The sequence below is a fragment of the Capra hircus genome, chromosome 1, assembly GCF_001704415.2.
Source record: "Capra hircus breed San Clemente chromosome 1, ASM170441v1, whole genome shotgun sequence".
Lineage (NCBI taxonomy): Eukaryota > Metazoa > Chordata > Mammalia > Artiodactyla > Bovidae > Capra > Capra hircus.
This window is the reverse complement of record NC_030808.1, coordinates 116,753,511-116,825,599: the sequence shown is the minus strand read 5'-3', so window position 1 is coordinate 116,825,599 and position 72,089 is coordinate 116,753,511. Positions and strand designations below refer to the sequence as shown.

At 43.0% G+C, this 72,089-nt stretch overlaps 1 protein-coding gene across 2 annotated transcripts; it reads right to left on the bottom strand.

The window, feature by feature from the left end:
- On the bottom strand, nucleotides 26,675-71,704 carry CLRN1 (clarin 1). Of its 2 annotated transcripts, XM_005675447.2 has the most exons (5): nucleotides 71,358-71,704; nucleotides 44,215-44,394; nucleotides 39,501-39,531; nucleotides 38,445-38,455; nucleotides 26,728-26,993 (listed from the first exon to the last, which is right to left on the bottom strand). In XM_005675447.2, exons 1-5 carry the CDS (start codon nucleotides 71,608-71,610, stop codon nucleotides 26,728-26,730), a joined length of 741 nt encoding a protein of 246 aa, XP_005675504.1. In that variant the 5' UTR covers nucleotides 71,611-71,704. The 2 variants fall into 2 exon arrangements, with proteins under 2 accessions (XP_005675503.1, XP_005675504.1); XM_005675446.2 differs by lacking the exons at nucleotides 38,445-38,455; nucleotides 39,501-39,531 and having other exon boundaries at nucleotides 26,675-26,993.

Here is a 72,089-nt window from a genome sequence, read left to right as displayed (position 1 = left end):
TAAGGGCCAGCTTGGCCTCTGGGGGCTCACAAGGCAGGTGGAGACTGTGAGGTTCCCCCATAAAGGGATCCGGCCCCCACCCCATCCTCCCAGCAGGGATCCTGCCTGTGGGGCACAGACTGCGGAACTTTCTGTCCATGGTGGCCTGACTGCAGCCTTGCTGGTCTTTGCCTGGATGGTCAGGCTGGTCCTGGGTGTGTTCTCAGAGTACATCCAGGTGCAGGGCAGCGTGTCCTCAGGAAGAAAGCACCTCTTCCTACTTTTGTTCTTAGGGCCTCAAGGAGAGGCCTCTGCCTATGTCTCTAGAATATAGTCTGAGGGGATGGGCTGAATGTGGAGAAATGATCCCTGATGTTCACTGTGATTGAAAGGGTGATATTGGAGGACAATCCTGTTGGAAGGATCGCTCAGCCTCACTGGTGCTTTTTTTTCCTTTCCTCAATCCCTGGCTTTGCTTCCCCGGGTCCCAACCATGCCTCATTGACCATAACAGCTGGTTCTTTGGCCACTTGCCAAGACATTGCCCCCAGCCCACACAAGGAGATGTGGCTGGGTCTCTGCCTCAGGCCCTCGCCCCCACCTTGGTCAAGGTTTGAATGGAGCAAATGGTCCCTGGCAACAGCAGCTTCCAGATCCACTTGGATTCTCAAACTTTTAGGTTCGCTTCAAATCTGACTATTAGTTGGCACCCCAGAAAGTGTTTCGTCCTTGGGATCGTGTGCTTGCTGCAGGACTGAGCCGGGGAAGGGTCCCCCTCTTCCTCCTGTCCATGCAGCACAGGGGTCCTGTCCACACAGCACAGGGGTCCTGTCCACACAGCACAGGGGTCCTGTCTCCCACATCTACCTCGTCTTTCCACCTTTGTCGTCTTTATCATCTACCCCATCCTACCTCATATGGTCAATTATTTGAGTTTAACACCTTCATGCCTTCACATTTAGCTGTCAAATTGAGGCAGTCAATAAAGAGAGACTCTCAGAGTTTGGGAAGGAAAGACTGTAACATCACCAGTGTCCTTGAAAAATACCATGCATAAGTCATGTTCATTACATTCTCCTTTAGCAATAACAACTGTCCGTCGTCTTATCTTCCATAATACTCTCACATGACAGCCGATTAGATTCCCCCAGCCTTGTTGTTTGGGGAAGATTACGTTTCGTCTCATGTTTAATTGACAAGCTATACTTACCGTGGCCATTGCTAGGGAGACAGGAAAGCCGCCCAATTTTGAAGAGATGATAGAGGGTTTGGGAACAGAACAAAGGCTACTTGATGGCAAATGTCCTTGTCCTTTTGGCTGAGGCCTTCCTGTTCCGTCTTCAGTTTCACCAGCAGATACACGGTCACCTTCATGATTCTGTGTAAAATGCCACCACCACCAAAAACAAAGCAAACAGCTGGTGATGACCTTTTACTTTGCTTTCCTTCTTTTCTCTTCCTGAAATATCAGTGTTCATAGAATGTTGTCTCCCTTTTAGAGATGTCTGAAAATGATCAGAAATAGATATAAAAGAGGCAGAAAAATCCCAGTGTCTGTGTCAAAGGGGTTCTCCCAAGTTTTATGTGACTCGGTGAGGTTAAGTGTAACTATGGAAACATAATTAATGCTTTCAAGACCTTGACTTGAAGTTATGTTTATAGACAGTTGTAAATGTTACTGTCTCTTATTTTGAGGAGACAACATTTTATAAACAAGAATGAATCTTTCTAGTCTATACAAAGTATTTCTCATTATATTGTTAACTGGCCAATAAACAAAGTCAGGTTACCTTCTTTTAATTCGTCTCTCAAATTCCTGATCCCTAGCAAGTGAGTGCAATGATTTTCTTCCTTAAAAAAACCACTCCCTATCTTTAAGAAAAAAAAAATCCATTTTTACTTTTCTTAACTGATTCTTACAGCATTTAAATATAAGATAGCATCAGTTCTTCTTCCACTTGGTTTAGACTTCTATCCTAATGTCATGAAACATGTCTGACCAACTGGTAGCTGAAACATGAAGGAAACTGCCTTCCTTGTTTTCTGGATTCCTAGAGGCTAAGATACTTTATCTCAGAAACACAGCATCCCAGTCATAGACTACTAATGGGATAAGATGCATTTTGTAAATCACATGGAAAATCTTTACATTTGTAGCAGGGGGTTTCCCCCACCTTGTGGAAAGCTTAACTCAACATTTATTTATTTTTTTCCTTGCAAAGATTGTTTTATCTTTTGACTATTCTATTCCCCCAAATGATAGCTAGCTCCATTTAATACTTCTAGGACTGAAATAGAAGTATTCTCTCTCTGACAGTAATGTAGACTGGCTAAGAGAGTTTCAGCAGAAATAATAAGGTTTTTGATCATATGTTACTTGGAGCAAAGTGCTTTAGTGCTATAGTTAAAATATTAATAATTCAGTTGTTTGACTGTATTATACATTAGTGCCAGGAAAATCACCTTAATATTTTGTGCAGAGTTTGTTCAGTGATTGAATTAATATCTGAAATACAAAGCCTGTTACCTTCTAACCTTTTCAGGTGACAGGAGAGGAAAACATCTTTCATCTTATATTGTATAACAGATTTTAAAATACCTTTTAACATCTGAATTCAGTCATCTTTTCCTTATTTGAAGATGGTGAAGGAAAACAATTTTTCAGGAGCTGAATCAATATGATAACTATTTTCAGAACTACTTTTCTTCAGGATCACTGAAGCACTTGGAAGTCAGAATCTAGTGCTATTTCACAAGCGTAGGAACTCTAGATTCTCATATGATTTTTATTTTTGAAAATAATAACCATATGGGCAAAGTAGCTAGTAAAAGTAAGAAGAGATTTTTATGAAAAAAGAAAGCACAAGAAAAGATCTCCAATAGGGTTTCCAGTTTTGTGTTTTCACACATTAAATGCCAAGTGCCCGAGTGACATTACATGCACAGAAGAAATGGAGATTATGCTGTTAATGTGATTGTTTGAAGAAGCAACTAGAGGAAAACACTCTGGCTTTGAGAAAAGTAATTACCTGAGAAGTTGTATTATTGGTTCCCAACCTATAAATGAAAGAGAAAACATGAAGAAAATTACTCAGTCTATTCAACCCTTATTCCCTCAAACCTCCACTTTGCTTAGGATGCTTTTTCTGCAAACAGTTATACCTGAAGCATTTTAAATGTAAATCTGTAATGGAGACTTCTCACATAGCGAGCATAAAAGCTGGTTATTTAGCCACGTAAAATCCCCCTGGTTCTAGGGGGGCTTCCCTGGTGGCTCAGTGGTAAAGAATCCACCTGCCAATGCAGGAGACGGGGGTTCCATCCCTGAGCCAGGAAGATCCCACATGCCTTGGAACTGTGCGCCAAAACTGTTGAGCCTCTGCTCTGAAGCCCAGGAGCCATACAGCCCATGCTCTGCAACAAGTGAAGTCACTGCAATCAGAAGCCTGCGCACCGCAATAAGAGAGTAGCCAGTGTACCAAGGAAGACCCCCAAAAGACCAAAAGTAAATATATAAAATTAAAAAAAAGAAATCCCTCTGGTTCTAGAGGATTGAGAAAATGAGAACATCTTACCGGTGATAACTAAAGATTTCCCTCCATTTGTCAAGAAATAAAATCTTTCTAGTTATCTCCTCTAAATCCAGCCCTTGGGAGTTTTGTGGCTCATCTGAGGGCTCCATAACTATTAGATAATGTAAAGAATTAGAAGAAGGAAGTTGTTCAAATGGGAGAGAGAGCGGACTGGCAGTGAAAAGAGTTGGCTGGCAAAGATGCCCAGGTGACGTGTGTGCAGTCCCTACCTTTTGACCAATGAGGAGATCACACCACACAGTTGCAGCTCTGGGCTTTTTGTAAGACCTTGCTATCAGATCATGATTAAACTTTCATTAGGAGTGGAATATTTCTCTGTTTTTCTTCACTGTATGGATACCATGAATGTTTAATCCAAGGCACAGATTTATAAACAAAAGGACTGCAATTACTTATCTGTATCAAAGCAACTGGGATAATTTAATTGATGAGAGATATCATGTTAGTGGAATGTGATAGCACCTTATGCTGTGTTGCCTCCTTGGAACTGTGTAGTCAAAGAGACTAAAAGCCATCATGATGATATTGAAAAACAGTATCAACTACTATTGGGTAAAGCGTAGGCTGAGGAAGAAACTGGCCATATCAAGGCCAACTTGATATGGATTTCAGCACACAGAAACCGTACACAATTTGAAGAAGGACTGGTTTGATTTCTTTCTGGGATAAATTTAAAAGTATGTCTCTTCCTATTAGCTGAATGAATTGTAGCTCTAATAACTGGCATAATGAAGAATGTTGTTGGTTGTGACGGTTAATTTTATGCACCTAACTTGTTAGGCTATGGTACCTAGCTTTATTGACTACGCCAAAGCCTTTGACTGTGTGGATCACAACAAACTGTGGAAAATTCTTCAAGAGATGGGAATACCAGACCACCTTACCTGCTTCCTGAGAAAGCTGTATGCAGGTCAAGAAGCAATAGTTAGAACCAGATTGGAACAGTGTACTGTTTCCAAATCGGGAAAGGAGTATGTCAAGGCTGTATGTTGTCACCCTGCTTATTTAACTTATATGTAATGTACATCACACAAAATGCCAGGCTGGATGAAGCACAAACTGGAATCAAGATTATTGGGAGAAATATCAATAACCTCAGATATGCAGATGACACCACCCCATGGCAGAAAGCAAAGAGGAACTGAAGAGCCTCTTGATGAAAATGAAAGAGGAGAGTGAAAAAGGTAGCTTAAAACTCAACATTCAAAAAGCTAAGATCATGGCATCTGATCCCATCACTTCATGGCAAATAGATGGAGAAACAATGGAAACAGTGAGAGACTTTATTTTCTTGGGCTCCAAAATTACTGCAGATGGTGACTGCAGGCATGAAATTAAAAGACTCTTGCTCTTTGGAAGAAAAGTTATGACCAACCTAGACAGCATATTAAAAAGCAGAGACATTACCTTGCAGACAAAACTATGGTTTGTCATCTAGTCAAAGTTATGGTTTTTCCAGTGGTCATGTATGGATGTGAGAGTTGGACTATAAAGAAAGCTGAGCGCCAAAGAACAGATGCTTTTGAACTGTGGTGTTGGAGAAGACCCTTGAGAGTCCCTTGGACTGCAAGGAGATCCACCAGTCCTTCCTAAAGGAAATCAGTCCTGAATATTCATTGGAAGGACTGATGCTGAAGCTGAAACTCCAATACTTTGGCCACCTGATGCGAAGAACTGACTTCTTTGAAAAGACCCTGATGCTGGGAAAGATTGAAGACAGGAGGAAAAGGGGACGACAGAGGATGAGATGGTTTGATGCCATCACCGACTCCATGGACATGATTTTGAGTAAGCTCTGGGAGTTGGTGATGGACAGGGAGGCCTGGCATGCTGCAGTCCATGGAGTCACAAAGAGTTGGACATCACCGGGCGACTGAACTGAACATTTAAATAGTAGATTTTGAGTGAAGGAGATTATCTTTCATAATGTGGGTGGGCCTTTTCCTATCAGTTGAAGACCTTAAGAGAAAAGACCAAGATCCCCAACAGTAGAAGGGAAGTCAGCCTGTAAACAGCCTTCAGACTTGAACTTGCAGTGTCAGCCTCTTCCTGGACCCCCAGTCTGCCAGCCGGCCCAGCATATTTTAGACTTGTCAGTCCCCACATTCGTGCAGCCAATATACATGAAAGTGTTAGTCACTCAGTTATGTCCAGCTCTTTGCAACCCTATGGACTGTAGCCTGCCAGGCTCTTCTGTTCATGGAATTCTCCAGGTAAGAATACTGGACTGGGTTGCTATTCCCTTTCCAGGGAATCTTCCTGACCCAGGGATAGAACCTGGGTCTCCCACATTGTAGGCAGATTCTTTACCGTCTGAGCCAACAGGGAAGCCCTGACCAATATATATGTGTACACAAATTGAAAGAGAGAGATTCTTATATCCTGTTGGTTCTGTTTCTCTGGAGAATGCTGAGAAATACAGTGGGTTGGGTTTTTTTTTCCCAATCAAAAACAAATACTGGTTATCAGAAAAGGATTCCTATCTTTTCTGTTTGAAATTGAACCTCTTAAGCAGGAGGTCACTTTCTCTATGACATTTCTGATTATAAGGTTTGTAAAATCTTGGGAAGACTAAGAAGTCAAAGCAAAGAGGCTATGTGGATTTATTACGACTAGAGTGAGGGTCAGAGCTGAGGGGACTGATTGTATATGGAAATGCAGCAAGATACCACATCAACCACTTTTGCTCGAGGATGCTCTACCTCCAGTTTTCTTAAACTAACTTTTAGTGATTGTTTAACCATTTAATATTCAGACGTCTCATAAACTTCCTTTGGGTTCAGTATTTTTGTTGTAAACATAAGAGACATAAAGAAATTCTTTTTCATTTCCTCCTTTATAGTTTTAATGGTGGCTTGGAACTATGGAAATGCAGGGGACAGGTAGGAGAGCAGAGTGGTAAAGAGCATGGCCTCTGGGCCCCAATTGTTTTGAATCATGTTTTCACCTCTTGCTAGCTGTATGGCCTTGGACTAGTTATTTAACCTTTCTGTGGCCAGTTTATTCATCTGTAAAAATGGGAATAGTTGCATATCTATGAAAATGGTATATCACTTACTTGCTGCTGCTGCTGCTAAGTCACTTCAGTCGTGTCCAACTCTGTGCAACCCCATAGAAAGTAGCCCACCAGGATCCCCTGTCCCTGGGATTCTCTAGGCAAGAACACTGGAGTGGGTTGCCATTTCCTTCTCCAATGCATGAAAGTGAAAAGTGAAAGTGAAGTTGCTCAGTCGTGTCCGACTCTTAGCGACCCCATGGACTACAGCCTACCAGGCTCCTCCATCCATAGGATTTTCCAGGCAAGAGTACTGGAGTGGGGTGCCATTGCCTTCTCCGATATCATTTACTTACACAGGTCTTATTTATCTTGTTTAATCCTAAAAAGTAGAGTGCCTGAACCAAATGATATGGTTATTTAAAGACTTTTGCTACATAATGCCAAGTTTTACCATTGTTTGTGAGCATCCCTTGCCCAGTCCCTCTTGTTCCTTGTATTCCTAAATTGGAATTTGTGGTCCCATTCTTTTCAATCAAGAAAGTGCTGTCTTTAATTCTTTTATCTTTCTTTGCAGTTAGATGTTGATAAATGTTCTAGAATGGAAAGGACTGGTCTGTAGATGACATCAGGAGTTAAGAATGTGATTTAGCTATATTCAGAGGAAGGCAGTCTCTCTTGAGCATTTTGTCAAAGAACTTAGAGCAGGAGCTTGGGTATAAGAATTAGGGTGAAAAGAAAAGATGGAATTGGGGGATCTTGAGATCCAACCAGTCCATTCTGAAGGAGATCAACCCTGGGATTTCTTTGGAAGGAATGATGCTAAAGCTGAAACTCCAGTACTTTGGCCACCTCATGCGAAGAGTTGGCTCATTGGAAAAGACATTGATGCTGGGAGGGATTGGGGGCAGGAGAAGAAGGGGACGACAGAGGATGAGATGGCTGGATGGCATCACTGACTCGATGGACGCGAGTCTGGGTGAACTCCGGGAGCTGGTGATGGACAGGGAGGCCTGGTGTCCTGCGATTCATGGGGTCGCAAAGAGTCGGACAAGACTGAGTGACTGAACTGAACTGAACTGAACTGAGCCAAATCTGGAGAAAGAAGGTGGGAGAGGGGTATAGAAATATGTAGAATTTAGGGTTGTCCCCCCTCACTTTTTAATACCTTTGTTCCCGCCACATGCCATGTGAAGTCACCTAAATCTCCCTAGACTGCCTGCGGTGTATCAAAGCATCCTGCCTGAATACCAGGTCTCACACAGCAGTGGATGCGTAGCAGCAAAAGCTGGGTACAAAGCAGGGTTGTGGGAGAGGAGGGGAGTTTTGCAACCCTGCAGGGAGACAGGGGGTTAGGGAGGATGGTGGAGGGCCTGAAATCATTTGCCTATAAAGGAAATACACTATGTAAGTACAGAAACTTGTGCCTGAATCCATTTGCTTTCTTTGTTGATAATTTTGAATGATTCCAATGATTTCATGAGAAAAACTAGCTTTTATTCCAAACTTGGAAATTAACATGTGAACACTTAATGTTATTACTATTTGCTGTAGTTTCTAAGCAAACTGTGATTGATCTTTATAGTGTTACCCAGTTCATCCTTACGGTCAAATCTGAAAAACGTTGTGCTTGCAAGTGTTTTGACCAGCTTGCAAAATGATCCCCAACTTTTCTTCTTGCTGTTTTCATAGGAGGCTTTATATATAGAAATCTGGAAGGAGAATTTGACTGCCTTTTGGTGTTTTTTCTTAAATAAAATCTTGTTAAGTGTTTTAATTAACCTTACCCATGGAAAGCTCTTCCTTAGGATTAAGTTAAATCCTTTGCGGTTTAATCTTTCATTTTCTTTAGTTCTTCTTTCTGTGGAGATAGAAATTTTTTGATTAAGTCCTTCCTTAAGGCCTGGAAACTAGAAGATAGCTGATATATTCCCCCTTTTGTTCCTTGGTGGTGTGGTAAGGAAGAGAAAGAGAGTGTCAGGCCCAAGGTCAAATGCTAGAGCCTCCCTCGTGACCTTAACCTTGGAGAAGTTACTTAATTTCTATGAGCTTCACTTTCTGAGTCTCCTTTGACTCAAAGAATCATAATGAATATGACTTATGTGAAAATTCTTAACCTTTTATCCATGTTTTCTTGCCTCTTATATATTAAAAATTCTCCTTTAAAAGTTTTACTTTTCCCTACCTTTATGCATTTTACAGGTGGTAGCACAGGCTAGGGATACAAGGAGAAGTCAAAAGCGCTCAAGCATGAAGACTGGGGCATTGGTCCCTCCACCAGTGGGCATGTGGTCTTTGGTTGGTCACTTAGACACTCCTGTTGGATCATAGTCCTGCTCTGAAAGGTCTTAAAGACCAATGTGGTACGATAGGAAATATATTTGGTCTTTGTCCAAAGAATTCCTAAAATACTTGGTATTTCAGCTGTAGAACACCTAGGTCGTGTTGGAGAAACAGAGAATTCGTTTCTTTGGGGGAAAAAAGGTCTCCCAGTTGGTGTCAGCAAGAATCTGAGATCCAGTATTTAAAGCACATGTTCTGGGGTCAGAGTGGGTAGGAATTTTTGCTCTTCTTCTATGCACACATCAGTTATCTTCAACTCTTTGCGACCCCACAGACTGTAGCCTACCAGGCTCCTCTGTCCCTGGGGTTTTTCAGGCAGGAATGCTGGAGTGGGTTGCCATTTTCCTTCTGCAGGGGAATCTTCCTGACCCAAGGATATTATCTCCATTTCGCCAGGTCAGGAGTCTAGACATGGTTTAGCATCCTCTGCCTAGGGTCTCACAAGTCTGTTGGCCAGGCCTTGTATTCTCATCTAGGCTCATCTTCTCTTCTCAACTCACCTAGTTGTTGGAAGAATTCATTTCCTTGTGACTGTAGAAGTTATTTCTTCAAGACCAGAAAGAAAAAGGGAGGCTCTGCTGCTTCAAGTTTCTGATCTTGGGGAAAGCCTAAGCTCTCTTATAATAAAACTAATTTGATTAGACTAGGCCCACCCAGAGTACTCTCCCTTTTGATTAACTGAAAGTCAAACTGATTAGGGACTTTAATTACGTCTGCAAATTTCCTTCACCTTTGCCATACCAGGTAACATAATTATGAGAGTGACATTCTACCACCGTTGCCATGGTTTGTTGGCTTTTTCTTGTGTGAGTCTCTTTCTTGTGTGAGTTTTGGCAGATTGTGTCTTTCGAGGAACTGGTCAGTTTTATTATTTTAAGTTATCAAATTTGTGAGCATAGAGTTATTTATAGTATTCCTTTATTACCCTTTTAATGTCCATGAGATTTACAGTGATGTCCCCCCTTAATTTCTGCTACTAGTTATTTGCATCCTCTCTCTTTTTTATCTTAGCCTGGCTAGAGGCTTCATTGATTTTATTGATCTTTTCAAAGAACCAGCTTTTGGTTTCATAGATTTTCTCTATTGAGTTCCTGTTCTTAATTTTATTGATATCTGCTCTAGTTTTATATATTATTTGTTTTCTTTACCTTGCTTTGGATTGAATTTACTCTTCTTTTCTTAGTTTCCTAAAGTGGAAATTTAGATGACTGATTTTAGATCTTTTTTTTACTAATATATGCTATAAGTTTCATTTTCATTCAGTGCTATAAATTTCCCTCTAAACACTGCTTTTGCTGCATTCCACAAATTTTGATAAGTTGTGTTTTATTTTTATCTAGTTATCCTGAGATTTCTTCTTTGACCCATGTCCTATGTAGAAGTATGTTTAATCTCCACATATTTGGGGATTTCCCAGTTATCTATTATAGATTTCTCACTTTATTCCATTGTAGTCTGAGTAGACAGTGTATATTTTTTATTCTTTTAAATTTGTTAGCTTTTGTAACAAATGTAAAAGTTCAACTGGTGGACCAGGTAAATGTATTTCATGGCCTATCAAATACCTAATAGAATGTGGGCACCAACCTAATATCTTATAGTATGTTGCTGCTGCTGCTGCTAAGTCGCTTCAGTCGTGTCCGACTCTGTGCAACCCCATAGACGGGAGCCCACCAGGCTCCCCTATCCTGGGGATTCTCCAGGCAAGAACACTGGAGTGGGTTGCCATTTCCTTCTCCAATGCATGAAAGTGAAAAGTGAAAGTGAAGTCGCTTAGTCATGTCCAACTCTTCGTGACCCTATGGACTGCAGCCCACCAGGCTCCTCCATCCATGGGATTTTCCAGGCAAGAGTACTGGAGTGGGTTGCCATTGCCTTCTCCACTTATAGTATGTTAGGTGTGTTTTGTAGCCCAGAATGTGGTCTATCTTGGTGAACATTCCATGTGAGCTTGAGAAGAACATATATTCTGCTTCTGGTTGGATGCAGTATTTTATATGTCAATTATATCCAGTTGATTGATGGCATTGTTGGATTAAACTATGTCCTAACTGATTTTCCACCTATTGGATCTGTCCATTTCTGGGAGCGGGTATTGAAGTCTCCAGCTATGATAGTGGATTCATCTATTTCTCCTTGCAGCTCTATCAGTTTTGCCTCTTGAAGTTTCATGGTCTGTTGTTAGGCACATACATATTAAGAATTATTATGTGTTCTTGGAGAACTGACCATTTTATCATTAGGTAATATCCTTCTATATCCCATATTCTGTTGATAAGAAGCAAGTCATAAGTCCCGCTGACACTCAAAGGAGAAGTATCATACAGAATTGTGACTTGTTGGGGTGGGGAGGTCACCTTAGGGTGTGTCTACCATATCTAGATACTGGCAGTGATCTTGGACCAATCATTTCACCTCTCTGCCTTTCTTTCTAACCTTGAAAAATGGGGATAATAATTTTAAATGCATTAGTGGATCACTATGAGGATTTATTCATACCTAAGAAGCATTTAGAACATTGGGACATAGCAAATGTCTGTGACTTTTAGTGGAGTCTCTTCAAAACAAGGACAATTCCTGCTCTGTTGACCTCTTAGAGTTTTTACAAAACTCAGGGGGATGTGGATCTCTGTTAACTGAAACGCACCACACAAATAGTGGTGGGTTGTTGTTTCAGGGCTTGTCTTTCTCACTCTTGTAAAAAAAGTTGCTTTTTGACTACTTTCCTATGATTGTGCAGTGACACATAATTGTCTGTTTACATCTGTAGATGAAAAGAAGTGAAGGCTCGGCACCTATTCATCATGTTGACACTCCACCTCTGCCTGCTTTGAAATACTTTCTGCCTTGTTTTAGAGGCTGTTCAGGCAGCAGAAAGTTCATGGGGCAGCAAGTAATGAGATAAGAGCATACTCAAATTGCTGTGTGATTTTACAAAAGTCACCTACCCTCTCTGAGCCTGCAGAAGTAAAATGAGATGTTGGACAACACTAGGTAATCTCCAGATAACCCCTTCAGTGCATTCCTTCTCGCATTTTGGCTTCATTTGTCAATTCTACCCAACTCCACCTGGAAACTCTTGGCTCAGGCCTATTAACTCTCTTCTACTTAATAGGTTGTTCATGGTTCTGTAATGCTTGAAGCTCTCTTCTTGGACTTCAGGTCATCCAATTTTCTATGGAATCAAGAAAACCCCTTCAAAGACAGAAGGATTCATTCTCAGAAGCATAATTCTAGGAGCCAGAAGCAAAGCAAAGCTAACAAAGTCAAAAGGCAGGCAAAATTAACAGATGCTCCCAGTAATGAACAAGGTGTAGAAAGGTTTTTCGTAATGACTGCTTCCTAGAGCATTAACAGGAATGCATCCATTCCCTCCCGTCTCCCCTCACACCATCTGTTATTTGTGTCAGGCCGTTGGTAATTGCTCTATGTGACCCCTGTTGTTGGTAACAGAGACCACACTGTACACTGCAGCTTTCTTTGCTTTCTCCTGTCTCCTGGCAGCTGTGGCTGTAAGGTTTGTGTCTATCCTGAGATGGCAGATCAGGGTTTCCCTGGCTCTTGTAACTAAATATAAACAAATCACTCACCCTCCCTATTGGGAAATAAGTTATAAATAACAAGTGGGAGCAATCTTTCATCAGAGAGGCTGTGGTTACTAGGAAACGGGCACTGTAGTCAGGCTGTCTATTGTCATTATGTATCCATATGGCATTGAGTATAAGCTCTGGTTCTCTGTCCTTGGTCTTTCGAATGGCTCTTGAGTGCACTCTTCTTGCATATTATTCTACTCTTTAGTACCTTGGGGGTTCTAATTTGACCTCTGTCATCAAACTTGCTGTGTGACTTTGGGTGAATTAATTCGCATCTCTGGTCCTCAGCTGAATTCTCAGTTAAAAGAGATGAGAAGGTTCGGCTAGATCAGGGCTTCACAGATGACAGCCCATGGACCAACAAATCTGGTTTGCCATACGTTTATGTGTGGCCAGCAAACTAAGAATGCTTTTTACGTTTAAAAATTGTTGAAAATGAATTAAAAGAATAATATTTCATGACAGAAAATATTTGACTATTTAATAGTGCAATTATGTAATATGCACAATCATATTTATGACAATTATATGAAATCCCAGTTTGTGTCCAGAAATAAAGTTTAATTGGAACATGGCCACACTTATTTATTTGCTGTCTATGGCTGCTTTTAGACTCGACAGCAGAGTTAAATAGTTGTGACAGAGATCGTATGGCCTTCCAAGCCTAAGATAATTACTATTTGGCCCTTTACAGAAAAAGTTCAATGACCCCTGACCTAGATGGTCTTTTACCAGGGGTCCCGAACCTCTGGGATCTAATGCCTGATGATCTGAGTTTATGTAATAATAACAGAAATTAAGTGCACAATAAATGTAATGCTCTTGAATCATCCTGAAACCTTCCCCACCACCATCCCCCTGGCCATGGAAAAATTGTCTTCCACAAAACTGGTCCCTGGTGCCAAAAAGGTTGGGGACTGCTGTGTCTTAGTCACTATACAAATTGACTAAGTCTCAGCATAGAACCTTCTTAATAATTTCAGGGCTTTAGGTGAGACAGACCTGGGTTGTCTAGTGCTCCCAACAAGTCCTAATTACTGCCCTGGCTGATGAATGGCCTGATAAGGACTAGAAATATCTCAACCCAAGACAGGATTGGGTGCTAGACTCTGGTCCTGCCCTTGTCTGGGTTGGCCCAGGCCTGGGGACCAAGGTAATGAGCCTCACGCCTACTCTGGGAACCATGACCTGCAGTGATTCTGGGCTAAACCCCCTGGGGGTCTAGAGGAGAGATGAAGGTGTTAGGATGTTCTTGCCTTGATGGAGAGACTCCAAGTATGTGGCTTAAACAAGCCAGAAGATCATTGGTAAACTCCAGGTAACCTATATACTAAAAGAGATATATCAACTGATTGCAATATAAGGAATTTATTTGGATCCTACAAAAAAGTTTATGGAGGAAACTAAATACTATATGTTTTAAAAAGTGAATAAATACTGTATGTTTGATCATAATAACATAGAATGATATGATCATGTTTTTTAAGAAGAGTCCTTATCCTAAGATATATACTAAAATGTTTATGGGTAAAACGATGTGTTGTCTGGGATATGCCTCAAAATAACCCACTTTAGGAGGATCTGAAGTGGATGAGTCCATATAGATGAAAGAAAGTTGGTCCAAAGTTAGCAGTTGAAGGCATGTAATAGGTAAACAGGGCTTCATTATATTACTTTCTTTAATCATGTGTATATTTGAAATTTTCCATAATAAAAAGTTTAAAATATCTGCGCTCATAACCAGTAATTTAAAATTTGTATTTTTAAAGGAATTTAGTCCAAAAAACCTTACACAAGAGCCAAAAGTATATAATTATAGTTATTGTGTCTTTGATAGAAATTTCTGGTAAAAAGTTTCACTATGAGAAAAAAAAATTCTTGAAGAGAAATAACCATATTAAAACCTGTAAGCATTAAACAATTTCAATTGCTGAAATATAGTTTATTAATAATTTTGCTATTGATATATAATTATGTAAAATCTTACAGTAAATAGAAAAAGAAACCAGAACTTGCGACTAATTCCCTAGCCAAATGTACCAGCTTTAATTAAGCTTGCATATTAATCATATAAATATTTAGCATTTACCAGCACCTCCTAGATGATGGATGGTCTTATATTATTTTTTCCAATATAACTGTAATAAAATTATTTCTTGGGCTTGAACACAAGTCTGGGTTGGCAGTGATTGGTTTCTGTTCAATCACTCAGTCGTGTCCGACTCTTTGAGATCCCATGAATCGCAGCATGCCAGGCCTCCCTGTCCATCACCAACTCCCGGAGTTCACTCAGTGATGCCATCCAGCCATCTCATCCTCTATCTTCCCCTTCTCCTCCTGCGCCCAATCCCTCCCAGCATCAGAGTCTTTTCCAATGAGTCAACTCTTCACATGAGGTGGCCAAAGTACTGGAGCTTCAGCTTTAGCATCATTCCTTCCAAAGAACACCCAGGGCTGATTTCCTTTAGAAAGGACTGATTGGATCTCCTTGCAGTGCAAGGGACTCTCTAGAGTCTTCTCCAACACCACAGTTCAAAAGCATCAATTCTTCGGCGTTCAGCCTTCTTCACAGTCCAACTCTCATATCCATACGTGACCACTGGAAAAACCACAGCCTTGACTAGACGGACTTTAGTCAGCAAAGTAATGTCTCTGCTTTTGAATATGCTATCTAGGTTGGTCATAACTTTTCTTCCAAGGAGTAAGCGTCTTTTAATTTCATGGCTGCAGTCACCATCTGCAGTGATTGGTATAGTGGCTTCTTAATCATCAGGAATGCAGGCTTTATCCATTTGTGTCTCTGTCATCCTCATACTTGGCTTGTACCTCATGATCCAATATGGCTACTTCACCTACTGCCATTAACTCTCTATTCCAGAGTGTAGAAAGGGGAAGGAAGAAAGGACAGGCCCTTTAAGAGCATGACATGGCATTTGCACAGGTCACTCTTGCTCATGTCCTAAAGGCTAGAATCATCTAGGAAAGAAGATTGGAAATGAAACCCCTAGCTGGGCAACCATTCATTCTACTAAGAATGTTTTTACTGTATTGTAAGGGGAGAGAGGCCATGATGGGGTGGGGGAGACAATGAATAGCCTCTTCCATTAATACCTTATATTAAAAGATAGATATGTTTATGTACAGATTCCAGAAGTCTCCCTCTTGATCTGAATCTATTTCTTGCTTTTCTCTTTCCTCCATCTGTCCCTCCTCCCATTTTCCTTGGCATCTTGTAAATAGCTCAGTTTGAGAGTGCAAGTGACTACATTCCTTCAGTTCTAGTGGTTCCAATCCAGACACCCACTCGCCTATTATTCATGCATTTCTACCCATGTAGTCATTTGTCTCCCCCACTCTCACACACAAAGTTTGGTTTTACAGCTCGAGAGACATAGGTTTAAGTCCTACTTCCTCTCCTAGTCTGTCTATGATCTTGGGTTAAGTCCACTAAGCTTTGTAAGCCTTGTTTTCCTCACCTGGAAGAAGGCAACATTGCATCTTAAAGAGTCCCTGCTTAGCCTGCTTATCTGATAACTGTGAGGATGAGAAGAGTTGTGGGGAAGTGCTTGGACTTTATAAAGGGTGAAGAGCCACATGGCTGGGAAGTAATGCATGGAGGGAGCCCAGGTATGCTGTACCTTCCCGAAACCTGATCATCCTGCTCTTCTCATGGAGTGAGCTGCTGGGAGCCATGTATCTGCGTGTGACCTTATCCCAATCATAGCTGGTTCAGACATAGAATTTTGTCCCCAGTAGGCTTGACTGTTTATTTGGGGAATATGCATTTGAACTGAAGAGTCGTATGATGGTTAGAAAATCCTGTTAGTGGTTGTGGTCTGTAGGAACCAATCACAAACCCTGGGATCCTTGGAGTTCAGCAAGTCTTTGTATTCTGTGAGATGGCTTATTCCTTCAACATATTCCATTTCTGTTCTTTGATTTGTTAGAGTGGTTTTTTTTTTTCCTTACAAGAACCTCAACTAAGAAACTCTATTATTGGCAAATTTGGCAGAAGGTAACATTTGGTGCTTTCATCTTATAAATCTGTGCCTTTTCACCCTCTCATAATGAAAGGTAAATCGTGGTTATTTTGTGTTTCTGTGATCTTTCCCAATCAAAACTGGGCATTAGAAGAGGCTCTGACAACAACTATTAATGCTGTAAAAAATGTGAATATCTGTGTGTGTGTGTAGGTATGTATGTACATATATATATGTATATATATCCCTGGAGAAGGAAATGACAACCTGCTCCAGTATTCTTGCCTGGAAAATTCCATGGACAGAGGAGCCTGGCAGGCTACAGTCCGTGGGGTCACAAAGAGTCAGATATGACTGAGCACAGCACACACACAGACACACACACATACACACACATTTATACACACATATACACATACCTCTCCCAGGGTGATCAAATGAGCCTTAATTCCACTTATATAATAAAAGAGTTTTCTGTGTTAAAACAGAAATGAGAAGGTGGACTTTCTGAAGAAAAGGAAGAGCTTTCAACCTTCTTCACCTCCATTTAACACTAAAGCACTATGCACAGATGACAGGGTGTGCTCTTCTCCACCACACCCTCACCCTATCACAGACTCCATGCATTCTATAACACGAGGGTTGCAGAGCATCCCTGGGGAGCACTTCTTTTGCCTTGGGAAAGCAATCTTCTCACAGAAGCCTCAGAGTCAGGTAGGCTGTGAGCTGCCATGGTGTGAGCTGAGGTAGCAGACTTGATTCTGAGGAAACAGGAGGACTTAGAAACTTTCAGAATGAAGTGAAAGGGACTGTTTCAAATCCTAAAAGATGATGCTGTGAAAGTGCTGGACTCAATATGCCAGCAAATTTGGAACACTCAGCAGTGGCCACAGGACTGCAAAAGGTCAGTTTTCATTCCAATCCCAAAGAAAGGCAATGCCAAACAATGCTCAAACTACCACATATTCATCTCACATGCTAGCAAAGTAAAGCCCCAAGCCAGGCTTTAACTGTACGTGACCCGTGAACTTCCAGATGTTCAAGCTGGTTTTAGAAAAGGCAGAGGAACCAGAGATCAAGTTGCCAACATCCTTTGGATCATCAAAAAAGCAAGAGAGTTCCAGAGAAACATCCACTTCTGCTTTATTGACTATGCCAAAGCCTTTGACTATGTGGATCACAACAAACTGTGGAAAAGTCTTAAAGAGATGAGAATACCTGACCACCTTACCTGCCTCCTGAGAAATCTGTATGCAGGTCAAGAAGCAATAGTTAGAACTGGACATGGAACAGCAAATTGGTTCCAAATAGGAAAAGGAGTATGTCAAGGCTATATATTGTCACCCTGCTTATTTAACTTATATGCAGAGTACATCATGCGAAATGCCAGGCTGGATGAAGTACAAGCTGGTATCAAGATTGCCAGGAGAAATATCAATAACCTCAAGATATGCATATGACACCACCGTTATGACAGAAAGTGAAGAACTAAAAAGCCTCTTGATGAAAGTGAAATAGAGTGAAAAAGTTGGCTTAAAACTCAGCATTCAGAAAACTAAGATCATGGCATCTGGTCCCATCACTTCATGGCAAATAGATGGGGAAACAAGGAAAACAGAGATTTTAGTTTTAGAGGCTCTAAAATCACTGCAGATGGTGACTGCAGCCATGAAATTAAAAGACACTTGCTCCTTGGAAGAAAAACTATGACCAACCTAGACAGCATATTAAAAAGCAGAGACGTTACTTTGCCAACAAAAGTCCATCTAGTCAAAGCTATGGTTTTTCCAGTAGTCATGTAGGGATGTGAGAGTTGGACTATAAAGAAAGCTGAGCACCAAAGAACTGATGCTTTTGAACTGTGGTGTTGGAGAAGACTCTTGAGAGTCCCTTGGACTGCAAAGAGATCCAACCAGTCAATCATAAAGGAAATCAGTCCGGAATGTTCATTGGAAGGACTGATGCTGAAGCTGAAACTCCAGTACTTTGGCCACCTGATGCAAAGAGCTGACTCCTTTGAAAAGACCCTGATGCTGGGAAAGATTGAAGGAGGGAGGAGAAAGGGACAACAGAGGATGAGACGGTTGGATGGCATTACTGACTCAATGGACATGAGTTTGAGTAAGCGCCAGGAGTTGGTGACAGACAGGGAAGCCTGGCGTGCTGCAGTCCATGGGGTTGCAAATAGTTGGACACGACTGAGCGACTGAACTGAACTGAAAAGGGACATGAGTGAAAGGGCGGGGTAGGGATCAATGTCTTGGTTCTCTTTACGGCTAGAGGCTATTAAGAGCCATGAAATTTGGAAATTAAATCTCGTATGATTGTTATCTATGTTCATCTACTGGGAAAGTCTGGGGATATTTAGACTGGTTTCAGATGGTAAAGAAAAGTCAGGAAAATTTAACTTTTGCCCCATTACAGAACTGGTGAGAGCAAGAGTTTGGGCTTAAACCAAGTCGCTTTCCCACTTCAGCAAGCTGATTCCATTGGAGTTCACTTACTGAGAAAATAGTCTATATTTTAGTGGCAGCATAGTTTCAGTGATTTTAGGAAACTGATTTAAGTTCTAAGAAAAGGGGTCAATGCCTTGTACATCTTTCCTGTATGGTGTGTGTTTGAAGCTTAATCAATATCTCATGAGTCATTTTATTCACTAGAACCAGCATCAGCATCCTCTCCTAAATGTTGTAGGAAGTTCACTGGCAATGAATTGGGAAGATGTAGCTAAACAATAGACCTTATATCTAACATTGCCACCCCCTCCAAAATGAAGAAGTGAAAGCCCTGGTAGCTTCATGGTTAGACAGAAACCAAGGGGAAGGGTACATGCAAGATGGTAAGAAGGAGACCGAGTTTAGGGACTTCAGTAAATATTAGAAGTAATCAGATCTCTGGAACAGAAAGAAGAGTTGAAAATTGACCATCATCATTCAACAGAGATTTATCAAGTGCTTAGCACATGTCAGGTATTGTTCTAGGGACCAAGGATTCTGGGGACCACTGCTGAGTGGACAAAGCAGAACTGATTTACAATGAAAGAATTTCAAGGATTGGGTTATATTTTATTTACATCTCTCCTTATACTCTTGTCATCCAAAGATGATGGAAAGACTTGGATTTGTAAAATTTATATCCTCCTTATTCAAAAAACCTTAAAGCAACTTCTAAAGTAGTATGCGATTAATGATGAGATTATAAAATAGAAGTAGAAGCAATAGGTAAATACATTTCAAAAATTTAAAAATCATTGGAATATGGACCCGGCCCAGAGTAAGGCTTGTTACTAAGACGCATGTATCCTTGAAATGCTAGACACCACAGGTGATCCACAGATGGGGCTTTAGGCTTTCCAGTGGGGGAAGATGATATCACCCCTGAACCAACCAACCAACCATGGTCTTTGGAAGAAGAATAACAAATTCTAATACCAAGAGGAGGAGAAAATTTAAGAATCCTCCAAAAAGCAGGTCACTCTGAATATGCTAAAGGACTATATCAGAAACCAAACACCACTTGGGTGAGGCTGGGAAAGCTCTCACCTTGAATCCAGTGGCCGGGTCTCTGTGGGTTCACATGGCATCTCCTCCAACAACAGAGGGGAGGCATGCTCCTAGTGAGTCAGTCCCTGCAGCTTTCTTTGGCAGACATTAACGCACGGGAAAGCATGGCTATTGATCCTGCATGTGTTTCATGAGATAAAGAACTTTAATGTGATTCGCAGAATCGCTAGAAGCAAGGCAAGAGGGAGATAAGAAGGCTTGAAGTGAGCTTCCTGCAGAGAAATGTGTGCTTGTAAACACGATCAGAGCCATCTCCACTCGGGCCGTTTCGTTCACCCCGCTTGTTGTGTACAAGTGGGTTTGGCCATAGGCGTGCTGTCAGGCAGGTGAGGAAGGCCAGAGAAAGGATGGAAACAGGCTGTCACGTTTTGTTAGAATAGAGAGAATAAAGCTGGAATGAAACTGCTTTGCCTGTTCCATAGGAATCATCTAGAGTGCCCTCCTGCCCTTTTTAAAAGGAAGTACCCACGGTTCAGTCAGCCAGTATATCTGTGAATACGAAACACAGAGAAAAGGTGAAGCTGCATCTCTATGTCTTTCTCTCAATGTAACTCCGTGTCTTTTCTCTCTGATTTTAGAAAACAGTAGAATGGGTAAGAAATAGTGAAACAAGTTTGGTCCATCATTAGAAGGCAAAAAATAACCCTAAAGGACAATGAGTAATAAAGATTAATGTGTAGGATACAAACTCATATAACCAACCATGATGGGTGGTTTTGGGGAACTTGCCAAACTGACATCCTCTTCTGGGACGAGCACACGCACAGGTACACGCAAGCACGCACACGCTCTGCCCCCAGCCCCTCCCTGTAGCTGTGACTCTTCCCTCTCTTTGCTTGTGTGGAACAAGGGTGGGCACCTGACCAAGGGCGTCTAGTACAGAGGCTGGCTGGTTTATTCTGATGCTCATTCTCTCTCCCCTCTCCCTCCCCGCCCCTCCCCGCCCCTCCCCGCTCCCTCCCCCCTCCCCGCCCCTCCCCGCTCCCTCCCCCCTCCCTCTCACTCGTTGGTCCTGGGTCTGGGGGGGGGGGGGTAATGTAGATCCTGTACACAATGTAGAGACGGAGTTTCTCCTCTCATACTTTGGAAAAAACAAAGAAAGCTGGTGGGCAGAAAGAGAGAGGAAAGTGAATTAAAGGCTTAGGGAGAAAACAGGGCCAGAGGCATGTGGCCTTAGACCCACACACACAGAGGAGGGATAGGAGAGAAGAGAAAGGAAGGGAAGGGCAACCTTGGTCTCACTGGACTTTCCGATAGACTTGCCTGTCCATGGGCTGAGTGCACACGTCACCCTGGTGTACCAGTGAGATGAAAACGCCTTGTGTCTTTCGAGTGAATCTCTCTCCCATGCATTCTCTCTCTCATTCCTTTCTCATTTAAGATGTTTTAAGTGGGTTTTTGTTTCTAAATTAAATGTTTCCTAACCAAGATACTAAGTAAAATAGGATGTTTTCTTTCTTTTGAGGTAAGGAATAGAGGATTAATGTATATGGCATAAATATATTTTATGTTTTTATATATTTATGAATTTAAAAAAAAGGAAATAGCTTATTTGTGCAGGTGGAAGGGTGGCTGTGAAATTTATTAAAAACTGGAAAAAAAAAAGTGAAGCAGAGTTCCCAGTGTCACTTTTCTTTTTAATTGATGTATAGTTGATTTACAATGTTGTATTGGTTTCAGGTGTACAGCACAGTGATTCAGTTGAACATTATATATATACGTGTGTGTGTGTGTATACACACACACACATACTCTTTTACAGATTCTTTTCCCTTATAGGTTATTACAAAATATTGTATATAGTTTCCAGTTCTATGTAGTATGTCCTTGTTGCCAGTTTTATGTTAATATGTGTTTTTAGGGTGGGGGCAGTATTTCACTGGTTCTATTTGCTCTTCTGCCCCTCCATGCCTGTTTCGCTCCTACACCTGTGCTCCAAATACCTCCGCCCAGTCCAGGTAGCTACACATACAATTTGGACAGAAGGGGGTGACTGTGGTGAACAAAAAAAGTGATATTAAGTTCAATGGTCACTAATTTAGGAGTGAAACAGAGTCAGATACATTCTTGCAGAAGAAGGTTGCTTTTTTCTCCAAAAGGTAATAGTGTTATTCACTCAGTCATGTCTGCCTCTTTGCCATCCAGTGAACTGTAGCCCACCAGGCTCCTCTGTCCATGGGATTCTCCAGGCAAGAATACTGGAGTGGGTTACAATGCACTTCTCCAGGGGAGTTTCCCAACCAGGAATCGAACCCAGGTCTCCTGCATTGCAGGCAGATTCTTTACCATCTGAGCCACCAGGGAAGCCCCCTTTCCTCCAAACTAGCTAGAAAATCCCTAGAGCCAGGAGGGGCAGGAAAAGGAGAGGAGGTACACTAGATTATACCTAAAATCTCTGCTGGAGTGAGGGTCACCTTTTTCTAGCACCAGAGTACACTGGGGAAACTGAGGCAGTGCCCAGGCGTCATCCTCACCATAGTCCAGGTGAAGCCCTAGTTGACAGCAGAGAATGAGTGTCCTATCGGTGGCCTTGCAGACACCACTCAAGGCCCCAAGACTTGGCTTAGGACTTGTCTGACCCAGAACTGTAGAAAATCCCTCCTCTAAATGCCATGACCCCTCAGAAGGGGGAAGTGAGGGCAAGTGGATCTCTGGAAGTGACAGTGGCTGCCTGAGGCATGACCCAGCTGACACCACAAAGCTGGGTGGTTATGGAAGGCTCCCCCTCTCTATCCTGACTCTTTCAGTTTAGTTCAGTCGCTCAGTCGTATCCAACCCTTTGCGACCCCATGAATCACAGCACACCAGGCCTCCCTGTCCATCACCAACTCCTGGAGTTCACTGCCATCCAGCCATCTCATCCTCTGTCGTCCCCTTCTCCTCTTGCCCCCAATCCCTCCCAGCATCAGAGTCTTTTCCAATGAGTCAACTCTTCGTATGAGGTGGCCAAAGTACTGGAGTTTCAGCTTTAGCATCATTCCTTCCAAAGAAATCCCAGGGCTGATTTCCTTCAGAATGAACTGGTTGGATCTCCTTGCAGTGCAAGGGACTCTCAAGAGTCTTCTCCAACACCACAGTTCAAAAGCATCAATTCTTTGGTGCTCAGCTTTCTTCACAGTTTCAGATACATTTAAAAAAAAAAAAACAAAACAAAACAAAAAAAACCCTTTACTTGGTCTTATCAAGTATAGAGTTCTTATAACATCTTGTGAAAATCGGAACTCGAGGATAATTGTTGATTTGGGAGGTGCAGAATTTATGTAGTTAAGGAGTCTCAACTGCTTAGTTGGAGTTTTTACTGCAAATAAGCTCTGTCTTTAATAATAAATTGAAGTTTTAAAAAGAAATAAGGATATTGAAAGGACTTCCCTAGTGGCTCAGATGGTAAGGAATCTGCCTGTAATGTAGGAAACCTAGGTTTAATCCCTGGGTTGGTAAGATCCCCTGGGATGGCAACCCACTCCAGTATTCTTGCCTGGAGAATTCCATGGACAGAGGAGCCTGGCAGGCTATAGCCCATGGGATTGCAAAGAGTTAAGACACGACTGAGCAACTGACACTTTCACTTTTTTTCAAGGCAATTGAAAGATAGTTTTCTTGGCTCTCAACCAAAAATCAAGAAAAAATGTTTATTAAAAAAAGAAAAAACATTTTCCTGACTGTACATTTCCTCCCCCATCTTCAATGCTTTGCACAGAGCTAGATCCATTGTAGATGAAAGATTTGAATGAATGAAAAGGGATTTACTAACCAGCATTTGGAAGCATGTTGAAGGATACCAGCATAAGTTGTAGTATTCATTTACTCTTGAGATATTTATGCAGAAAATTCACTCTCTGGTCTTCATTTTGGGGATAAGGAGATGAGTAATGTAGCCAGAGGGCCGGGGCTTCAGGAAAGGCAATGGTACAGACAATCACTCAGTGGTTGTGGTGGAGGGTGCCCCTGGCCTGAGGCTGTATCTCAAGGGACTTAGAGAATGTCTCGTTGGCGTGAAGCAGAGCTTTCCTGGAGAGCGAGGCTTTGTTGGCGATGCTTGAGTACTAAAAAATAACTACCCCAAGTCAGCGGCTTTACAGAAAGTTTATTTACCACCCTTGTCACACTCCCAGGCAGGTCACAAAGTCTGCCTCTGTTTCGTTACGTCAGCTCCTGGATCCCGTGACTTCCCAAGCTGTACTGCCAGGGGCAGACAGAGGTGGAGGATTGCAAGTGAGAGTCTTCAGGGCCAAGCCCGAGAGTAGCTCAGGTCACTTCAGCCTACATCCCCTTGACACAGACTCACTCCCATGGCCCCAGCTACAAGGAGCTGGAACTGTGGCTTAGATGTGTGCCTGAGAGGAACCTGATGGGGAATGCAAAACATTATCCACTACAGAGGGCCAGTGGGGGAAAGGGGGGCAACAAATGAGCAGGGTGAAGGGGACACCTGTGTGGCAGCCAGTGTGAGTCTATGCAGCTTCTGGTGGGCAAGGATGCATGTCAGACACTGCCCTTTCTTGTGTGCAGGCACTGTCTTCATTTTGCACCAGCCTTGAGGGCAGGTAAAGGGATGTGAGAGCAGCTGCTCTGAAGGAGCCAAGGGGACCTCCAGAGCAAAAGACCTTTGTAATCGGCACGGCACAGCGTGCACGGAGGGAAAGCGCCCTCCTCCGCCGCCTCCTCTCCCGCCTCATATGCATGTGTTCGGTTCTGCAGCCTCCACCTGCTTCAGGGAGCTTACTGTGTACGTCCACAGCCAGCTCTGCCCCGGAGCACCTGGCTTTCCGTTCCTTGCTGTTCTTTCCCATAGCGTAATAAGCACAGATGCTGATGGTGTGTCTGGACACCGGGAAAGAAGCACCCTGCTGCGCTCCTGTTTGCTTTCCCGGAGCCAGCAGGGGGCTCCGCGTCCCCGTGAGAATGTGAGACCGAGGCTGCCACCTAGGGCGGGAGGTCAGACAGAGTGACGCTTGTCATCCCTGGGCTGTGATCCTCCCAGAGGGACCCTCAGAGGTCGACCCAGCCACATCCTCCTGGGAAAGCTTTACTCGCAGGCCACAAGGCACAGAGGTTTCTTCTGAGAGAAGAGAGGGAGCCAGCTTAAGTGCTGATATCTCATTGTATTTTTGGGTGCGACCCACTTTGCAGGGACCAGCACCCCTGCCTCTGCTCCTCAGGGAGTGATCGTTCTCATCAGGGAAGATCATCCGTTTGCCTGTCAGGCTGTCACTGGATTTTCAGCTGCTGCTCTGAGTTTTCTGTTTACGGAACAGAGAACAACCAGGGAAGTGTTTTCTAAAGAAGAAAGCTTGGTGTTAGAAGTGTTTCAAAACTGAGGACAGAGCAAGGAGTCAGATGGGACTGTGGGGCCTCTCGGGCTCTCAGGCCAGTTGCCCTGGTCTGTGGAGTTCCTTGTTCTATCCTGCCCACTCCTGGAGGAGCTTCTCTGAAGGAGCAGACGGGACTACAAAATGCTTCCGTATTTAAGTGTTTCATGAAGACTTCCAGAACTGGGTGCCCCCAGCCCATTACTGAAATAAGCAGCCTCTCTCTCACTAGATGGACTCATGGTCTTCTAGAAATTCTCCAGGTTATCATTCCTGAATGAAGGTAGAGAGACTAACATCTGGAAACGAAGTGAATGTTCTGATGTTAGCCTGTGGGCTTCAGATCACCATCAGAGCAAGTATATAGTCAGGTACACAGTCATTTGTTTCTTGTAAATTGTTCCCCCTAAAAAAGGATTCTTTAAAACGAGCGCTTTCAGAACCTCTTATGTGGGGACTGAGTGCTGAGCAGCTGTGGCAAAGGGCCTGGTGGTCTGCTCTCTGTCATTGCCCGCTCCTCCCTGAGTGCTTTCTCCAGGGCAGCCGTTGGAAGACAGACGAACGGTCAGTTCGAGGTTCAGTTGTGGCCAGCAACTTCATGGGTAACTGAGGAAAAAAGTCAACTTGGGTCATGCTTTGTGACAGACCACACCTCAAGATGACAGTGATACCGTCATAATTCCACAACGTAATACGATTTTCATAAGTGGGACTTAGTGCTTGAAGACACTACAAAGTTTGAAGCAACAGCTCCAATGAGTCATTTTGAAAACGAATTTACTGGGAACAGTCACTTTTCGTGATTCCTCAGTGGTCCCAGCAATTCTGTCTGCTGAAAGTACTGCATTTCTTCTTTTTCCCTTTTAGAGGTTTATACATTTTGACTAACAGGCATGGAAATAAGACAGTGCTTTGAATGACTTTTTAAAAAGTGCCTGATATACTTAGCATTGCTCAATTAATGCAGTATCATTTTAGGAAAGCTGTTCCAGTTCTGTCTTCTGGTATCTGTGGCAACAAATGTGTGGATATTATCAGAAATAGTATTTGTTTGTTTTAAAATGTATTCCTCAGACCTCTTGATTTCTTCCTGACAGAGCAGACATTTTTGCACTCTGGTTTGTTCATTATAGTCAACTGTCTCAACTAGCCAGGTGAAGCAGTTTCCCACCAGGTTCAACAACCTTCTGAAGCCTTTCTTCTGCTCCCCTTCATTTCTGGCCTGTGTCCTTAGCACCCAGTTTGTATATAATATCACACAGGGTTTGGTGCTTTAATCTGTGCATCTAAAAGGCTGAGCAAAATTAACCACAGCCAAGTGACCAGAGCTAGTCTCCTGTCTCACTGTGAGAATGACAGACGTGTTTGCCTTTCAGTACATTAGGTCTGCAGCTACATTAGTTGTTTCTGTGTCTTTAGATTTCGCAAAAGGGAACTGAAATCCAGCAAGTCGTATTAGAAGCCCATTCAGAAAATGAACAAAAAAGCAAATGAAAACCACCCAGAAGGAGGTGGTATATTTTTCACTTTGCGTTTTGTAGGCGTAAGTCCCTTCCTTATAATTTGCAATTTTTTCTGAGAGGTGGTGGATTTTCACTTCAGAGGCAAACAATATCATGACAAGACAGCCACAGGAGCCTGCAAGAGAAAGAACAAACAACATGCTGGGACAAATATTTCCTGATTGTAAGGGACAAGGAAGAGGGTTTACGTGCAAACTAAGGGAAACCTTTCCCACCATTTCATTTGCATTCTTCTACAAAAATACTTCAAATTTGTAATCATGAGCCTGATATTCCAACGATGGGTGGTAGTATCTGGGTTATGGCTCTGAGTGAGAAGACTTGTTGCAGGATAGAATCGAGCCAGTCTTACAAAGACTAGAGATGTTCCACTTTGCATGAAGAGAGGCTGAATTGCTGGGCACCTTAAAAGCACAGTAGTGGAATCAGGCTACACAGCAACCACTGCTGTGGTGTGACTTCAAGAGAACACATTTCTCTGTACTTCACAGGCCATGTACGAGAAATGGTTGTCATCTAGTCCCCTTGTGAAAGGGCTAAAAGCTTTCTCCTTCCCCTCCTCTGGCTCCTACCTGGCCACAGCTGCCCAGAGGTGTCCCTGCGCAAAGGCAGCCATGTCTAACATGGTGAGGTGGAGAGTATCTATTCTCCTTGTTTGTGACAGAACTCAGGATTTTTACCTAGGTACATGGCTGCCTTGAACAAAGACTACATTGGTTGAGGGAGGTTGGTATGTGGGGCTAGAAAAGTTTCCTTGAATTGTGCAGCATTAGGGGCCTGCACTTTCTTTCCCTGTTGTCCTTCCTGTAGCTGAAATACGTGCGCAATGACTGGAGCACCATTTTGGGCAATGTGACCTTAGAAATGGAAGCCATGTGTTATGGAAAAATAGGAAAGGAGGAATCTTGGATATTAGATACCAGGAGTCACCAGACCAGCCCTGGACTTCAACTTCTAGGTTTTTACATGAGAGAATAATAAGTATTTATTTTGTTTAATCCATTATTATTATTTTCCTCTCATTTATTACTCATTGGTAGCCTAATCTACTTTTAAATGGTGTGACTATGGCCTGGAGTTCTCTACAGGACAGGGGCACAACATATTGAGTGGTGCCTGAAGACTCAGGCCCTCTCCCCTGAGGATGGAGGAAGGGAGCCCCCCAGAGGGGAGGGTGGCACAGGGGAGCAGAAGCATGTGGCAATGGGGGAGCCGAGTCAGGGACACTATGGAAAGCCAGGGCTCTGAGGGCTCCCACAGCTACAGATGCATCCCAGGTCATAAAAGGAGACTTGCTGAAATGGTTTTCTGACTTTGATTTAAACAATTTGGTTTCACACTCTGAATCTCCCTTTTGTTATATGAAAGTAGGCCATTTTAAATTTTATTTATTTGGTCACTCTGTGCTGCATGTGGGATCTCAGTTCCCTGATCAGGGACCAAACCTGCACCCCCCTGCAGTGGAAGTTCAGAGTCTTAACCACTGGACCACCAGAGAAGTCCAGAGTCAGTTTTAACCTCCCAGTCCCCACTTCCTTGCCTATGAAATATGGATAAGAAAGATGATTCAAGACTAACATTTGATATTAGAATTGTCACAGAGAATTGCTTACTAATTGGTCACTATTCCTCTGGTGTTTATGTATTCTTTTTGCCTTGCAAGTCTTAACCATCATCCCTTACTGCACTCTACCACACACCAAAAAAACCCTAACTCCATCAGTTAGGCTACTCTGCCTTGTTCCTCCACACACTCTCCCATTAGATTTGTGACTCCTTGAAGAGGAGGAAGTGCTTTTCCCTTCAATGACAGTTAATTCAGATGTCCTGGGAGCAGCAACGTAGTAGCTTAAGTTCCCATTCATTAATTCACTCAATCCTTTATTCAGTGAGACTTATTGATGAGCCAAGCATGGTAATAGTGGTGGAGCTTTCAACATGAAAGAAAAGGCATATGGTGGTTTCTGCACTAACAGAGAATATAACTGGGCAGGGAACTCAGATAAAAAAGTTATAAATCTATCTCAGTAAGCGTCATAGTAAGGGAGGTGTGGGTGGCTATATCTGAGAGGGTGGGCAGCATCCTAGAAGGTTCTTTGGAAGTAGCTGTAAGAAAAGTTAGCAAAGGGAGGCTGGACTGTGTGGGGAGAACATTCCAGACATGAGGTGCTAACATGCAAATGTTGCCCCATTTCTTTTCCAAAGGCTGGGTTTGGGTTGGTAGAGTGGGGGTGGGGGCAGGAGTGAACAGGAAAAGTGAAATTCCGTTTCTTCTATTAGAATTTCACTGAGGACTGGCCCCACCAGCTTGCTCCTCGTCATTATACACCCCCAAATAATCAAATGATATAATTTTCTAGAAACTTCACTTCCCACCAGCCTCGGGGAATATTCCTTTGTAAAAATTGTCAGCCTATTTTTGTATTCTGAGCTTAAAACCAGAGCTCTCCCCTGGCAAAACCGTATTATTCCTTTATTGCTCAAGCTAACAAAGAGGCTGCGATGCTGTTTTCTCTTTATCTTTTATTTGAAAGTTGTGGAGAAAATGCCATTGCTTTTACCATGAGAACCTTCTTTGTGTGAGGAGATGGTGAATTTCAGACCGAAGTGAAGCACTGTATATTCTTGGTACTTGAAAGAAAATTTCAAGTTCGGTTTCCTTTTTCAAGTTGTTAAATATTTTAAAGGTACTACTTTGTTAAGGAGACTGCATCATAGTGAGACCACATTTCAAATTAAGTCAAGGTTGCTGGGGTATCTTAAAACCAATAGCCCTTTGCTGGAGCTAATACTTCAAGCCTGCAAGCTCCCAAAACACAATGTAGTCGTTAAGAGGATGGTCTATGATTTCGCTCTGGATTTAGGAGTTATCCATGAAGTAGACGTCATCATTTCAAAGTCAGAGCATGGAAACCCAGCCTGAGTCTCTGCCAAGCCCTGAGTGATGCTAAGACACATGGAGGGAAACAACTCAGTGTGAACTTGGGGCATTTTTGCTTCTCTTTCCCCCGCTCTAAAAGAAATATGGGGCCACTGATACCTATTTATGGCTTATGGAACAAAAGATACCCAAAAAGTGTTTCTCTTTTTGACATGGCTGCTGGGGACATGGAGAGAGGGGCATAAGGGACAAGAATAGGTGTGAGTAATGATAAGAATAGGGTTCAGCATGTTTCCAGTATGGCCCTTAGACTCCAATGAGGGGGTTCCTGCTATGGGTGCCATATTTAAAGGGTCCTGCTCTCTCTGTCCTGTTGATACCTCTCCCCCATAAGGTGAGGAATCCTTGATTCAATGGAATGGTCCGTCTAGAGTCCTTGACTGCGTTCTAGACTATACTCTTGCTGTTGTTCAGTCACTAAGTCGTATCCAACTCTTTGCGACCCTATGGACTGCAGCATGCCAGGCTTTCCTGTCCTTCACTGTCTCGCAGAGTTTGCTCAAACTCATGTCCATTGAGTTGATGATGCCATCCAACCATCTCATCCTCTGTCAGCCCCTTTTCTTCCTGCCTCCAATCTTTCCCAGCATCAGGGTCTTTTCTAATAAGCTGGCTCTTTGCATTAGGTGGCCCAAGTATTGGAGCTTCAGCATCAGTCCTTCCAATGAATATTCAAGGCTAATTTCCTTTAGCATTGATTGGTTTGATCTCCTTGCAGTCCAAGGGACTCTCAAGAATCGTCTCCAACACCACAGTTCAAAAGCATCAATTCTTCAGTGCTCAGCCTTCTTTATAGTCCAACTCTCACATCCATAAATGACTGCTGGAAAAAGCATAGCTTTTATATGGATCTTTGTTGGCAAAGTGATATCTCTGCTTTTTAATATGCTGTCTAGGTTGGTCATAGCATTCCTTCCAAGGAGCAAGCGTCTCTTAATTTCGTGGCTGCAGTCACCATCTGCAGTGATTTTGGAGCCCCAAAAATAAAGTCTGTCATTTTCCATTGTTTCCCCATCTATTTGCCTTGAAGACTGTACTCTTGGGACTCAGGAATTTTCTCTGCACACAGCCCTGAGCACTCTTCCTGAGCTGGCATGAGTGTCTTTCCAGGGTCCATCTCCCCAGGGGTGGATTTTGTGGCAGGTGCTGTACAGCCCTGAGGACTGAGAGTGGCCAAGGGAAAGAACAGCTGTTTGGCAGGCATGGTCAGAGGTTGGACATGCGGTGGACTGTTCATACATGCTTGCTTGAGGCCCTTTACAGTGTGGATGGAACCAGGCATGGGAAGAGAAGCGAAGAGACAGGGGATGGTACTCCTCCCTTCGCCACATTCAGGTGCAGAATTTTCAGAGCTCAAGAAGTCTAAATTTGGGACTTCCCTGGTGGTCCAGTGGCTAAGACTCTACACTCCCAATGCAGGGAGTCTGGGTTCAATCCCTGGTCAGGAAACTAGATCCCACATGCTGCAACTAAGACCTGGCACAGCCAAATAAATAAATAAATATATATATTTTTTTAAATTATAAGAGAATATTATTTTTTTAAGTATTCTAATTTGAATCTTGCTTCCAGGACCTTATTTGTCAAGGGAGAAGGATAGAATATGTTTCATTGAATAGTTTAGCTTATAACTTTGAACTGTTTAGACATGTGGTATGTGGACTTTCATTCACGCTCTTGCCCACAGCCTCTCAGAGGTTAGGATCATGCCTGCATGCTTCCTTCTTTCTTTGCCCAGTTACTTGTGTGTCCCCCAAGAACCCAAACTCAGCTGGGGCCATTTCAGTCCCCACCCTGCAGGTCTGTCTATCTGACCAACACTGCTCCAGCTCACAAGAAAGATTAGAGTACAACAGATGTAGGAAAACCCGACAAGCCTTGCTCAAGCTAGGATTTAGACTATAACCAGGCACAGGACTGAGGTTTTCCTGCCGGTGTCTCACTCAAAAATGAGCCGTTTTCCTTTCACGTGTTTGATTTCCCCACCATCTGGCTGGTACCATAGTGGTTTTTTTCCCCTTCTCCTTTTAATGACTTTGATCACTCAGTTAATTTCTGACTGAATAGGATGGCCAAGTTATAAGGCCATCAAACCATGAATTATCAGTCAATTAACAAACATGTGTCATGTACTAGGCACTGCACACTCAGGGCTCCCCTCTGGCAGCTGTCTGGGGCTGCAGGATTGGACATCTCTCTCCCCTCCAGTCCTTACAATATAGGGAATGAAGGTCACAGCCAGCAAGAACACTGCTTCTTCATCCCTTGGTGAGCCCTGAGGTTGACTATGCTCTCAGGGGTGGGAACATCCTGCCAGGATCCATGGAGTCTGGTGGAAATTTTCCCTCAAAAGTGAAAAAAAAAAAAAAAACCCCAACTCTGAAGCATTCTATTATCATTAAGACTGCATTTGGGAAATAGTAAATTAGAATTTCAATTCATTTAAAACAATGGCCAAGATTTCCAAAAAGCTAACACGTCATCTTTAAACTCTTTGAGAGGTAATTGGGGTCAGGATTTGCCACCCTAAATTATCCCACTTCAACATAATGATTATTTTGAATTTAAGTTACATAAGAAACAGCTAGTATAAGAAGGACACTCTGACCCTCCTCTGTCTCCCTGAAATCAGGAAATAAATTGCCCACTTGAAGGGTACCCTCTCTGCCCCTGGAGGGTGGAAGACATCCTTATCACCAGAGACAGAGAATTCAGGGCCAAGATGGCTGTCTAAACAAAACTTGTAAGCTCTTCACCAGTTTACTACCCCAAGCCCCAGCCACTTTGTCTTGTTAATTTTTCACACATTATTGTTTCTTTGTCTGAAAGATGTAAAAGCTGCCTGCTTGCATCAGTTCTTCGAGTCTCATATTTTATGAGCTCCAGTTCAAAATTAAATTTGGTCTTCTCTTGTTAATCTGCCTTTATCAATTTAATTATGAGACCAGGCAAAGAACCTGGAAGGGAAGGGAGAAAAGTTTTCCATCCCTGCGATGGCAACTCTTAGAGGCATTCCATGTCCTCTTGAAAATTTCCTTCTTTAAGGAGATTTAAGAGATGATACACGGTGGTAGGAAAACCACAACTTTTCAGGTGTAGGTGCTAATTTTCTGTGAAATTATGTAATTTCACTAGAAAATCATTTTTGGTGAGATCTCTGGCCATGATTTCTTCCCCAAAAGGAAACTGCTCCAGTTCCAGACTACTTTAGAGACCAGTGGCTACCATCTAGACTAGTAAAGCAAGCTAATCCCTAAGAATAGATTGAGGTTATCATGAGAGCCATTTGGTCATGTGTTTCTAAATCGCAGGTGTGGATGAAGTTATAATACCAGCTGCTGTTGTTCCATTGCTCAGTCTTGTCCGACTCTTTGCGACCCCATGGACTGAAGCCCACTAGGCTTCTCTGTCCTTCACTATCTCCCAAAGTTTGCTCAAACTCACATCCATTGAGTCGATAATGCCAAGCAACCATATCATCCTCTGTCACCCCCTTCTCCTCCTGCCTTCCATCCTTCCCAGCAGCAGGGTCTTTTCTGATGGCTCTTCACAATAGGTGGCCAAAGTACTGGGGCTTCAGCTTCAGCATCAGTCCTTCCAATGAATATTCAGAGTTGATCTCCTTTAGGATTGACTGGTTTGATCTCCTTGCAGTCCAAGAGACTCTCAAGAGTCTTCCCCAGCTCCACAGTTCACAAGCTTCAGTTCTTCAGCGCTCATAATACCAGTGAGGCTCAGCTTTCCCCCTTCTTCTGTAATGTGTGTCTTCTGTCATAGAGAGTTGCAGGGCCCATATCTAACTTCAGTTTTATAGATGTCACGTGAGTGAGAATGATTCGTGCAAAGAAGAAATGGTCTTAAAACACCATGTTTGTCTAATTTAAATCGATTTTCAGAAAAGGAGATGGTCATTTGTTACTAGAAGATGTTTAGAGCTGCTTCTGTTTTATCCATTTATTCAACAAATACTTACTGGATGCTTACTGAACTATTCTAGGTACTGGGGATACAGCACTGAAAAAGCAGATGAGGAACTTCCCTGGTGGTCCAGTGGTTAAGACTCTGCATTTCCAATGCAGGGGACATGGGTTTGGTCCTTGGTCACAGAACGAAGATCCCACATGCACATGCCATGTGGCATGGCCAAAAATAAATAAGATACTGTCTTCTATATCATAGTATCCCAACTCCCGCAAAAGCAGATGAAAATTCCTATCTTGATGGGATACATACCTTAGAGGTGGTGAGAATGGAGACAGAGGCAATAACAAAATAAGTAAGTCCATTCTATAGTTTATCCGAGTGTGATGTGTACTAAGGAGAATAAAATAAAGCAGGGAAGAGAGATGGCCAGGGGAGGTCTCAGAGATGAGATGACAGTCCAGTGCCTCTTGATGAAGTCAGGAAGTTAGAAGACAGGTATTTGAGGGGAGGAGCATTGCAAACAGAAGGAACAGTGAGTGCAAAGGAACCAAGTGGTTTTAGAAGAGAACCAGGCAGAGAGGAGTAAGACATGAGGCATGTGTGCAGTTTTTGTGGTGGGCAGAGCAAGTGCTGCTTTGAAAGTCGTAGAAAGGACTTAGGTTTTGACTCTAAATGAAAGAGAGGGTAGGACTTCCTGGTGGTCCAGTGGTTAAGAATCTGCCTTCCAATGCAGTGGACGTGGGTTCGAGCCCTGGTCGGGGAACTAAGATCTCACATGCCGTGGGACAACTAAGTCCCTATGCCACAAAAACCTCTGTACTGCAATGAAGAGCCTGTACTGCAATGAAGAGCCCACACTGCAATGAAGATCCAGTGCAGCCAAAATACACCCGTGGTTGATTCATGTCAACGTATGGCAAAACCAATACAGTATTGTAAAGTAAAATAAAGTAAAAACAAAAATTTAAAAAAAATGCTAAGACGAAAAAAAAAAAAACTTAAATGAAACAGAGGGAAGACGTAAGTAACCATTCTGAACAGACAGGAGTCTTTTTGCAATTGTGTTAGGACAAGACTGAGGGTCTCCTTGCAGGAGATCACACACAGCCAGGCCCTGGGCTCAGTGATCTAAACAGTCCTTCTACTGAATCCTTACCATGAATGACTAGAGTGCATCCCCTCACTATGACTCTGGCCCTTCAGATGGTACCCTGCACATCTAAACAAAACTCCTTGCCCATTGCCATGACAAGCTGGCTAACATTACTTCTCTCCCTCCTGTGATCTCCTTCCAAAGTATATGCCGAGAAACTAGTGAAGTATTTTTGTTGCTGACTTTTCTTACAACCAATCCTATCCTCTTCAGGTTCTGTAGCTTTGATGCCTGGACATCCTTGATTTCTTTCTCAGACCCTGAACAACAGCTCCTCCATAAGGATTAATGTGGAAATAAGTTGCAGTTGGTTTTTCAACTAACAGTTGCAGAAAAATATGCCCTAGACTTATTACAGGGCTTCCCATGTGGCACTAGTGGTAAAGAATCTGCCTGCCAATGCAGGAGTTGAAGGAGATTTGGGCTCAATCCCTGAGTTGGGAAGATCCCCCAGAGTGGGAAATGGCAACCCACTCCAGTATTCTTGCCTGGAAAATTCCATGAGCAGAGGAGCCTGACAGGCTACAGTCCACAGTGTCACAAAGAGTCAGACACAACTGAGTGACTTAGCTGGCACACACACGCACACACAAACACACATACACACATATGCACACAGACTTGTTAGAGAGACCAGGATATTATTAATCCTGAAACTGATCTATCCACCTTCCTATTTCTGTACTGTTCTTTATTTTCCTGTCTTCGTATTTTATATACGACTGTGCTTATTAATGTTCCATGCCATGGTTACAATTATCCTAATTAATTACTCCCATATTAGGAGCATCCCCTTTTTAAAGAAAAGTGGTATTTTCATTGTTTACCTTGGTTGGTGTAACTCAAACATGATGCTGCATATAAGAGAAGATAGAATAAGTACAATTTGCAGGAAGTCCACACTTTGGTGGTTTTCATCACCTCTAAAAGGCATGAATCAATGCACTTTATAGCATCCTCAGAGAATATTCACTGAACTGCCTAGGATATTCTACCATGGGTCCTTGGCAAGTCTTCCATGTAACCTGCTTTCTTACATGCACATGGGAGTTAGACTCTGTGTCATCAATTGGGAAATTTCTTGAATGGAATGTAGAAAAGGCATACACTTATATAGTCAGTTCTCCAGTGTGAAACTACAGGTCTGGTTGCTTCCATGCTCCACTCCTTCGGTTTGGGTTCCCTCTATTTCTCTATCTCCTTTATTTGAGCACATTTATCTCTCTCCTACTATACTGTGAAACTTGAAGGTAGGGTTTCCACCTTGTTTTCCCCATTCTGCCTTCCCTGGCCACACTCACCTCCCTCTCATTGACTCTTGTAGGTGGCCTTCTCTTCACAAAGCTCACTGGTGACCTGTACTGGTTGTTGTTTTCTTTAACTTTTAAAGTATAGTTGATTTACAATGTTGTGTTAGTTCCTGTCTGTGCTTAGTCACTCAGTTGTGTCCGAGTCTTTGTGACCCATGGACTGTAGCCCTCCAGGCTCCTTTGTCCATGGGGATTCTCCAGGCAAGAATACCGGAGTGGGTTGCCGTGTTCTCATCCAGGGAATCTTCCCAACCCAAGGGTCAAACCCAGGTCTCCCACACTGCAGGCCGATTCTTTACTGTCTGAGCCAGTGCTAGTTCCTAGAGTACAGCAAAGTAATTCAGTTACATATATATATTCGTATGTAGTCTTTTTCATATTCTTCTCCATTATGATTTATTACAGGACTTTGACTATAGTTCCCTGTACTATACAGTAGGACCTTGATGTTTATCTATTTTATATATGGTTTTATATATATATAGTTTTATACTTATTAAATATAGTTAATTTATTTTATATATAGTTAGTATCTGTTAATCACAACTCCTAATTAATTCCTCTCCCTCTACCTTCCTCCTTTGGTAATTATGAGGTCATTTTCTCTTGTTGACCTGTACTCTTGAAACTTTCCCATCTTGTAGCCTCCAGGATACCACATCTCCTGATTTTCCTTCTTCATCTCCAGAGAAGCCTGGTCAGTGTCCTTTCCTGGGTCCTCCTTCTTCTCAACCCCAGAACTAACTGATGGGATTGGCCCTAGGCCAATTTTTCTGTATCTACATTCTCTTTCTAGATGATCTCATCCATTTTCATTGCTTTGAATAATATGTATATCCTGACAACTCCTAAATTTATGTTTTTGTCTAGACCTCTTCTCTGAGTTCCAGACTCATATATCTGTCTACTTGACATGTCCTCTTGAACATCTCATAGGATCTCAAACTTGATGGGCCCTAAATAGAATTCTTGATTTCTAATACTAAGCTCCTCTCCCCACCACTTTTTTGCCCTGAACTCTAAGCCTGTTCCACCCCTAACTTATTCATCTTGGTTAATGCCACCACTGTCTACTAATTGCTTAAGCTGCCGGCAAAGCATTTTGGATCTACTTTCAAAATGTTTTTAGAATCCATTCATCTCTCTCCATCTCCAATGCAGTAGCCTACTCTTTCACCAGCTATTTCTTAAAAGGTAAATCAGCTTTCAGACAGCTTCTTAAGGCCTTTCAAAAAAGTTTCTCTGTGCAATTAGAATCAATTCTAAAAGACTTACAGTGGCTTTTGAGGTCTGACATTAACTGATGTTAGCTGATCTCTCTAATTTCTTTTCATTTTTTGGCCATTTTCCCCTCACTGCCTACCCTCTAGCCACATGGGCCTTCTTTCAGTGCCTACAGCATGCTGGCCTCTTTCCCTAGCATCTCCTCATATGTGTTTTCTCCTCTCATTGGGAAATTCTCTGAGGGTTCTCAGCTTTCTATCTTTAGAACTCAGCTACCTGGAGAAGACTCCGCCAACCACTGTATTAAGACTTGATCTCCCCTCCCCTTCATTCTCCATCATGGCAGTCTGTTTATTACCTTTATTGTGATTATTGTGACCTTTAATTCCCTGTGTACACTTCTGTTGAACCTCCCACTAGATGGTTGGCTCCACGAGGGCAGGACAGTATGCCTGCGAATTGTGGTAACATCAGCACCCACGCATAATGGCTGGTTCATGGCGGCACCCAGTCAGGGTTTGTTGAATAAATGAAATACATGCACCTGTATCAGTGGTTCTTGACACTGGTCACACATTAGAATCACCTGTTCAGTTCAGTTCAGTCATTCAGTCATGTCCAACTCTCTGTGACCAACTCTTGTGTCCAACTCTTGGACTGCAGTACGCCAGGCTTCCCTGTCCACTCAAACTCATGTCCATTGAGTCAGTAATGCCATCCAACCATCTCATCTTCTGTCATCCCCTTCTACTCCTGCCCTCAATCTTTCCCAGGATCAGGGTCTTTTCCAGTGAATCAGTTCTTTGCATCAGGTGGCCAAAGTATTGGCATTTCAGCTTCAGCATCACAGTATTCAGGACTGATTTCTTCTCTGATTGACTGGTTTGATCTCCTTGCAGTCCAGGGGACTCTCAAGAGTCTTCACCAACACCACAGTTCAAAAGCATCAATTCTTCAGTGCTCAGCTTTCTTTATAGTCCAATTCTTACATCCATACATGACTACTGGAAAGACCATAGCTTTGACTAGATGGACCTTTATTGTAAAGTAATGTCTCTGCTTTGCTGCTGCTAAGTTGCTTCAGTCGGGTCCGACTCTGTGCGACCCCATAGACGGCAGCCCACCAGGCTCCCCCGTCCCTAGGATTCTCAAGGCAAGGACACTGGAGTGGGTTGCCATTTCCTTCTCTGCTTTAGAAACCTTTAAAAAGATCAGTGCCTAGCCTCCACCCCCAGAGATTCCAATTTAATTAGTGTGGTGTTGGATCCAGCATCTGTATATTTAGAACTTTTTTTTTTTTGGCTGCTCTGAGTCTTTACTGTGGCATGCAGACTTTCTCTAGTCATGGTGAAAGGGCTTCTCATTGCTATGTGTGGGCTTCTCTTGTTGCAGAGCACGCGTGCACAGATTCTGTAGTTGCAGGATATGGCCTTCTCTTGTTGGCCCTGAGGCATGTGGGTTCTTAGTCACCAACCAGTGATTGAACCTGCATCCCCGTTATTGGAAGGTGGAGTCTTAACCACTGGATCACCAGTGAAGTCCCAGTATGTTTAGAACTTTCTTCTGGTGATTCTAATACACTGTCCAGGAAGAGAATCACTGTCCAAAATGCACTGTGCATGAGCGTTAAATTGCTTCAGTCATGTCTGACCCTTTGTGACCCTATGGACTGTAGTGTGCCAGGTACCTCTGTCCATGAGAGTCTCCAGGCAAGAATACTGGAGTGGGTTGCCATGCCCTCCTCCAGGGAATCTTCCCCACCCAGGATCTGACCTGTGTCTCTTCCATCTCCTGCATTGGCAGGTTGGGTCTTTACCACTGGCCCTTTCTGGGAAGCCCCAAAATGCACTGCGGGAGACCATTAGGAAATCTAGTGTTATATCTCAGATCTAGGTTATAATTGACAAGATGAGAAAAAGTGAATTAACTGACTTGGGTGGGTTCATGAGAGAATGATAATAGGAGACTGAGGCTCGTGAGCCGGGCTGGAGGCCATGAGAATTGGGAGGTGCTTCTGGTCCAGGATGGCAATAGGGTTCTGGACTGTGCAGACCAGCAAGCTGTGGTGGCTGCATCGTTGCTGGCCTCACCCAGAGCTTGGCTCCCTTTCCTCCTTTCCTCAGAGGGTCTGGCACGCAGCTCATCAGGACACACCAGGAGATGCTCACAGCGTTGTTACTCCAGGCAGCAGGCAAAGTCCCAGACAGACAAACAGGAAGAGCTCTTTTCCCTCCCCTTCTCTTGTCTTCACACCTCAGGATGCCAAGTCTGGGGCTCCCACCCAGCAGGGAGGTGGACAGCTGAAGAAATAGCCCTGGCATGACATAGCACGGGGAAGGAGAAGAGGGGGTCCTGGGGAAGCCAGGGTGAGCAAGAGAAGAAAAAAAGGGAAGGAGTTTTTCTCTGCTGGCTGTGAGGGAGGCCACTCAGAAGGGAGCTGCCCCGGGGGAGGGGTCTCTAGTGACGTGTGACCCCCACCGCCCCAACCCCACCCCTGCACCCTAGGGCACTAAGGGACTCCTCCCCCAGCACAAGCTCCAACCTCTGAGTGTATGCTCCATTGGCTTACATTCTGAGTGTCTGTGATAAGGGCTGTGAAATCCCCATCTTTCCACAAGTGGGGCTTAAACCCGGGAGTTGCTGTGACTGTTATAGCTTTAGAGAAACTTTTCCAAACCTCCAGGGACTTCCGGGTACTGTAGGTAGACCAAACAGAATGGAGTAGTTAGCCTGTGATTCAAGAATGGCCTGCTACCTCTAGAGGTCACAAAGTGTCAGTCCATCTGACCGTCACACCTTTTGTTGTCACGCAGTTTTTTTAAAACTTGTTGAAATTTTTGGCATTTCAAAATAAGAAATTGGGGACTTCCCTGGTGGGCCAATGACTAATAAGACTCTGCATTTCCAATGCAGGGGGCATGGCTTTGATCCCTATTCTGGTAACTAAGATCCCACATGCCTCATGGTTGGGCCAAACTGTAAATAAATAAATAAATAAATCCCATTGAAAAATAAAAATTTAGGACTTAAAGAAAGCAGATAATCTGGCAACACAGGGCCTTTATCCTCTGCCAGAGGCCGGTCTGTAGCTGGTCCATTCCTTTCTCACCCTCTTCCTTCTCTCATCCACAAAACTTCATTGACCACCTGCTTTTGCAATAAGTTCAAGGATAAATCCGATACAGTATAAGTACAGGGCCTGTGTTCCCACATATATTTCTGTGCTCAGGCTTTCTTTGGATTGGACTTGGCCAAAAGCCGAGATAAGAACTGGGACTTGGATTAAATTCTGCATCCTTCTGAGTCATCCTGCTTTTCAAATACCGTTAGTTCGGTCGTCCATTAGAACTGTCAAATAATTTGTCTTCCAAATGGGCTGTTCTCAGTTTTCATTCAGAAGCCGGAGTGTGAGATAGCTGTGCCACTTAATAAGCTGCTGTGTCTTGGCGTCAGACCAACTCTTCTTTCCTCTACCCTGTGATGCTGGGTCCAGACTCCCCATACTTGGGTTCTGTCTTGTTGGCTGTTCTGCCCACAGGGAGGGCAGCAGGCAGGGAAGTGAGGTCTGGCTGGTCTTGTCGTGGGGCTAGCGCTGTTCCAGGCAGCAACTGGGGAGTTCCCAAGCTCTTTCCACACTCCCAGAGCTGCCCCCTGGTGTCCCGTGAGAGTGCCATCCTCTCAAGGGACAGTGCCACCTCCTCAGAGGGCTGAGACCCAGTGCCCTGGGGCCTCTCCTCCAGCCTCAAGGTTCTGGTAACCCTAAACTCTTCCTTGGGTTCTCTAAGCCCTAGGGATGGCCACTGCTTTCTGACATTGCCATCTCTGAGTTACCTCTGGGTCTCCTTTTTTCAATCCTCTAACGTCTGTGTAATCAACTCCCTATGGCCATGGGTTCTCAAACCTGAGCTTTCAGCAGAGTCACGTGGCGTGCATGCGCAGTCACGTCCAACTCTTTGGGACTCCATGGACTGCGGCCCGCCAGGCTCCTCTGTCCATGGCAAGAATACTGGCACAGATTGCCATCTCTACATCCAGGGGATCTTCCCGACTCAGGTATCGAACCCAGTCTTTTGTGTCTCCTGCAGTGGCGGGAAGATTCTTTACCACTGTGCCACCTGGGAAGTTGCGAGTCACCTGGAGGGCTTGCTAAAACACAGATTGCTGGGCTCCACTCCAGAGTGTCTGATTCAGGAGGTCTGGGGTAAAGGCAGAGAATTTGCTTTTCTATCAAGTTCCCAGGTGATGCAGATGGTGCCGGTCTGGGGACTCCACTTGAAGAACCACTGCGGAACATTATATTCCCTCTGATAAGTTAGTATGTATCCTGTGGTCTAGTTGGCCCTTGGCTGATGCAAGGAGTTCCACTAAAATAGCACGCCATCCAGATCCGCCAGTTTGGTTTGCTGGGTGGGGTGGGGGTGAAGTAACCCCAATACCCGCTTTTAACCTGGCCTTCCCTTGGGATTGAATCGCTGTCTTTGTCTGTACCTTGTACCTGTGCTCTTGCCCCTCAGCCCTGATTGTAGAGGCCTTGGCCTCCCTTTGCACTGTTCTATCCTATCTCTCTGGAGCCTGTCCCACCACCTCTACGGGCCTCCTCTGCTAATTCTGTCCCATTCGAATTCTGATTTCTCTGACCTGTGCTGTTTACGTGACCAGCTTCACATCTCGTTCTGGACTTGCTTTTTCCAAGTCAGTGGATATGTACTGAATTGTCTACTGTGTGCAGAGCCCCATGCTGGAGGCTTGTGTGAGAGTACCAAAGATGGGAAGGACTTAGACACTGCTGCCATAGGGTAATCATTGCTGCACAATTGAAACTGTGCTGTTTACGTGTGAAAAATACGGAAACTGTCTTAGCAGAACCCTCACTAGAGAGAGAACTACTTCAGTTGGGTAAATAATTGATTAGCAAGATGTAGAGGGGGTAAAGGGCTCCCCAGGTGGCTCAGTGGTAAAGAATGCCTGTGGTGCCAGGGACCTGAGTTCAATCCCTGGATTGGGAAGATTTCCCTGACAACCCCCTCTAGTGTTCTTGACTGAGAAACATACATGCACGCATGTTGAAAGGGGGTAAGACCCCAAGAAGTTGAGACAGGCTGAGACCCAGGACATTTTACTAGAGTGTTTGCACCTGGACAAATATCTCTTTGAGAAACAGGATGTGAAGAAACTCTAAGGGACTAAAAATCACTGCATGCGTGGGCAGTTGGGGCAAATTATGAACAGTAAAATACAAAAAGGCCAAAGCTCAGCTGCTACTTCTGAGTTTCAGGGAACAAAAGCAGGGTACTCCTCGTGACCCCTGCACACAGCACCCCGAGGGGGTGGGAAGACCACTTAGGCCACCTCTCCAGCCTGACCCACAGATCCACCTCCCCCCACAATCCTCATCCCATTTAAGGAACCAGCTCCCTGTAAACTCAGGGAGCAAGCAAGGACACCTGTTACTTCTCTTTACTCCCTCATGCTTCAGCACAAGTCCCCATAAAGCCTGCCTGGATGCCTCCTCTGGCCTCTGAGCAATTTCTATTGATTAAAAAGCCCAAGAGTCCAGGGCAGTAACAAACTGTGCTTAGGTTACCATGGATAGAGGCTGGTATACTGCTTTCTAAGATGCGTGAGCATCTGTTAACTGCATGGGTTTGTCTGATAGAGAAGGAGCTGTGCAAGTTGGTGACCAGAGTTGAATTGTGCAGGTAGAAGTGAGTGGTGTCAAGAGAGAGAAGGGGCCTGGGGGCTAGGGGCTGGGCGGGGGAGCTGGCAGCCAAAGGGCAAGCTGCAAAGAAAGAGTCTAATATGGATCTTCAATACAGCGTTCACTAGTGAGAGCAGTATTCTGTCTTGTCTCTCTGTGAAATCGCTAATAAAATTACTCGCTTCCTGGGGACAGGACACTGAGTCTCTGCGAGTTTGGAGTGGAGTGAAATCAGAGACCTCCCATAGAAGAGCGGTGCATATAAGCTAGGCTCTTTTGATTTTCTCATCTGTATCTTTCTCTTCCTTGTAAATATATTGGAAACACCCTGTGGCATGAACTGGGTTTTACATTGTTTCCCATCAGCCTTGGTTATTGAGTAGGATGTTTATTGATGAACTAATTTCTGGGTTTAGAGTTTTACTTGTTCAGATACACCTACTTAGGCTACACAAAGTCCCTATAGGCCTGAATATGGCAACTCATGTGTGGGGGTACACTGGCTCTACTCTTTTTTGATGGCTTGTATTTATTTTTCTGATTATGAATAGATACATGCACATTACTGAACATTTGGAAATATTAAAAAGTATGAGAAAAATGAAAAACACTCATAATTTTACTGCTCAGAGATTACCACCAACAGAATACACTCTCTCTCTCTCTCTCTCTCTCTCTCTCTATATATATATATATATATATATGTATATATATATATGGGGGTGGGGCTATATATATGGAGAGTATATATATAATAAATGCATACATTCTCTATATAGGAAATCAAATTAATTTTATCTTTATAAAATCTTATATACTGCTTTTTCCACTTTTTTATATGAGCATTTGTTCTTTCGATTACATCTTCTTCAAAACAATTCAATGCCAGCTAGTTGGATAGACTACTGTAAGGAATTTGTTGCCTCCCCTCTTGTTGGATAATTATACTTTTCTCCACCTTTTGCTCTCATAAATACTGCCACAGTGAACATCCACATATATGTACTGTCATTTTACGTTTGGGTAGGTGTATCTTTTGTACACTTACCAGCCCATTTGTCTTCAGAGGTAGAATTTTGTACTCACCTGAAATGAAGCTCAAAAGATACAACCCCAGTGGACCATGCAGGGTTTCAAAGGGCTTGCCAAAAGCATTGTACATGAAGAAGGCTGTCCCCACCAGGGTTAAAACGATGAGGATTGTGGAGAAGAGAATGACATTGACGTGAATACTGACTGGGATAGCTTTGAGCAAATCCGGGAAAACTGAAGACAAAACAAAGATTGGGAGAAATGTCATCAGTGGTCATCTGCAAGTGTAATTTAAAAGATTAAATCCCTCTTTTTTTCACTTCAACAGTCACTAAAATCCTTCAAATTAATACATTCTCACTTACTCATTTACAAGGAATTTACAAAAAGGTTTAAACATGGTATTATTTTATAGAACTCACCAGTAAAAACTAGCAGTGGGGAAAATTTGAGGGATTTTTTTTGCCCTTGGTCATATGTAATTACTTAAATAAACAAGTGCTAGTCTTATAACCAAAAGCTATACATTTTGATGACCAAACTTTTAAAGACATTTCTCAGTAGTCTTTTTTTTTCAATCTATCTTAACTTGTAATGACATTTTCAGAACTGGGAGAGTTCAACCATCAGGAGATTTTTATACTTCCTTTGCTACAAAAAAAAAAAAAAAATCTAGTCCACACCAAGATTAAAGAATGGGGTATTTTCAGTCAACTTCAATATTTTGATGTAGCACAAACTGTGGGAAAATAATTTCTGGTGATACAAGAAATATTTTCCATTTAGAAAACATGCCAAATCTATTTCTAGACTTTGTGTTCAGGGCAAGTTTTTCTTGTTTGCAGAGGAAATGAAATACTTTATAAATGTAGCATTTCTCTTATCTGGTAAGGCATCAACTTGCTTAGCATCAGCAAACCAGGCAAAACCAATCTGGATAAGTTTAGTTTAGTCCACACACTTGATTTATTGAACACCTACTGTGTGCCAAACATTGTTCTAGGTGCTGGAAATAGAGCCATAAAATAAGACAAGGTCCCTGTTGTCTCGTGGAGTTTATAACCTAATGGGAGTTGATAGATAAATAACAGATAAATAAATGAATGTGACAGTTTATTGCCAAAGGAGGCCCCCATCAATTCCTTGCCTCTTTTTACATATATGTTACTTCCCCTATAAGAGGTAGAATTTATTCCTCAGTCCCCTTGAACCTGGGCTGGTCTATGACTGCTCTATGACCATTTGAATATGGCAGAGCTTCCCAGGTGGCACTAATGGTAAAGAATCCGCCTGCCAATGTGGGTTCAGTCTCTGGATCAGGAAGATTTCCTGCAGAAGGAAATAGCAACCCACTCCAGTATTCTCTCCTGGAGAATTCCTTGGGCAGAAGAGCCTGGTGGGCTATGATCCATGCGGTCGCAAACAGACACAACTAAAGTGACTTAGCACACACCCAGAAGTACATCATGCCACTTTCAGGCCTGGTCTATAAGAGGACCAGCCATTTCCACTTCTTTTTTTCTTTTTTTGGAGGCTTGAGCTGCTGTGCAGGAAGTCCATTTCTCTGCTGGGAAAAGAGGCCACACAGAGGAGCACCAGGGCACCAGACACAGGAGGAAAGAATCTTACACATCCAGCCCAGAAAAGCTTCCAGGTGACTCCAACCTCAGCTGCTGTTCAACTGCAGCAGGGAGAGACCCAATCAAGAACTGTCCCAGCTGAACTGGTACATTTTTGTTTCAAGCCCGTGAGCTTTGAGCAGCTATTATGCACTGGGAACAAGACACTTCCAGACAGTGATAATGCTTTGGAGAAATAAAAGAGGGTGATGGGATTTTGAGTAATAGATGAGCGGATGGGGGTGGTCAGAAAAGTGACACCAGAACTGACACCTGAAGATTGAGAGGGAGGTGGCTATATAGAGATCTGGGGAAGAGCATTCCAGGGGAAAGGAACACAGCTCAAGTGGAAGGGAGCCAGTTCAGGTTCCTGGTGAATGAGGTTGAGGCAGAAGTGGGGTTGCTAGACTGGGATCATATTGTTACACCTGCTAGATCCTGGTCTGTTGACCATGGTAAGGGGTGGTGGGAGGCGATCTGCCCTTTTGCTAAATTCAGCTGGAAGCCACTGGAGGGTTTTAAGTAGGAGAATGACATAATCTACTCCAAGATGCAAAACGATAGCTCTGGGGCTTCCCTGGTGGTCCACAGCAATACAGGGGACACCAGTTCAATCCCTGGCATGGGGAGACCCACATGCTGCAGAGCAATTAAGCCCGTGTGCCACAACGACTGAGTCTGAGCTCTAGAGCCTGGGAGCCGCAAGTAATGAAGCCCGTGCACCTAGACCCCATGCTCTGCAACATGAGAAGCCACCACAATGAGAAGCCCAAGCAATGCAACTAGAGAATAGCCCCTGCTTGTTGCAATTAGAGAAAATCCCACCTGCAGCAAGCAAGACCCAGCACAGCCAAAACTAAAAAAACAAACATTTTTTAAAAAGATTGCTCTGCCTTGCAGAGTCATGAGTCTAAGGGGGAGAGGGATGGAGGGAGGGTACATGTGGAAGCTGGGATCCTGAGGATGGATTTGGGGGATGGGTGTTTCCAGTAATAAGAGATGGAGGCCTGGCCCAAGGCATAGTGGCAGAGGCTGTGAGAGGGTGTCAGATTTGTATTGTATTTTGGAGACGGAAGATAGAACTTGTTGAAAGAAAGAAATTGAGGATAACTCCTAGAGTAACTGAATAAATGGTGATGCTATTGAGTGGGATAGACAAGTAGAAGGAGCAGGTTTGGCCATGGGGGTGGGCGGTGATGCAAGAGTTCTATTTTAAATATTTGAAGTTTGAGTTGCATTTAAGCTATCCTAAGTAGAGATGACAAATAGGTTGTATGTACCTGGAGGTCTAGGAAGCAGGCAGAGATATTGAAGGGGGTGAAACTAGGGTGAGGAAAGCAAGGTGTCTAGAGCAAAAAGGAAAGCTTAAGGAGATAGTGACACTCTGGGGCCAACCCTGTACTTGCACAAGCCCAGGGTAGATGTCTCATTAACTTCTATGACCAAGGTGTCTCAATGGCCTCACCCTAGTCCCGGCCCTGGTCATTAAACCCAGGGGAATGGCTATCACTTGTGGAGAAGCTATAGCTAGAGGAAAGATGGGCGCAAGAGAGGAAGAGAGCTTATGAATTAGGAGCAAATTCACAGATTGAACAGCAGGGAAGCCAAGGGAAGAAAATGTCTCAAGGAGGAAGTGGTCAGCTGTGCAAATACATGTCCTGTGGCCACAGTGCTGTGCTCCTGATCATGTGTCTGAAAGCGACCAGGAGAAGGAGGTGCATTGTTTCAGAACAAACCCTTCACCACTTGCAAGATATAACTCACAACATATGGACATACATGATACATGCTTAGTGCTATCAGAGAGGGAGCATCCTCTTCACGAGTACAGACAAGGTCATTCTTTTAAGTATAAAAATATACCTTTTATTAATGGGTTTCCTTGGTTGTTCAGATGGTAAAGAATCTGCCTGCAATGCAGGAGACCCAGGTTCAATCCCTGGGTTGGAAAGACCCCCTGAAGAAGGAAATAGCAACCCACTCTAGTATTCTTGCCTTGAAAATTTCATGGACAGAGAAGCCTGGAGGGCTACAGTCCATAGGGTCACAGTCAGACATGACTGAATGACTTAACACTACTACTCCCTTTTATATAAAATGGAGCAAATTCTGAAATGCCATAATGTAAAACCCCAAGAATAGACTGACCCATAAACATTGCTTTACCATGAAATTTAAGTAATTGCTCTGTAACTGAAAAGCAGACACACAAGGAGAGAGTACTTACACTTAAAGATGCTCATGTTCATTTGTCACTCAGACAAAAAAAGTTCATGTTTTTAAATATCATTTCGGAAATTCAGTCACTGTGAACCAACCCCTCAGTGTATCAATAGAAATAAATGTATCTGGGGAGCGTAGGTGAAGGATACCCGAAATGATAGTACTCTCTGCACCGTCATTGCAACTTCCTATGAGTCTAAAATTGTGCCCTCCAGGTGCTCTCTCTGAGTCCTCACTCAGGAGTCCTGGGCAGGTCATTTGAACTGAGGTTTACTTACACAATATTTCCTTTACAATCTCATAATAAGAGGGGAAAAAAAGTGAGTGTTAGTTGCTTAGTCATGTCTGACTCTTTGCAACCCCATGGCTTATAAGCCCGCCAGGCTCCTCTATTCACAGGATTTCCTAGGCAAGAACGCTGGAGTGGGTAGCCATTCCCCTCTCCAGAGTATTTTCCTGATCAAGGGATCAAACCTGGGTCTTCTGTATCACAGGCAGATTCTTTACCATCTGAGCCACCCGGGAAGCCCCATAATAAGAGAAATGCACATTAAGTCTGTGAGATACCATTTTCCACAAATCATATTTACAAAGATGAAAACATATAGTGATAGCCTGTGTTAGTTAAGGCATAGGGAAATGGAGACCTTTCTGTACTTTTCTTAGGAGTATAAATTGATACAGCTTCCTTTGGGGCTTTACATGACTATAAAGCATTAAAATGCATGTATCCTTCACTCAGCACTTTACTGCCAGGAGTTTATCCTATGGATGCTTTGCGCATGAATTCAATAGAATATCACAAGGATATTCATGGCACCATTTTTTAAATTCATTAATTTTTTAATTGAAGGATATTTGCTTTACAGAAGTTTGTTGTTTTCTTTCAAACATCAACATGAATCCGCCATAGGTGTACATATCATGGCAGCATTTTTTTGTAAAAACACAAGGTGGAAAATTATTTACATGTCTATCGATATGGCATCCATATAATGGAATGTAAGTCAATGATTTCAAACAATGAAGTGAATCTTTAAGAACAGGTATGGACTTATCATTAAAATGTGATGTTTAATTAAAAAAAATACCTAAGGAGAAAGTGCCTGATTCTGTCATTTGGGGAAAAGCCAAAGGAGGATGTATATAGAAACAAGTAATAATTTAAGTATTTCACGTATCTGATTTAATTCTCTCAATGATGCCACAGTATAGGTACCATGATTAGTTTTTTTTCCTCTGGCAAGTAGTTTCCTCTCTTTCCCAGAGGAAACATCTGGGACTCAGATGTAACGTGCCCAAGGCTTTTATTTAGTGAGTTGCAGAGACTTGAACTATGTCCACTCTTATTCACCAGGCTAGAGCCTTGGGGACAGGCATGCTTGTCTCAGTTCAGTTCAGTTCAGCTCAGTCGTGTCCGACTCTTTGCGACCCCATGAATCACAGCACGCCAGTCCTCCCTGTTCATCACCATCTCCCGGAGTCCACTCAGACTCATGTCCATCGAGTCCGTGATGCCATCCAGCCATCTCATCCTCTATCGTCCCCTTCTCCTCCTGCCCCCAATCCCTCCCAGCATCAGAGTCTTTTCCAATGAGTCAACTCTTCTCATAAGGTGGCCAAAGTACTGGAGTTTCAGCTCTAGCATCATTCCTTCCAAAGAAATCCCAGGGTTGATCTTCAGAATGGACTGGTTGGATCTCCTTGCAGTCCAAGGGACTCTCAAGAGTCTTCTTCAACACCACAGTTCAAAAGCATCAATTCTTCGGCGCTTAGCCTTCTTCACAGTCCAACTCTCACATCCATACATGACCACAGGAAAAGCCATAGCCTTGACTAGACGGAGGTCTAGGCAGAGACTATTTCTAAAAGATTACACGTGAAGCTGGTAACATTGCTTCTGGGGAAGGAGACTGAGAGATTTTTCGTTATTACCTTTTAAACACCTAACTCTTATTTACTTATGTATTTGTGGCTGGGACGGGTCTTTGTTGCTGGGTGGGCTTTTCTCTGGTTGCAGAGAGAGGGGGCTACTCTCTAGTTGCGGTGCGTGGGCTTCCCATTGCAGTGGCTTCTCTTGTCAGGCCACATGGGCGGTAGGGTACGCAAGCTTCAGTAGCTGTGGCACATGAGCTTGGTAGCTGTGGTTCCCAGGCTCTAGAGCACAAGCCCAGTAGTGTGTTACCCCAGCCTAGTTGCTCCGTGGCATGTGGGATCTTCCCAGTTCAGGGATCAGACCCACGTCTCCTGAATTGGCAGGTGGATTCTTGACCGCTGAACCACCTGTGAAGTCCCCACTATAGTCCTTTTAGTTCAGTTTGGAAAACAAAATTTACCACTCTGCATGCATTATCTATTCAATAAATACATGAATATTAAAAACAACACAAAAGCATAAATGAAGACAAAAAGTTCCAATAAATACATGAATATTAAAAACAACACAAAAGCATAAATGAAGACAAAAAGTTCCCATGACTGTTCTAGATTAAAAGAGACTTCAGGAGATATACTAACCAAATGCAATGTGTGGGGACTGTTTGCAATTTGAACAAAACTTTATAAAAGATATTTTTAAAATAACAAAAATTGACAGTGGACTGAGTTTTAGATATTACAGAACTGTTATTGATGTTGTTGGTTACGTCAAAGGTGTTGTGATAAGTTCTTATTAGTTAGAAATTGGATGGATGGATAGATAGATAAAAATAAAATAAGAAAATGCCTCTGCTTTGTTTGGAAGACGGAGGCACACGGGGTGTTGAAATGCTGAGCCTGGGTTGTCAGTGATTGTATTGGTCCATGCTGCCCTGTGTTCTGAGGGTACAGAGTGAACCAGCTGGTCTGCGATCACTTGCCTCCCCCAAAATCCCAACTTCTGAGACATCTCAATCAATCTGACCTGCTATTCTTATACTTGGTCAGCTGTTACTTTGGTTTTGACTAGCAGTTATCAAAAACCTTGGTTGCTTCTATCTCCGCACCTGTAGAATAGGTAGCAACCTCTTCATGTCTGACGGGGTAAGTAGGTGAAACCTGTTTGAAAATGGAGGGTTGTTACCAAATCAAAACAAAGGCAGAAGAAATTGTACTGATTTGCCTCCTGGAAAGAAAAGCCAGAAGCTAAAGTCAATATCACGTGGAGAATATTAATTCTCATGAAGTCTCTTAAAATTCCTACAGTTGTGAGAAAGTTACCCAGGAGGGCACTAATCCCTGCTTATTATGCTTAGATCTTATCAAGTTTCTTTGTTTGATAAAAATTCCCTGAGGTCTATAATGACCAATCAGAACTCTGATAACAACCCTCCATTTTCCAACCAACACTAATCTGACTTTTCCTTTGCTGAAGATGAGATCAGACCATTCAAATAAAAATTGGAAGTTGTCACTTTAATGATATTGGATATTTTGTGTCTAGGAGGTAGATTTGTTCCTCTTTCCATTCTTTGAGGTATAGGATTACAACACAGAAGAAGGATTTGAACATGTTGATCTCCGGAGGGGCTGTCATTAATCCAGCAAGTCACTTCTGGCCTCGAGAAATTACTTGATTAGCTGTTGACAAGTGAAAGGGAGTTATTTATGAAAACGGGCAGCCGATGCCATGTTAATAGCACAGGCTTGGTCTGTGGGTTCAGCATTACTCTCCCTCTTTTTCATTCCCTTATCACTGATTTCCTCCATCTATCTATGACTCCGTGTGTCTAGGTCTCCTCATCCTTCAGCCACCCAAACCCCTAATTACCCTTCCTTTTTTCACCAGACTTCTTCAAAGAGAAATATGTGAGTAATAAAAATAAGTCAAATAATTATATGGCATGTGTGCCACATGCTTTAGGTATATTGCATAAATCAGCACACTTAATACAACAATATAAAGAAAGTACTATTATATGCTCAGTGTGTAGATTTTAAAAAAGAAGGCATAGAGAAGTAAGTTGTATAAAGTCACACAGTGGCCTCACTGCCTTCACTTTTACTTTGCCCTCTATTGTCAAGATTAAAGTAAAATTAATACAGTTAAAAATTCTCTCTTTTGAATGTAATTCTGTGCATTTTGACAAATGCTTGCAATCATGTAACCACCACCACAATCAATTTATCTTATTAGAACTATTCCACATTTCCCCAAACTTCCTGTTTCCCCTTTGTAGTCAACCCATCCTCCATACAAAGCTCCTGAATGTGTGACTTTATAAGAAACTGCCAAGTGTTTTCCACAGCAGCTGTACCATTTCACTTCCCTACCTACCATGTATAAGAGTCCCAGTTGTTCTCCTTTCTTGCTGACACTTGGCAGGTTTTTAAAATTGTAGTCATTAAATAGAAGTGTAGTTTATCTTGTAGCTTTAATTAGCATTTGCCAAATGACTGATGATGTTGAGCATCCTTTTGTGAGTTTATTTGTCTTCTATATATCTTTTTTGTTGTTGTTGAAGTGTCTGTTCATATCTTTTGTGTGTGCATTTTTTACTGAATTGTTTATTACTATTGAGTTTCAAGAATTCGTTATGCGTGCTGGATACAAGGCGTTTATCAGATAAGTAATTCACAAATATTTTCTCTGAGTTTGCGGTTTGTCTTTTCATTCTCTTATCAGTGTCTTTTGAAAAGCAGTCCTTATTTTTAAGAATTCCAATTTATCATTTTTTTCTTTTATATATCATGTTTTAGATGTCAGATCTAAGAAGTCTTTACCCAATGCAAGGTCACAAATAATTTCCCCTATGTTTTCCTTCTAGAAATTTTTTAGTTTTAGGTTTGCAGTTAAGTCGATGATCCATTTTGAGTTATTTTTTTGTGTATGGCCAAGGTTAAATTTTTTTACATATGAATACCTAGTGTTTCAAGATTTTAAAAGCTGACCATAGACTTAACATATGACCCAGCAATCCTATTCCTAAATGTTTCCAATGGCTTTATTTATATTTGCTAAAAACTGGAAACATTTTAATATCCATCAACTGGTGAATGTACAAACAAGCTGTGCCCTGTCCGTAAAATAAGTGACCCCATGGACTACAGCCTGCCAGGATCCTCTGTCCATGGGATTTCCCAGGCAAGAATATTGGAGGGGGTTGCCATTTATTTCTCCACAGTAATACAAAAAATGGACTATTGGTATGCATGATAACCTGGGTGGATCTGAAATGTGTTACACTAACTGAAAGTAAGGGTATTCAAAAGGCTGCATATTTTATGATTCCATATAGATGACATTCTGGAAAATGTAAAATGATAAGGACAGAAATGATAAGGATCATTGGTTACCCAGGATTAGAGGTGGGGGAGGAGACTGACGACAAAGGGGCATTAGGGAAACTTGGGGGGTAATGGAAATGTTCTATATCTTGATTGTGCTGGTATTAACATGCCTCTATGCATCAGTCAGAATTCATAGACTTGTACACCTAAAAAGGATGAAATGTACAGTGTGTAGTTGTATCTGAGATGGTTAGATAACATCACTGACTCAGTGGACATGAGTTTAGGCAAACTCCAGGAGATAGTGGAGGACAGGCAAGCCTGGCGTGCTGCAATCCATGGGGCTGCAGAGTCAGACACGACTGAGCAACTGAATAACAATGACAGTAAACCTCACCAAAACAAAGAAAAGCAGGAGGAACAAGGTGTGAAGTGAGTACTGCCTTCCAGATGTGAGTGATAGCCTTGGCAAAGGTGACCATTGGCATGGAGGAAGGAAGAGCTTGGTTAGAGATGAGAAAAGGAGCACTGGGCCAGGAGTCAGGCACTCAGGTTCGGGTCTACTCTGGGACTGTGAGCAGGTTAATGGATCCCTCTTTCTCTCTGTAAAATAAGGGTCTCCATGGGGCAGCCTGGGAATGGACCAGGCATTTGAAATTAGGCAAAATAAATTCAGTTTCAGCTTCTTTTCTAACTCTCTGAACTTTCTAAACCTTGATTTCTTTGAAAAAAATAAGACTAAGGAGATTCCCTGACGGTCCAGTGGTTAGGACTCGGTACTTCTACTGTGCGGACCTTTATTGATCTCTGGTCAGGGAACTAGGATCCCACAAGCTGCATGCTGCTGCTGCTAAGTCGCCTCAGTCGTGTCCGACTCTGTGCAACCCCATAAACGGTGGCCCACCAGGCTCGCCCGTCCCTGGGATTCTCCAGGCAAGAACATTGAAGTGTGTTGCCATTTCCTTCTCCAATGCATGAGAGTGAAAAGTGAAAGTAAAGTCACTCAGTCGTGTCCAACCCTCAGCAACCCCATGGACTGCAGCCTTCCAGGCTCCTCCGTCCATGGGATTTTCCAGGCAAGAGCACTGGAGTGGGGTGCCATTGCCTTCTCCTACAAGCTGCATGGCACGGCTAGTTAAAAACAACAATAATAATATAACTAATCCCATCTTTCGCTCACATCTGTGAGGATTTGATGACATCATGGAAGGAGAACCTAGTGTGTGATCAGTGCTCAGGAGAAGTCTGCTCCGGTGCATCCCTGTCTTAGGCCAGCTTCCCCACCGTCCATCTCTTCCCATCGCCTCAAAGACACACCATCTCCTCTCTCTGCCACAGTATCAGTTTCCCCGTCTGTTGGATAAGTCCCATCAGCATACAAATATGCTCTCATTTTTCTCATCTTAAAAAGAAAGTCTCACTTAAGTCCTCCTCCAGCTCTTACCCCCTTTCTCTGTTTCCTTTACAGCAAAAGCTTTCAGGGAGTAGCCTACATTCTCAGCGTCTCCTTCTCTCCACCTTCTCTCTTGAACCCACTGCACTAATACTATTAATACATTTCCCAGGGCAGCAAAGGAGAAGGCAATGGCACCCCACTCCAGTACTCTTGCCTGGAAAATCCCGTGGACGGAGGAGCCTGGTAGGCTGCAGTCCTTGGGGTCGCTAGAGTCGGACATGACTGAGCGACTTCACTTTCACTTTTCACTTTCATACATTGGAGAAGGAAATGGCAACCCACTCCAGTGTTCTTGCCTAGAGAATCCCAAGGACGGGGGAGCCTGGTGGGCTGCTCTCTATGGGGTCACACAGAGTCGGACACAACTGAAGCGACTTAGCAGTAGCTCAGCAAAGAGCTTCAAGCTGTCAAACCCAGTGGTCCATCTTTCTCCTCATCTTACCCGGTCTACGTTTGGCACAGTGGCTCATTCCCCCTGCTCCTGGAAACACTTTCTTCTCTTGGCTTCCAGACACTGTCGTCTCCTGGGTTGTTACCTCCCTGGCCACCATCTTGATCTACTTTGTTGGCTCATCTTCATCGCCTGAGTCAACCAGAGGACAACTCAGTTCTTTGACCTCTTCTCCTCTCCCTCTTCACTCTCTCCCCTAGTGCTCTATACAGTATCATAGCTTTGACCAGAAATACTCTCAAACAGATGTTTCCAGCCCAGACTTCTTCTTGAATCCCCCACTTGTATGTCCTCCAATTACCTACTGAACATCTTGACTGGGGTATTGAGTAGGCATGTCAGTGTGTCCCAAAGTGAACTCAGAATCTCCTCTTCTCACTCTTGCTTCCTTTAGCTTTCTTCGTTTCAGTTGCTGGCAGTCCCATTCTTCCTTAGCCTCATCCTCAATTCCTGTCTTACTCTCACGCTTCGTGTTGAACCCATCAGGAAAACCTGCTGGTTCTGCCTTCAGAGTCGGACTGCGTCTCCCTGTCTCCACTGCTCCTCCTGGTCTAAGCCACCAGCATCTCTCACCTGGAGGACTGCAAGGGCTTCCTAACCGGTCTCCCTGCCACCACCCCTCCATCCCGCACTCTGCTCTCAACCTGGTGGCCGGTGGGATCTTTCAAAAGTGAATTGGGTTATTTCAGTTCCCCACTTAAGCCCTTCTGGTGGATTCTCATCTCGCTGAGTATAAGCCAAGTCATTACAATGGCCTACTAGGTCACACACACAAGATCGAACTTCTTGTCAAACCTCTGACTTCATCTGCTACCTGTTTCCTTGCTGAGTGTGCTCCAGCCACTGGTCTCATTCCTGTACTTCAAATGTACCAGAAACACCTCCACCTCCTGGCCTTTGCTTGTACTGTTCCTTTTGCCTGTATATCCCCTAGATAACCTCACAGCCTGTTCCTTCAGCTCCATGTCTTTACTTAGATGTCACTTTCTCAGGGATACCTTCTTTTTTTAAATTTTATATATGTTTAATTGAAGAATATTTGCCTTACAATATTGTGTTGGTTCCTGCCATACATCAACATGAATCTTAAAGTTGCAGCCCTCTGCACAGTCACCCACCCCTTGAACTGCCAACCCCTTTCCTTGCTTTTATTTTTCTCCACAGCAGTTATCACCATCTGATAAATTGTATATTTTCACTTGTTTGTTTGTTTCCCCCAAAACATGAGGACAAGTGCCTTGGTCTGTTTTATCCACTGCTGTCTTCCTGGCACCTAAGAATGCTGACAGAACAGTATTTCCCAACATTTTTTTTCACTATTGCTTCTCACCCCAGGAGTCTTTTAGACATTTCTCCTAATGCCCTCCACTCATGAAATTTTAATACCACAGATATACTATGTATTGGTTTCTGTATTATACTTGTATGTGTACTGTATACCATATAATATACACTTTTTGAAGGAGTAGGGGTTTTTGCTTGCCCCGAAGAACTAATTTTCACCTCCTTAGGGGGTTTCTGCTGCTGTGGAGAATGCACGGTGTAGCTGCTGGACACATGTGTATTGGATGGATATGTCTCACTCCAAGGAGGATGTAGGGGCAGAGCCTGGTTAGCAGGTCTGGGGTTTCTTGGTGGAAACCAGTGATTCTGATGGGAGGGCGTTAGTGCAGCATCTGTGAGGAGGGAAGGATGGAGGGGAGAGGTCAGTCCAGCCAGAGACCCAGGGCCAAAGGACATGAAGAAGCAGGTTGGCAGTTTTAAGTGTGTTGGGAGTTTTTGGTTGAGAACCAGGATTTGTCCTTTGAGTTAGGCAGTCACTGCTGACCTTAATAGAAGCTGTTTCTGGGGTTAGTGGTAATCGAAGCTGAACTGAAAGAGCTTTTGGAGAGAATCTGGGACAATGTAGAAATAAAATAGTTGCCAAAGGGATGAGAGGAGCTAGTGTGGGTCTTTTTTTTTTTTTAAAGAAGTTGAAAGACCTGGCTGGCAACTAGAATGGAATTTCAAATCTCTTTATTAAAAGAAAAATTTTAATCCAACATACTTGGGAGATTGTCAACATATTAGACGGAAACTGATGGCTGTTTAATAATAAGGTTTAAAGTTTGGAATTTGTGAAAGAATCCACCTCAAATGTTAGCATGACGCAGCTCTTTTTTGTTGCCAGGGTGGGAGAATGGGGGAAAACGGACTTGCTCTCTCTGTGTTTCTGTTAGTTTGTCCAACACTCCTGCTGTTTATGGAGGGACCTTATAAGAAATGGAAATTAAGATATGAATTTCACCTGCAATCCCATCAACATAAAAAGCAAGCCTTTCCTTTTTTTTTTTTTTCTTTCAAATATATTACTGTAATCATAATGAAGTTCTGAGGTCACATTCTGTTCTTTTTACTCAGGATATAAGCACTCCCCATGTCACACAGATTGTCTTCATAACTACCATTTAGATAACTGCATGGATTTTCCATCAAACTGCTGCCCTGCTGCCCATTAGGTTGACTTCCATTATTTCAGCATTATGGTTACTGCTTCCCATGAACATTTTCAAGTATATACCTTTTTCTTTCTCATTATAGGGGTGGCTGATGTGCAGGAATAACCTTTTCGGAGGCATTCCCAGGAATAGAATGACTTGGGCCAAAATACTAAGAGAATACCATCTAGACATGTAGATACAAGGGAATCTAAAGACGGTGAGTTATATTCTGTAACACTCATGTTAAACTCCTGGTTCAAAGCTCAATTCCTCTTTGGGAAGTCTACAAAGCAGAGATTTCAGACAAGATATCAAGTTAGAAACAGAGCTAGAAGAAACTAGACGTTGGGTTGACTCTCCTAATAGAATAGAAGGTGTCAGGTCATAGGAGGGCTTCCCTGGTGGCTCAGGTGGTAAAGAATCTGCCTGTAATGCGGGAGACCAGAGTTTGATCTCTGGGTTGGGAAGATCCCCTGGAGAAGGGAATGGCTTCAACCACTCTAGTATTCTTACCTGGAGAACTACATGAACAGAGAAGCCTGGCAGACTACAGTGCATGGGGCTGCACAGAGTCAGACACGACTGAGCTACTAACACATACATACATGCATATACAAGTCACAGGAAGGCAAGGGAACCCGCATGGCTGAGCACACAGAGCAAGGCTGTGGGACCCTTGTGACTACCGTCTGCTCTCATAAAACAGCTGAGTAAGTCATAAGTTAACGGCTGGGAGTGAAAACACAGTCACAGTGATGCTCTCTGGAGGAACTTTAGCCTCCTGCCGTCATTCGGTGCGAGGCTCTGTTCCTCAAGCTGTATGTCTTGTCTCTGGACCCCCACTCTCCTTGAGCCTCTGTGGTATTTCTGCAAAGCCTTTCCCAGCCTTTCCCCCTTCTGTCCCTCTTCGGATATTCCAGATTCCCCAGCTCTTAAGCACCTGCCACGCTCCAGATCTGTCTCCCTTAGTCTTATCTGGCTTACAAAAGGCTCAAAGATATCTAGTGAATCACACTCTTCCATTTCAGAGAGAAAACAGAGGCCATCAGAAGATTTCCCACGTCTAGGTCTACTCCTGGTGCTCTCAGACCCTTTCCCACACTGTCCTTTCTGAATCCATTAACCTGTCCCATCTGTCTACAGCCTTTCCCTCCTACTGCCGTATCCCCTCAGCGTAGACTTATACTCAGTATCCTCCCACTATATGTACGTACGTGGACACACACACACACGTAGACACACACACACACGTAGACACACACACACACGTAGACACACACACACACGTAGACACACACACACACACACACACACACACACACACACACACACACACACACACACACACACACACACACACACACACACACACACACACACACACACACACACACACACACACACCCCCAGCCTGGCCTTAGGACTCTTCTCGCCATTCCTGTCCTGTCTTCTCTGGGTCCTTCCCTCTCCTTCCCTCCGCAGCTCCCACAAGGCCCTTACCTCCCCCTTCCTACAGGAGGACCACTCCATCAAGACTGCTTTAGCAAAGGTCCCCCGTGACCTTCTGGTATAAGATTCAGAGGACCATTTCCATCGTCTCTCATGTGACACCTCCATTGCTCCCTGGTTGAACATTGCTCATCCCATGGTTCCCCCTCAGCCAGTTCCTGCCCAGTTCACTGACCATCTCCTCTCCTCCCCTTTGCATATCCCTCCTCTTCTACCTGGAAATATTAGTGCTTTCTAGAACACATCTTCTTTGGCCTTCTCATTTGATTCTCCCCTCAAGAAGCCTCCTCTTCGGTTGTAGCTCCAACTACCACCTCCAATCTGCTGGGTCCCACCTCTCTGCCTTTGTCCCAGCCTTGCTCATGACCTCCATATCTGTATAACTGATGGCCGTCTCTTGTTGCTAACCCATACGTGAACTCATTAAACATGATCAAAAGTCATTCCACCACCACTCTAAACTGTCCCTTCTGTATTTATCTTGGCAATTGATCCCAACAATCTAGCCAGTGGAAGCCTGGGGTTCATCCTCTATCACCAAGTTCTGTTGATATTTGCTTCTGATTATTATGGGAATATTTGCCCCCCCTTCTGGAGAAGGCAATGGCACCCCACTCCAGTACTCTTGCCTGGAAAATCCCATGGATGGAGAAGACTGGTGGGCTGCCGTCCATGGGGTCTTGAAGAGTCGGACATGACTGACCGACTTCACTTTCACTTTTCACTTTCATGCATTGGAGAAGGAAATGGCAACCCACTCCAGTGTTCTTGCCTGGAGAATCCCAGGGGCGGCGGAGCCTGGTGGGCTGCCGTCTCTGGGGTTGCACAGAGTCGGACACGACTGAGGTGACTTAGCAGCAGCAGCAGCACCCCCTTCCAGCCTTCTGACAATGCTTTGGTTTGGACCTCCAAATCTTGGAGGAACCTTCTGACTATACTCCCTGCCTCTCTCCTCAGTCTCCTAATCTGTCTTCTGTCCCGACACAAACCTACTGAACATCCTTAAATGGTATCCCAATGCCTACCAGATAAAGTTAACCAGTGAAGTCCCTCACAGTCTATTCTCTTCTGCTCCAGCCTTACCTTCCTCCTCCTTTTGTCACCCACGCATCCTCTGCGCTCTGGCCACAGTAGGCTCTTCCTACCTTGGTTCCTGCTGTTCCTTTGCTCAGAATGGTTTGCTCAATGCCATCTAGTGAAATCTAGCTCTAACCCTTACTTTCCTCTGATCTCTCTGTGCCTCGCCCTGACAGACAGTAGTTCTGTTTCTTGGAACTTTGTAAACAAAAATGATAATGTTGATGGTAATGATATTGGGCACGATTACATCATCCATAGTCTGGTTCTTCCCCATTCTGGGCCCATGGGGATTTCATGTTTTGGCTCCTTTGAGGGCCCCGTCATGTAACATCCTTGGTGTGTGTCAGTTCCAGGTCAGAGAACTTAGTTGCCCGGGTGAGAGCTCTTTGTTACAATAACTGGTAATATTACAGATGGTGACCAAATCCTGGAATGGGACTACAGCTAATCTCTGATGAATATGTACTGTGAGCAACAAATCAATCTTTGTTATTTTATTTTATTTTTTGGCTGCCCTGCATGTCTTGGAAGATCTCAATTCCCCAGCCAGAAATTGAACCTGGTCCACAGCAGTGAAGACCCAGAATCCTAAGCCATCATGGAATTCTAAGTCTTTTGTTGATTTAAACCTATAATATTTGGACTTCATTATTAAAACATAGCCTCGCCCATCTTGACTGAGAAAACTGAACATACAGCTCTTACAAGTGGTCAGTTATTTAAAAACACTTCTGCTAGATTCTTGGGTGTTTAGGAACAAGTACTCTCTCATTCCCCTTGTGTCCTCAGAGTCTAGAAGAGCACTGGAGCACATAAGCACCGATGATCTTTTCAGGGGGTGATGAGAGAACGCTTACTCTAACTTACAAAGAATTTGTATTTTACATATGAAGTCACATTGTTTTCAACAGATCATTGGAAAGTAATAAGATTTTTTAAAAAAACGCTGTTTGTTTTTACTAACTGCTAAGTATGTTCTTTTATTACTTGCCATTAATCCATGCTTTATTTGATCTCTCTAAATGTATGGCTTTCATTTCCGTTGCCTTAAAATTTATTTCATTTCTTTCTCCTGGGTTCTTCTGCTGTATTTTACCCCAAAACCTTGTTCTCTGTTTATCTCTTACTGATTACATCTTTCACCCTGAAATTCTTAAAACAGGACTCAGTAGATCTGGTCTAAGCCTATGTTTAGGCACTAATCAAGAGTATGAGGTGGTTAGAATATCACACATGACCAAAGGAAGAAGAGCAGGGAGCTGGTGGGAAGAGAGAAAAATAGTTAGACATTAATCAAAAGATGACAGGCTGGGAAAAGAGTAGCTTTTGGAATTGGAAAAGTGAAAGTGTTAGTTGCTCAGTCGTGTCTGACTCTTTGCAACCCCATGGACTGTAGCCCGCCTGGCTCCTCTCTCTGTCCGTGAAATTCTCCAGGCAAGAATATTGGAGTGGGTTGCCATGCCTTCCTGCAGGGGATCTTCCCAACCCAGGGACTGAACCCGGGTTTCCTGCATTTCAGGCAGGTTCTTTACCGTCTGAGGCACTAGGGAGGCCCAAGTTTGAGATTAAGTCTGGTTTTGCCATTGACTGCTTATGATGCTTCAGCTCCTTGTCTGTAAATGTGGATGGTAATAGAAATAAGCTGCAGAACTTTTGAACAACACAATGAGATCATTTATATGGAAGTTCTATAAGTTTTACATAATCACTTAAGCATTTTTTTTAACATAATGAAAATGGCAGAAGAGTTGTATTTTCACCAAGAGTGAGATACTTAAGGGATTTCCCTCATGGTCCAGCAGCTAAGACTCTGCTCTCCCAATGCAGGGGGCCTGGGTTTGATCCCCGGTCAAGAAAATAAATCCCACATGTAGAAACTTAAAAAAAAAAAAAAAAAAGATCCTGAATGCCACAGCAAAGATCGAAGATCCCATATGCCACAACGGAGATCCAGTGCAGCCAATAAATACATATTGTTTGGAAAAAGAGTGGGAGATTCAAGAGCCCAGTGCAGTGTGAGAGCACCGGCGTTTTCAAGTCTCAGGATTGATCTCTGGGACTGGTGGGAGTTACCCAGCCCATCAGTGGAGCCATATCTGTACATTAGGACTTAACATCCTCCCAGAGAAGCCCTGAGATTACATGGCACTCAGATGATCTGTCTTGCAGCTCAGGGTTTTTTGTTTTGCTTTGCTTTGTTTTTTCCCCTGCCCTGACAGGTGACTATTGCTGCACACAATCCAAGAACTTCAGATTTGATCGCTTGTTTGCTCCTTGTCACACACTCCCCTCAGTAACGGATCTGCTGCCCCTGTTCTCACTTCTATTTCCCTTGTGCTATTCCTTGCACATCTTCTGATGGCACACCTCTAGAGAGGGGCCCTGATAGTCTCCAGGAGACAGGGAGACGGAGGCCCAGATACTAGCTTTATTTTGATAAAGTGCCGGAGAAGGTGGTTTAGATTGTCCACCCAGTTCCGTTGATTGGTTGGCCTCACACTCCCAACACCCTCAGCCCGTCAGCCCTTGCCTGTCAGCGAAAGTCCTCCTTCCCCCGGGCAGACCTGGCACCCTGACTCTGGCCAGGAGAAGGGCAGACTCCTGTAACTGGTGGGCCGATTTGGAAAGACGGAATGCCTTTGAAGCCACTGAGGCTGGGAGCCAAGCTTGCTCAGTTTCTTACTATAAACCCACCATTCAGATCTGTTGTTCCCTCCGAGCCCAGGTGGGTGTGGATGAAGTGTGAGACCCTTCCTAGAAATACACCCGCTAAAGGAATGGAAGGCAAGCATTCCAGCTTGAACTTGACCAGAAAAACTCCCAACTGTTTGGGAACAATACTAAACATGACTTCTCCCCTGCCCTCCTTCTGGTGACCTCATCCAGCCCTAATACAGAGGGCTCCTGACTCTTCGGCCTCACCCGATTCTGCCAGTCTCGGCTGTCATCTGCCACAGTACTTCTCAACCTTGGCTACACATTAGACTCACTTCGGGAGCTTCTAAGCCATCCAGTGCTCAGGCCTCACCTCCAGAGATCCTGATCCAGCTGCTCGGGGATGGGGCTTTGGCATCGGTAGTTTTCAGGACTCCCTGGGTGATTCTAAAGCACAGCAGGGTTACAGACCACTGATCTAATGGTTTCGGTCTCATCGACCCTATATGTCTTCATCTGGCCAGATGTAAATTGCAGGTGACACCATCTGTGAAGCTCTCAAAATGAAGCCAGCCTCTGACAATGATGTTAGTAATGGTGCCACCTCTTCTTCCTAGATTAAAGCCGTGGTGGTAGCTTCAGAGGTCCTGTTTTTCTTCTCGACTTGTCCTTCACATGAAAGGGATGTTTCAAAAAGAAGTTGTATTTGGCCCCTTGGTGCTCAGCTATTCATTTTCTTGAAAGGGACTAAGGGGGAAGATTTCTTTCTTCTTACAGAAATGCTCTTTATCTGACTTTTCCCCTCAGCCCGTCTGCAGCCTGTCTTTATGAAAATCCAGTAAAAGACATTCCCTGACATAAACTCAGTGCATTCATCTCCTTTAATATCACTCTGAATCTCACACCCAGGTATTGAGCCAGGCTTCTGATGGCTCCATGGTCAAGAAGAACGAAACCCATGACCCCAGGACTTAAAAGGAAGAGACTCGATGATATGATAGAACCACTTAAAATGCAGTTTTCTCAGTGCTTCACCTGGTTCTCTCAGCTGAACTCTACCTATCTGACTCCAGCCTATGCGAAGCAGCCCCATCAGTGAGTCTTAATCACCCACAGCGGCTGAGGGACGGCAGATGCTTTGGTGCATATGTGTCTCTGATAACAGAACCCATTTAACTGCTCCAAATCCACAGGGTATGATTATGTTGGGGTAATAACTCCCAAGAATGGCTTTGCCACAGTTATAACATGCTGAGAGGGAGCGAAATACGAATCCTGCATAAATTAGTCTGCCAGGTACCGTTAGCTATTAGTCAGTGCTACCAGACCTGTAATAAAAGGGTATCACACCACAGCCACTCTGGCTGTTTAGCTACATGACTGGATGAAAGACAAATCTGATGTTGTTTCATTTAAATGAGTTTTTTTTCAAATCTACCTGCTTTTAGCTTTATGAAATCCCTAATACAGTTCAGAGATTAAAATGAGCTTTTATTTTTCATCTTTTGAGAAATGAGATCTTGATTTGTACTCTAATTCTATCCCATTGACTCCTCATATCAGTTTTTGTAGTGAATCAAATGTGCCTGCATTTTTTTTTTTTTATTCCTGCTTCTGTTTTGAAACCTGTTCTTGTCACCTCGGGAAGGAGTCTGCCATATTCATCATTGCCATGGTGAAATAATTATCATAGTGTAAGTAACTAAGTGGGGCTTCCCAGGTGGCATGGGCTTGACCCCTGGGTCGGGAAGATTCCTTGGAGAAGGAAATATCAACCCATTCCAGTATTTTTGCCTGGAAAATTCCATGGATAGAGGAACCTGGCGAGCTATAATCCATGGAGTCACAAAGAGTCGGACACGACTGAGAACATGTACTCACACAAGTAACTAACTTTGCAGATCGTACCATAAAGGTTTTCCTTGGCAGAGATTTTTAAATGAATTAACCACAGCTGAAATCAGGTATCTCTGCCTTCAGCGTTAACTATCAATGTCAAGGTAGCATAATTATATAACCCAAAGATTAGCCACAAGCATGTGACCTGCTCAAGCTAGATCCTTAAACAGGCTTGGCTTAACTATTTTATTTTCTAAAGGTCAAAATTGGGGCTGAAATATCAGGGCCACTGAAATGTGAAATAAAGAGGCAATGAATGAATTCAAATCTTAAGGCCAACTACCATCACTTGGTTATATGAGAACTAGGTCTTGTGAAGTACTAACACAGTGGTTTTTCATCTGTGAGTTTTTTCTTTTAAAATAAACTGCAGTAAAGTCGACTTACAATATTATATTAGTTTTAAATGTATAGCATAGTTGTTTTATCTTTTTATAGGTTGTACTTCATGCAAAGTTATTATAAAATATTGGCTACATTTCCTATGTTGTTTCTTACTGGTAGTGGGTAACTCTTAGTCCTCTTCGTCTACTTTGCCTCCACCACCCATCTCCCCTCTGATAACCACTAGTTTGTTCTCTGTATCTGTGAGCCTTTTTCGGTTTTATTTGTTCACTTTTAATTTCAGATCCCACATATAATTGAAAACATATGGTATTTGTCTTTCTCTGTGTGACTTATTTTACTAAGTATAACACCCTCCAGGTCAATCCACATTGTCACAAGTGGCAAGATTTCATTCTTTTTTATGACTAATATCCCATTGTATATGTAATACGTATCTTTTTTTAAATGTATTCATCTGTTGATGGACACAGTTTCTATATCTTGGCTATCCTAAATGATGCCGCTAAGAACATAGGCTTACATATATCTTTTTGAATTAGTGTTTTTGCTTTCTTTGGATAAATATCTAGGTGTGGAATTGCCAGGTTGTGTGGTCATTCTATTTTTAAGTTTTTGAGGAACCTCCATACTGTTTTCCATAGTGGAAAACAGTTTTACCAATTTACATTCCCACCAACAGTACACAGTATTTCCATTTCCTCCAGGTCCTCAGCACCCCAGCATAGTATTTTTAATAGATGGTGAAACTAAGTCCTGCTTGTACATTTTCCTCATCTCTTTTTGTAATGTATGGAGACAGAAGTTGGTAAAGGAATGAGTAGATCAAGAATTTCTACCCTAGGTCTGCTACTTACTGTGACTTTGGGAAATTTTTGTGACCTCTCATGAGTTTCCACTTCTTCCACTTCTATTTGTTCAAGAGAAGAAGGATCATAATGCCTCCATCTAAAGGTTGGAGATCATATATGCAAAATGCCTAGCACCCGTGAGACACCCAGTAAATGGGCAGCTGAAACTAGTGTTTTTTTCTTCTGGATTGCCTGAAAGTCCTTGGGGAAGATGAGTCACCCTCAGAGATTAGAAGAGAAAGCAGGATGGGGGCCAGGGTGGGAGGGAGGCTCTAGAGGGAGGGGATATATATATAATTATAGCTGATTCAATTTGTTGTCCAGCATAAACTAGCACAACGTTTAAAGCAATTATACTCCAGTTTTTTAAACAAGCTTTCTTCTAAGGATGAAAAAAATAAAAAAGAAAGCAGAGCAGCATATTATAAGAACAATTTGGGAGACATCCTCCAACAGATAAAGTTCATACACCAGGGTTAAGTTCCACTGAGAACCTGCCATAAAGAGTTTCAGAAGCAGCCCCATCCACCTCTACTTCCTCTCTCAGGAAAGCACAATGACATTACTCGCTGTCAGGATGGAGGATAATTTAAAGGGAAGGCAGGGGTGTGTGTATGTGTGTGTGTGTGTGTGTGTGTTTATACATATTTAGTTGCTGTTGTTCAGTCACTAAGTCAGGTCTATTTTGTGACTCTGGACTATAGCCCACCAGGCTCTTCTGTCAATGGCATTCTCCAGGCAAGAATACTGGAGTGGGTTACCATTTCTTCCTCCAGAAGATCTTCCCGACCCAGGGATTAAGCCTGTGTTTTCTGCGTTGGCAGTGGATTCTTTACCACTGAGCCAACAGGGAAGCCTGTTTATACATATAAGCAAGACTATAATTGTCAAACAAGGCTGATTTTGTGGATTATTTTTTCCAATAAGGATATTAGATGTAGTTGATAGGAAGGAAGCAGAGATAAATGCTCTTGTCCTGGAGTAGCCAAGAAGAACCAGAAGTTCCTTTTCTCAAAATCACCTTTGCTGTATTTCTCACTAATTTGAGGATGATTTCTGCTTAAGTTCTGCCTTTGGGTAAAGAACACCCTTGGAGTGTTAAATATACTAGTCATTCTTCATTTCTTGACGTTACCAGTTAATAAAATCAGATTCAGGAAAAAGGAGTTTTGCAGTGAGGATGGAAGAGGAGTTTCTAGGGAAAATGAAGAGGGAAAAATAGAAGGAGGTTGGACAGCCTCTCCTTGCCTTTAGATCTCCCTTTTTCTCTTTCTCAATAATTTTCTCTTAATTCCTTGAGGGTTTATGGCTGCTCCTGCTCTTTGGAACCGACTAACCCCTCTCCCTAGGATTCCAAAACATCCCATTTTTCACTTTCTCCTTCTTTAACCTGTAATTTTCTACACAAAAAGTGAAAGGATATGACAGGGAAAAAAAAGAAGCACTGACTTTGATAATGAAATTCGTCTGGGTCCTAATAAATGGTAGGTATTTCAGAATACTTCAAAAATTAGGTGCTTTAAGCATGAGAGAGCAAAGGCACACAAAACTTGCCACTTCTAATGATGGTGGCTAACATCTGTCAGTGGAAGCTATGAGCATTTGAAACTAGAAGGGTCATGCAAATTTAAAGCTGGAGGGACCTTGTCTAGAACAGCCAGCCTCTTGTTATACAGATCATAGAGTGTTTGAACTGAAAGAAATGTTAGAACTCACCTAGTTTCACCTCCCATTTGATAGATGCAAGAGCTGAAAACCGATGAAGTGACATAATTTGCTTAAAGTCTAATCTCCAGCGAGTGGCAGAGTGCTGCCCCCATCCCACATTGCTTATTCTTGATAGTATCAGTTTACCAAACGCTGATTAAGCACCCCTTTGTGACATGCATTGTACTAGTCCTAGTATGAGGGAGCACCAGGATGCATAATAGCCCCTGCCTTCTTAGGTCTCAGGATCTCCTTGCAGAGAAATACACTTCTCAAGAACTTTTAATACAGGTGATGAAAAATAACAGAGTGAGCATCAAGGTCTGGGAAAGAGAGAGGAGGAAACAGTTATTTGGCCGTTAGAAGTTGGCTTTCCCCTTAGCATTAGTGAAGATAGAACATTACTATCTTCTAATCACTTATTTTCCTCAATGGGAGGAAAACAACCTCTCTATTGGCTGAACTGTTCTAATGGGTGACTGAGGCTACACAATAGGGCACCTAAGCTACAATGCCAGAAGGGCCCTGCAGGCTGAGTGAAACAGTACAAGTGTACCCTACCCACCTCCCTTCCACCAGACAGTCTTCCCTGACTAGGGACACTAGGTAGGTGTCCCTCCTACCCCCACTGTGCCTGCTTCCACATGGCAGTAAAGGAAGAGGGGTGAAACAGGCAGTGTTACCAGAAGGAGGAACGTCAAAGACATTTGCAGCCCCACCATGTGTAGGCAGAGTGATGGGAAAGATACAGAACGTATAGAACGGTGACCAGTAGATCACCTGGAACAGCTGGGATCAGCAGGAGACCACAGGGATAGAGTGCCAACTCTCAGTGATGGTCACAGAAATCCAGAATCCCAACTATTCTACCCCAAAATATGTTTGAGAAGCCACCTTCTTGCTCACAGTAGTTTCAATGCTCCCTCTGCAATCTGGGTCATGTGCCTCAACTGGTCAAGAAGCTCTGCTTCTCTAAAATATGAAGTAAGCTAAACAAACCTCTGTTAAGCTTTTTACAAATTTTCAATCATAAGGTCCAAATTAAGATGCTTAAAAAAGTATGACTCAAGTTGCAAGCTACAAAATGCTGTGATTGGTTAAATTTTGTTTTTCTGATTAAAAAAAAAAATTACCCCGTATGTTTTCCCCAGCTCACTGAACTGTCTTGGCAATGAAGAGATCAGCACATCTAGGAATGATTAATGCCATATGATTCTTGAAGATCATATTTTGATAATGCTCTGCAGTGTTTCAAACCAAAACAGAAACCCACCCACACACCCTGAGCTCAAAAGTGATACTTTTTGTCTTGACGGCTACATTTAAAGTTTAACCACCATCATTAAAATTTTACAGGTGACATATCAGGAAAAATTAAGCCGACCAGTTGTGCTGCCTTGAAAGGAAAACAGTCCTTCATTATAATGAATGAAATTGTGTGCTACATATGAATGCTAGTGATCTCGAGAAGATGAACCGCTGACCCATAAATGGATGAGAATCAGCCAGAGCAAACGAGGCAGAAGTTTTCCCAGCATAATTGTGCAGGCTCACAGGGGAGATTTTTGTTATAATTAAAAGAGACAGAGTGGTCAATGGGGAATATTTAATAGGAGTAAACATGACAACATTGCCTAACTATTTTTCTGGTTCATTCTTCATCCCCATATTATACTGTATGTCTGGGTTTTAAAAGTGACACATATGTTGCACATAAAAATAATACACATAAACGTATAACAGAACCAAGCAAAAACTCATTTAGAACATGGACACTGACAATGTCCAATTTATTCAGAATAAATCTCCAACTAAATTTGTCCAATGCAAAATTTTCTTCATTAGGCTGGGGGAAACATTCAGAGAATCACAGGGACTAATGCACTGGTGTGAGGTAGGCAGGGGTATTGTTTAAACCCCACCAGCTCTGAAACTTCACAGAAGGCAAAGGGACCCGCAGTTAGAACAACTTCATTATAGATAGAGCTGGCATAGGACACAGCCATGAAAAATTGCTTCACTGAACTGCAGAGGAATGTGGCCCTGGGAGGATTAAATGAGACAAAATACGCAGAGTGCTTACTGTCAAGTACGTATTTAGAAAATATATTATTGTTTTGGAACATATCCTGTGGTATGAATAAAGTTTATCTTCATTTCACTGTGGAAAATGCAGAGACTCCTGAAAACCCCTGTAGGCTTTCTGCTTTTGTCTAAATTCATTTATGAGAAGCTTTACTCACACTTTAGCTTGCCAATGACTCACGGTTAAATCATTTCACTCATCTTTTTTTCCTTTTTTGTCTTTTAATACAGTTGCAATTTGTGTGACATTCTGCTTTGTTCTTACCCCGCACCCCTTGGGAAGCTAAGCAACTCTAACAGCCCCCTTACCTTAAGGAAATAAAGCCATTCAATAAAAAGGTGGGGATCCACTTCATCCAATCTAGTCAAGGATGATTTCTTAAAAAGCCGGAGACTAATTCTTGGGGATTTTCTGGAGCCCTGTGCAAATTTCTGTCACTTAATAGCCTATGTGAGTTGAAAGTTGGTGTCCAATGGTGCTAAGAAGTGGTAAGGAATGTTGTGGAAATATAAATAGGCCAGCACTGAAATTTAATTAGACACTGCATATGTTAATAATAAATTCAATTAATTTAGCTTTCCACCTATGCTAGAAAAAAAAATACCCAGGCAAAATAATAAGTCATTTTAAATGCCTCAGTTGGTAACCTCCTTTCCTGAAGACTGATTTATGCAGTAATTTACTGGCTGTGTCTTCATAAGATTGTTCCAAACCAGCCCATTTGAAATAATAATAATTTCTGAATGTGTGCTGGGAGAGATATAACAAATGACTTCTTATTAATTTTCATTTAATGAGTTGCCTATTCACATGGTAATTTTTTAAAAATTCTCTTCTTAAGACACACAGGTGGTAAATAGTATGGGTAACGCTTCCATTTCACAAATATCGCAATAGGAAGATCTGTCTCTTATCCTCCACGTAATTCAAATGTCAGTCAGTAGCAAATTTTCCTAAATAGGTATCTAATTCTTTCTCAGGTAGCAATTTCTATAGTCAGGTGATCCAAATTAGATAAGGAAAAAAGAAAAAATATTTATCAACAGTAAAGTTCCTAGCAGGGAAAATGGGGGTATAGACAGGAAACAAACTTATGTGCAAGGAGTAAAAACAGCTAGAGTTGGTTAAGGAGCTCATGACACTGGTTCTTTTTTTTTTTCTTTTAAACTTTTTATTTTGTATTGGGAAATAGCCAATTAACAACATTGTGATAGTTTCAGCTGAACAGCGAAGGGACTCAGCCACACATATAGATGATACTGGTTCTTTTTTAAAGAACAAAACAAAGATCTTCTCTTACAAATTTCCTATTTCTCCAAGCTCCCCTCTTTTAAAAAAACAGCCCATAATTTCTTACATAAATATTAATATTTAAGAATGTTTATCTTTACCAAAAGTTCAATTCCCTGGTAACTCATTAACTGTAAGTTGTCATAAGAAAACTAGAAAGAATGAAATAATAAAAACCAGAAAGAAGCTGCTCAGAAGAGATCTATATATTTCAGATTGTTCATACCTCTTCAACAAGCCCTGCAATAGACAGGGCAAGGTTCTTAAAAATAATTTCTTGCAACACTTGGAAGAGCCTGCCTACACTATTAAATAATTCAAATGGAATAGTTACTTACACGAGAACCGGAAGGGCCTCTTTCCCAGGCCACACTGTCTCATGCCCTCTCCATGGAAAAGCCCGTACTGCATCTCGCCGATGAACTTGTCCAGCTCCTGCCCTGAGGCGTTGACGAGCAGAGCCCCAGTTTTGCAGAGAAAGGTGGCTTTGATCCACAAAGGTGTTCCCAGGGCTGTCACAACTCCGAGGGCACACACGAAGCTTAACATCCCAGCCATGCAAAAAATGACTTTCTTCTGTTGGCTTGGCATGATGAGAAATGGCTCTTACGAGGGTGAGGTTCAGAACTCAGACCTTTGCGACCAAGGAGAAATGACTGCCCCTTTGACTGTATTTATTATAGAAGCTTGAACAGACAAATCCCGACTGAAACAGCAACTTCACCACTGATGGCATCTCTCGCCAGGTTAAATGTCAGAATCCCAGAGTGGAGGCGGCTTCATCATGCTTGCTTGTTTTTTTTTTTTTTTCCTCCTTTTCTCTGCTTCTAATTTGAAATCTTAAGACTAAGAACCTAGAGATTAAACCTGTTTCAAAGTGCCTGCAAGTATCTGCTCTTCTATCCCCTGGTAACAGAGGTCTAAGATAACAGATGGAGTCCTCTGTGTAACCTGATAAATGCCTCCCCTTTCCTCTGCTTATTGTCTGATTGGGTGAGTTGAAACTTTCAGAAACAGGCTTGGCTCCCTTGGTAAATGATCAGCTACTTGAGAAGTTCATTTGTTGATGT

Coding starts and splice junctions, on each gene's coding strand:
- CLRN1 (XM_005675447.2), bottom strand. CDS start 71,610: ATGCCAAGCCAACAGAAGAAAGTCATTTTTTGCATGGCTGGGATGTTA. Junction 44,395..71,357: donor GAGGCCCTTCCGGTTCTCGT/GTAAGTAACTAT, acceptor TTTTGTCTTCAG/TTTTCCCGGATTTGCTCAAA. Junction 39,532..44,214: donor TCTTTTGAGCTTCATTTCAG/GTGAGTACAAAA, acceptor GAGGAAAGGGAG/CCAAGCTCTGGGTGAGGCCA.